Below are 72089 nucleotides of genomic sequence, written 5' to 3' on the forward strand. Positions count from 1 at the left end.
AGCCCCCCCTAACATTCCCTTTAAACTTTTCTCCTTTCACCCTTAACCCATGCCCTCTGGTTTTTTTCTCCCCTAGCCTCAGTGGAAAAAGCCTGCTTGCATTCACTCTATCTATACCCATTAAAATCTTATACACCTCTATCAAATCTCCCCTCACTCTTCTACGCTCCAGGGAATTAAGTCCCAACCTATTCAATCTCTCTCTGTAACTCAGCTTCTCAAGTCCCGGCAACATCCTTGTGAACCTTCTCTGCACTCTTTCAACCTTATTTACATCCTTCCTGTAACTCGGTGACCAAAACTGTACACAATACTCTAAATTCGGCCTCACCAATGCCTTATATAACCTTACCATAACACTCCAACTTTTATACTCGATACTCCGATTTATAAAGGCCAATGTACCAAAGGCACTCTTTACGACCCTATCCACCTGTGACGTCACTTTTAGGGAATTCTGTACCTGTATTCCCAGATCCCTCTGTTCAACTGCACTCTTCAGAGTCCTACCATTTACCCTATACGTTCTACTTTGGTTTGTCCTTCCAAAGTGCAATATCTCACACTTGCCTGCGTTAAATTCCATTTGTTAGCTGTTAAGTATTCGCATTCCAACCATTATTCATGTAAATTGAGTTTGTGTCTTTATATGCCCTGTTTGTGAACAAAATTCCCACTCAACTGAAGAAGGGGCTTGGGGCTCCGAAAGCTTGTGTGGCTTTTGCTACCAAATAAACCTGTTGGACTTTAACCTGGTGTTGTTAAACTTCTTACTGTATTAAATTCCATTTGCCATTTTTCAGCCCATTTTTCTAGTTGGTCCAAATCCCTCTGCAAACTCTGAAAACCTTCCTCACTGTCCACTACACCTCCAATCTTTGTATCATCAGCAAATTTGCTGATCCAATTTACCACATTATCATCCAGATCATTGATATAGATGACAAAAAACAATGGAACCAACACTGATCCTTGCGGCTCACCACTAGTCACAGGCCTCCACTCAGAGAAGCAATCCTCCACAACCACTCTCTGGCTTCTTCCTTTGAGCCAGTGTCTAATCCAATTTACTACCTCCCCATTTATACCCAGCGACTGAACCTTCCTAACTAACCTCCCATGAGGGACCTTGTCAAAGGCTTTGCTGAAATCCAGGGCGACAACATCCACCGCCTTCCCTTCATCCACTTTCCTGGTAACCGCCTCGAAAAACTCTAATAGATCGGTCAAACATGACCTACCACGCACAAAGCCATGTTGACTCGCCCTACTAAGTCCCTGTCTATCCAAATATTTGTAGATCCTATCCCTTATCACACCTTTCAATAACTTGCCCACCACCGACGTCAAACTTACTGGCCTATAATTTCCTGGATTTCTTTTGGAACCTTTCTTAAACAACGGAACAACATGAGCCACCCTCCAATCATCCGGCACCTCCCCCGTGAATACTGACATTTTAAATATGTCTGCAAGGGCCCCTGCAAGTTCAACACTAGCTTCCTTCAAGGTCCGTGGGAATACCCTGTCCGGTCCTGGGGATTTATCCACTCTGATTTGCATCAAGGCAGCAAGCACCCCCTCCCCTTTAATCTGTAAAGGTTCCATCTCCCTACCTGTTTACCCTATTTCCGTAGACTCCATGCCCGTTTCCTTAGTAAATACGGATGCAAAAAACCCATTTAATATCTCCCCCATTTATTTCGGTTCCATTCATAGCCGACCACTCTGATCTTCAAGAGGACCAATTTTATCCCTCACTATCCTTTTGCTCCTAACATACCTATAGAAGCTCTTTGGATTTTCCTTCACTCTGTCTGCCAAAGCAACCTCATGTCTTCTTTTAGCCCTCCTGATTTCCCTCTTAAGTAGCTTCTTGCACTTTTTATACTCCTCGAGCATCTGATCTGTTCCTTGCTGCCTGAACATTTCATACAACTCTCTCTTCCTCTTAATCAGTGTTACAATCTCCCTCGAGAACCAAGGTTCCTTATTCCTATTTACTTTGTCTTTAATCCTGACAGGAACATACTAACTCTGCACTCTCAAAATTTCTCCTTTGAAGGCCTCCCACTTTCCATTTACATCCTTACCAGAGAACAGCCTGTGCCAGTCCAAACTTCCCAGATCCCTTCTCATTTCATCAAGTTTGGCCTTTTTCCAGTTCAGAACTTCAGCCCAAGGACCAGATCTATCCTTATCCATGATCAGGTTGAAACTAATGGCATTATGATCACTGGATCCAAAGTGTTCCCTCACACTCACATCCATCACTAGCCATAACTCATTTCAGCCAGTTTTGTCCATATTCCACATATTGTATTAATGTCCATAAATAGGTGGATTTATGTCACCTTACAATGATCACCTACACATCTTTGGAATGTTGGTGGAAACCGGAGCACCCAGAGGAAACCCACGCAGACATGGCGAGAACGTGCAAACTCCATCCAAGGCTGGAATTGAACCCGGGTCCCTGGTGCTTTGAGGCAGTAGTGCTTACTCTTGTGCCACCATGCTGCCCTAATGACTAGTTTAATTATTTATTGTTTTGCTTTTTATTTTGTTTATATATCCAATTCAATCCAATCAAAGTCCAATTCAGAATCTCAGCAAGTGAAACATTCCCGATCCAAGGTGACAAGACAGGCCTCTCACTTCCTGTCTTGGGCTTGATCTACATGATCCAAGCTGATTGGAGTAGGCATTGCACCTCCTCCAAGGTTCAATCTCATTTGCATCTTAGCCAAAAGGCCGAGATGTCGCTTTTAAAAATTGCTTCAAATGAAGTCTCAGTGTAACCTCATGACTTCAAACATGTACAGCATGTCAATACTATACTTGATCTGAGCCAAAAAACCGAGATTGCTATTAGTCAATTAACTTGCTCATTAAAGTTTCAATCAAGATCCTGTACTGTAACGTTGTTTAAGAGATGAGAAAGATCCTGTGGAAGCACCACATAGATTAAGCAGCTGAAAAAAAGAATGTTTTAAAGTTATTCTGTTCATCACCCTGGAGAAAATGTTGATATCATCACTTTGCAGTAAAATGCTGATGAATGTTTCTCTTATCAATTTGCTAAATAGTATGAACTATGGGACAGCAAAATGTGCTATTAACTAAGATAAAGGCAGAACACTGCGGATGCTGGAATCTGAAGCAAAAACAGAAAATGCTGGAAAAACTCAGCAGGTCTGACAGCATCTGTGAAGAGAGAAGAGAGCCAATGTTTTGAGCCTGGATGACCCTTCATCAGAAGTGCCCTGCAGCTTCCTCTTTTAGAACCTAGAATGGAGGCCATCAGGCACCGGTGATTTGTTGTATTGTAGACTCTTAAATTCTCCAGTATGTTTTCTCGACTGATATTATTTACCTTAACTCCCTCACTCTTTCTAGCTCTGGATTACCCTCTTCCTGGTACATAATTCATGTCATCCACTGTGAAGACAGCCACAAGGTTCAATGCCTCTGCCATTCCCTCATTCCCCATGATAATTTCTTCTGTTTCTGCTTCTCAGGAACGAATATTTACTTTAACTATTCTCTTCCTTTTTATATACACTTGTAAAAGCTCTTACAATATGGATGGGATTTTACAGCCTCGCTTGTCCCAGAACCGTAAGGTCAATGGACCTTTCTATAGCCCACCCCTCACCCTCTCCGATTGCCGTGGCAGGTGAGATGGTAAAATTCTGACCTATGCTTTATTATTCCTGGTTAATTCATTCTAAATACTCTATATTTTTTCCATTTATATAACTTCTTGGTGTTCCTTTCCTGATTTCTAAAATGCACCCAATCCTCATATTTACATAAGCATTTTCTTTTAATCAAATAATGTCCTTGATATTCTTAGTAAGCCATGGATGGAACATTCGTGTTGACTTCTTATTCTTTAATTGAACATATATTTTAACATTTTGAGTTGTTTCTTTAATATTTCCCACTGTTCACTTACCACCATACCTGTCAGTCCACTTACCAATCAACTGTAGCCAGCTCTTCATTCATGGCTATGTAATTGGCTTTGTTTTCAGTTTCTTACTTGTGATTTGAATATGTTGCTTTAAAACTGAATATGGAATTCAATTGTATTATGATCACTATTTCTCACTGGATCTTTTACAATGAGGTTATGAATTAAGCTGGCCAAATTGCACAATTCTAATCTAAAATAGCTCTATTTCTAGTTGGTTCCATGACCTATTGCTCCAGGAAAGGGAAACGGAGGCATTCTACGAACTCATCTTCCAAATTACCTTTGCCAAATAAATTGGTCCAGTCTGTGTGAAGGTTACAATCACTGACAATTATTACATTGCTTTTGTTACACTGTCCAGTAATTTCTTGTTTAACATTCTGTGAATTGGGGGCTCATAAATTGCTCACACCAATGTTTCTGACACTGGCTATTTCACATCTACATCCATACTGATTCTACTTCCTTCCCCATTAATGTCCTTATGTTATCCTTTTTTTATGAGGGCTAACCCTCCCCTTTGCCATTCTATCTGTCTTATCAAAATATTGTGTGCCCTGGAATATTTATTTCCCAACCTTGGTCACCTTGTAATCATTACTCTGTATTGGCAATTAAATCTAAACCATTAATTCCATTTGTTCATTTATCACATTGTGTATGCTTTCCAAATTCAGATAAAGGGCCTTTAATTTATTTCTTTTCTATTACTGCCTGCATGGACCTTACTCATTGGTGTGCTATTACTGTCAAACTCTCTGTCCCTTCCTGTTCCATTCTGCTTGTGTTTACACATATCACAACACTCTATTACTGTGTAATCTTTTCTCTTTGGATTTCTAATTCTCCCTTTATCCAAACCCTCCCGCGCCTCTGTTAGTTTAAAACCCAGCATGCTGCACTCTAACCAGTCTATTCTCCATACTGCGTGCCACCAATTGCAGACTGCCACTGAGAAGGTGGCAGGCACAGTGGTGACCGTAGCTATGTAGGTCATTATACAGTAGGACCAACTCTCAGGAATGTTTCCACTGACATTATATAAGCTTCGAAGTCCTAACTCTAAATGCAGTCAGACTAGATTTCAACTGAATTATGGGAAAGGAATTTCAAAATGTACTAGATGGTCATTACTCAATATTCACACAGAATGATCTTCTAACAGAATGGTGAAAATCAAAGCTGACCTTAACTGCAATTGGTAAATAGTTTTCTATATGGCCAGGGTTTTCGAGAGGAGTGTTTTTGCACATCTCAATCTCATTCTCCTTGGTGAATCTGCACCTCATCGTACACTACTATTCCAGTCATGTCCTAGTTCCAAATACATTCCTGAGCAATATTTATCCCTCAATCAACATCACTGAAAGCAAATTACCTGGCCATTAAAACATTGCTGTTTATGGGACCTTGCTGTGTGCAAATTGTCTCCTGCATTTTTCAAGTTTCAACAGGAGCTAAACTTAAGAAGTACCCAGTACTTCATTGGCTGTAAAGTGCTTTGCGATATCCTGAGATCACAGAAGGCGCTATATAAATGCAAACATCTCCTCCTTTGCATGTATTCAGGCTGTTGATATTTCTAGGAGAATCCCTGCTAAACATTGTACGTTTTGTCAGGTTATTAATTTTATCCCCTTTTAGGATCAGCCAGTGCTCATGAAGAAAAGGAAAAGGTTCAAGTTGTGCAGAATAAACAATGAAATGCTCAAATTCATTAATTGTTGACATCTACAGATTTACTACAGGTAATACTTGTTAATGGTCATGACCCAGCCCTATGTTTATTGAGAATTTCACAATTGTCACGATGACATTGACATTGACTTGGATATGAATGTAAACTCCCTGAGAGTAGGAACATATCCCCTTACACAAACCTGGAAAATGCATGTGCTGAATGGAAAGACCAACGGTTGTGCCCACCTCCCCACGAGTGTCCATAATATTACTGCTGGAGTTCAAACTGCTCAAACCACATAGATTACTAGCACAGGGAGAAATTCAGCCTCCACTAAAAAATGAACACTTCCAGCAGTCACCATACACCGCTTGGACTCAATGGTCAGGTTACCGAGTCTGTCTTAAAGGATTGAGCAATTCTAATCCCCAAATTGAAGTAAACTCAACTCCAACAACTACCCCCTTACTTACCTTGCCCCTCAACCTCACTTGTCACAAGTTAATAATATATTTTATTTTTCTTAAACTCGCAAACAAAAAATAACTTGTGAAATCTATGCTTGTGTTTTCCAGTATTCCATTTGTTTGTAGCATGTGGAGAAACATTATCTGCCACACCTAATACCATCACTAATGCCACTTCAGGAGAACAGGTCCTGTTCCCTATACAGTACAATGGCACTGATCAGTATGATGTAACATTTAGATTAAAATTTCCGGTGCCCTTCAAGATTTTAACATGGAAATCCAATCATCCAGAGAAGTTGCACATTGTCCACCCACTGTATCAACACAGAGTTGGAATCTACAGAGGTTTTGTGGTGCTGAATGATGTACAGGTTAATGACACTGGAGAATATGAAATACACATTGACTACTATGGGCCAGAGCTGAAAAACCGTGATCAAATTACATTCAGGATGCATGTATTTGGTAAGTTCTGGAACCTCTGCAACTTAGCGAATTGCAGCAGCATTTTAAAATTAGTTTTTCATTGAGGCCTGGATGTGTCACAATGAAAAATGTTTCTGATCATTTCACAACAGTTTCTGTCTTAAGTAAAGATTGGGTCAAAACCTTCAAAATGCAGATAATACATTTTGTTTCAACTTACCATTTGCAAGGTACTTAAAAAATACCAGTTTCACAATTTAAAGTCCAAGGATGTGCAGGTTAGGTGGATTTCCATGCTAAATTGCCCTTTAGTGCCCAGTGTGTAGGATAGATGGATTGGCGATAGTAAATGTGTGAGGTCACAGGGATAGGGCGGGGGAGAAGGCCTGGGTAAGATATTCTGGCAGAGGGTCGGTGCAGACTCAATGGGCCAAATGGGCCATTCTCTGGTGGGGGGGGGCGGGGGGGGGGGGGGGGTGGGGGGGGGGGGGGGGGGAGGGGTGGGGAGGGAGGAGGGAGACCCGATCATTCTCTGGTGGGGGGGAGGGGGGGGGCAGAACCAGGGGAGGTCTGCTGCCAGTCTGTGGGCAATCAGTGTGTGGGGGGGGGGGGGGGGGGGGGGGGGGAGGGGGGGTCCACTGCCACTCTGTGGGCGATCAGTGGGGAGGAAGTGGGGCAGGGGGTTGCGATCGGTTTAGGTAGCGGGGGGGGGATGGGTGGATAAGCGGGACTGTTGTGTTGTGGGGGTGGGACGATGTCTGTGGGGGCCATCACTCCTGGGCCTCTTTATGTGGTCCGGGGAGCAATGTGACAGGGGAGCGTTTTTCAATTTTTTTTTCACTGCGCATGCACAGTTGAAGGCTCCGATCGGAGCAGCAGCGTTTCAGGCGCAATATGCCCCGCCCGCAGTGTGATTCAGAATCGCAATCTTTGTTTCAGGCTAAGTGCATATGGGGGCACCTGAGAACAGGTTTACACGTCGGATCTGAATTATGCCCAGATTCAGCATTTAGAATCAAAATGGTAAAATCTGTATCCACTGAACAAACCAGTTTTGTGAGTTATCGTTGGCATAACCAAACAATAAATAGAATCCTCCGACATGGGAAAATGTAATGAGTACTGAATCAACAATATTTTTCTCACAGTTGCATTTAAATGATGGTTGACACCGAGTTAGTTAGGGCTGAGCCAAACCTTTTAGTATGAATAATTAATCCATAGAACCATCAGTCATATAATCATTGTTTCAGCATCTGCACATTGTAAACCCAGCGAGCAGGATTTTCACCCAAATATGGGCGCAGGCAGGCAATCAATTAATTTTACACATTTGCTGCGGTGTTGGCTGCTGGCGCCGTTCTGACAGTCGGTCATTTAGCTCAGGAGGAGGGACGTCAGGACCCAGTAAAATGCTCAATTCAGATCCAGGTCTAATTAAGTTTGTTCACAAGCTTTTTATCAATCTGTAAATGGATGGTTTGCAATTTTTGTCGGCACGGTAGCACAGTGGTTAGCACTGCTGCTTCACAGCTCCAGGGTCCCGGGTTCGATTCCCGGCTCGGGTCACTGTCTGTGTGGAGTTTGCACATTCTCCTCGTGTCTGCGTGGGTTTCCTCCCACAGTCCAAAGATGTGCGGGTTAGGTTGATTGGCCAGTTTAAAAATTGCCCCTTAGAGTCCTGGGATGTGCAGGTTAGAGGGATTAGCGGGTAAAATATGTGGGGGTAGGGCCTGGGTGGGATTGTGGTGGGTGCAGACTCAATGGGCCGAATGGCCTCCTTCTGCACTGTAGGGTTTCTATGATTTCATCCAGAAGATATTGTTTACACGATAGATCTGAAAACAATCCAGTTAGAAGGAGGCAGCAAGATAGGCACATAAAAGGGTTCATAACTGGAGGGAAGGGATATTCATCCACAGGTGCCATCCGATGAGCAGAGTTGTGGTGCAAGTAGTCTTTGCATGCTCCGTCAGTGGAGGGGAAGTAACCATTCAGGGATCATGGGACCATAACAGGTGGGAGTGAGTAAGCATTTTAAATGCAGCTGACGACAAAAAAAGGCAACAGCCGGACATGGGATTGAGGTACTGGGATGTAGAGATGAGGAGCAACGAGGACTAACATCCTCAGGAACAGAGCCCTGGCATGGAGAGGCTGGAGGAGAGGCTGAAGAAACAGGAAGGCAATGAAGGCCACAATGTTGAGTTTACCACCAAAGAAGTTACCTGGACATTTCAGGGAATCAGCATCACACAATACTGTGCCTACCCTGGCAGATGGTCATTGAAATTTGTGGCTTGTTGAAGTGAGCCTCAGTATAGCTCATCTTTCCCAGCCAGTAGCCTTGAACTATTTCCCCTCTGGCTCCTTCCAAAGATCAGCAGTGGACATTAGTGGCATCTCTCAAGCAGCAGCACATCACTGCATCTCGCAGGGCACTGATGCCCTAGTTCGAAGAGCTGGGCAGCACTTACAATTTTAGACAGAGGAGCCTTGCTGGCATCAGCAAATGTAATGTTGTCATTTATCTCAAGAGGCTTGGAATACAAAAGCAGGGATGTACTTCTGAGGCTTTATAAAGCACTGGTTAGGCCCCATTTGGAGTACTGTGAGCAATTTTGGGCCCCACACCTCAGGAAGGACATACTGGCACTGGAGCGGGTCCAGCGGAGATTCACACGGATGATCCCAGGAATGGTAGGCCTGACATACGATGAACGTCTGAGGATCGTGGGATTATATTCATTGGAGTTTAGGAGGTTGAGGGGAGATCTGATAGAAACTTACAAGATAATGAACGGCTTAGATAGGATGGACGTAGGGAAGTTGTTTCCATTAACAGGGGAGACTAGGACGCGGGGGCACAGCCTTAGAATAAAAGGGAGTCACTTTAGAACAGAGATGAGGAGAAATTTCTTCAGCCAGAGAGTGGTGGGTCTGTGGAATTCATTGCCACAGAGGGCTGTGGAGGCCGAGACGTTGAGCGTCTTCAAGACAGAAATTGATAAATTCTTGATTTCTCGAGGAATTAAGGGCTATGGGGAGAGAGCGGGTAAATGGAGTTGAAATCAACCATGATTGAATGGTGGAGTGGACTCGATGGGCCGAATGGCCTTACTTCCGCTCCTATGTCTTATGGTCTTATGGTCTTATCAAGGACAGTGGGGTCTTTCTCCCCAGTTGCAGGACATCATCAATTGCACCCATGTGGCCATCAAGGCACCACTGAGTGTTGGAACAGTAAGATTTATCAATAAGAAAGGCTTCGACTGCTTAAACATTCAACAGATCTTTGTGGATGTGTGAACTCACTATCCTGACAGCTGTCATGATGCCTTCATTCTCCGGCAGTCTGCAGCTCTTCATGTAATCACCAAAACTACAAGGCAATGTTGGTGTAATGGTAATCCAGTGGCCTGAGTTCATACTTTGGGTTCATGGATTGAAATCCCACCATGGCAATTGGTGAAATTTAAATTAAATGAATAAATCTGGAATATAAATTTAGGGCCCTATTTTACCATTTTGGTTCTAAGTGCTGGGTGGACTTGAAACTGGGAGTGTTTCAGATCCGACTTTTAGACCCGTTCTCAGGCGCCCCCATACGCACTCTGCCTGAAAAAAATATCGGCAATTCCGAATCGCGCTGCACAAGCCTGTGGGCGGGGCTTAACGCGCCTGAAATCCTGCAGCTCCCATTGGTGCCTCCAACTGCGCATGCGCAAAAAAAAATGAAGAATGCGGCTCCGCTGCCACTTCGCTCCTGGGTCGGATAATGCCTCCCTCTGGCCCCCACAGACATTGTCCCACCCCTCCCAACATTACTGACCCCCTTATCCCCCCATCCCCTTCACCACCCAGACCGATCACAAGCCCCTCCCCCCTTCCCCTTCACTGATCTCAGGCAGAGAGCCGTTGGACCCACCTTCCCCTCTCCCCCCCACTCATCTCAAGCAGAGAGCCATCGGACCCATCTTCCCCCCTCCCCACTCATCTCAAGCAGAGATCAAGCATCTCAAGCAAGTTGAACCCACCTTATTCCCCCCTCACCCCCACCCCTCCCCCCACCGATCTCAAGCAAAGAGCCATCGGATGCTCAGCACTTACCTCCTCATTAACTGGAGTACCTGAATACGACTTTTGCGGAGCATGTCTATTTCATGCCGATTCTGGATGGGCGAACGCGGTGGTAAAGGGGGATGGGCCGGTAAAGTTGGGCGTGCAGCCCATTAAGTCAATTTAAATGCATGCAAATGCAATTAAATGGCTGTCGCGCCTGGTTTGGGCGCGGTCCCGATCACAGCTATTTTCGGGCCTTGGTAAAGGGCGAACCCGTGCGGATGCGGGCGCAAATCGTGCTACTCGCCTCATGCCCGACTTTACCAAGTTTTCGCGCCCAAAAACGAGCGCAACCTGATGATAACATCGGGTCCTTCGTCTCAGTGAGGGTGACCATGAAACCATCAATTGTTTTTCAAACCCATCTGGTTCACTGATGTCCTTTAGGGAAGGAAATCTGCCATCCTTACCTGGTGTGCCCTACATGTGACTCCAGACCCACAGCAATGTGATTCACACTTAACTGCCCTCTGAAATGCCCTAGCAAGCCACTCAGTTCAAGGGCAATTAGGGATGGGCAACAATTGTTGGTCCTGCCAGCGATGCTCATATCCCATGAGAGAATAAAGGAGGAAAAGAAATTCTTGGGCCAAAGGATATCTCTTTTGGTTATCCCTTGAAGCAATGCCAACTCACACATTTATGTGACTCTAAGACAGAGGCACAGAGATGTTACAATCAAAACCATCTGACCACAGGCAGCACAGTGACACAGTGGTTAGCACTGCTGAATCACAGCACCAGGGTCCCAGGTTCGAATCCCGGCTTGGGTCACTGTCTGTGTGGAGTTTGCACATTCTCCCCGTGTCTGTGTAGATTTCCTTCGGGTGCTCCGGTTTCCTCCCACAGTCCAAAGATGTGTGGGTTAGGTGGATTGGCCATGCTAAATTGCCCCTTAGTGTTAGGGGTGCTAGCTAGGGTAAAGGCATGGGGTTGTGGGGATGAGGCCTGGGTGAGATTGTGGTCAGTGCAGACTCAATGCACCGAATGGCCTCCTTCTGCACTGTAGGAATCTATGATTCTATGATCACAAGTCAGGCATGTGATGGAATACTGTTTTATTTGTCTGGGTGAGTAAAACACTCAAGAAACATGTCAGTGCTACATATTGGTACTGCTGACATAGGTAGGAAGACGGAAGGGGTCATGAAAAGAGAATATAGGGAGTTAGGTAGACAGTTGGGAAGGAGGAACGCAAAGATAGTAATCTCAGGATTGCTGCCTGTGCCATGGGAAAGTGAGAGCAGGAATGGAGTGAGGTGGAGGATGAATGCGTGGCTGAGGCACTGGAGCAGGGGGCAGGGATTCAGGTTCCTGGATCATTGGGACTTCTTTAGGGGCAGGTGTGACCTGTACAAAGAAGACGGGTGGCACTTGAATCCCAGGGGGACCAATATCCTGGCAGGAAGGTTGGCTAAGGCTACTGGGGAGACTTTAAACTAGAAAGGTTGGGGGCAGGGAATCGTGATGAGGTGACTGAGAGCGAGGAAGTTAGTCCGCAAATAGAGAAGGATTGTAGACAGTGTAAGAGGGAAAATAGACAGGTGATGGAGAAGGGGAGAGAGCTCAGACCAAAGATTTGAGATGTGTCTATTTTAACACCAGGAGTGTAGTGAATAAAGTGGATCAGCTTAGAGTGTGGATTGATGCTTGGAAATGTGATGTGGTGGTCAATACGGAGACTTGGGGACAGGGACAGGACTGGATACTTCAGGTGCCGGGTTTCAGATGTTTCAGAAAGGACAGAGAGGGAGGCAAAAGAGGGGGGGGGGGTGGGGTGGGGGGGCATGGCACTGCTGATCAGGGATAGTGTCACAGCTGTAGAGAAGGTGGAAGCCGTGGAGGGATTGTCTACGGAGTCTCTGTGGGTGGAAGTTCGGAGCGGGAAGGGGTCGATAACTTTGCTGGGTGTTTTCTACAGGCCGCCCAATAGTAACAGGGATGTTGAGGAGCAGATAGGGAAACAGATCCTGGAGAGATGTAGTAACAGGGATGTTGAGGAGCAGATAGGGAAACAGATCCTGGGGAGATGTAGGAATAACAAGGTTGTTGTGATGGGAGACTTTAATTTCCCAAACATCGATTGGAATATCCCTAGGGTAAGGGGTTTGGATGGGGAGGAGTTTATTAGGTGTGTTCAGGAGGGTTTCCTACAAGAGGAGAGGCTGTACTCGATCTGGTACTGGCTAATGAGCCTGGACAGGTGTCGGATCTCTCAGTGGGGGAGCATCTTGGGGATAGTGATCATAACTCTACCTCCTTTATGCTAGCATTGGAAAGAGATAAGATCAGGCAAGCTAGGAAAGTGTTTATCTGTAGTAAGGGGAAATATGAAGCCATCAGGCAGGAGATTAGAGGCACAAATTGGAAGGAGGCATTCTCGAGGAAAAGTACCAAAGTAAGGTGGCAGATTTTCAAGGAATGTTTGTCTGGAGTTCTGCATGACAATGTTCCGATGAGACAGGTAGGTTTTGATAGGTTACGGGAACCGTGGTGCATGAAAGCTGCGCTGAACCTAGTCAAAAAGAAAAGGAAAGCGTACAAAAGGTTCAGAGAGCTAGGCGATGATAGGGGTCTAGATGAGTATACGGCTTGTAGGAAGGGACTTAAGAAAGAAATTAGGAGAGCCAGAAGGGGTCACAAGAAGGCCTTGGCAGGTAAGATTAAGGAGAACCCTAAGGCGTTCTATAAATATGTGAAGAGTTAAAGGATGAGATGTGAAGGAATAGGACCTATAAAATGTGAAGGTGAGAAAGCCTGTACAGAACCGGAAGAAATAGCAGAGGTGCTTAATGAATATTTTACCTCGGTATTCACGGTGGAAAAAGACCTGGGTGGTTGTACTACAGGATTGAGGCGGACTGAAAAGATTGAGTATATGGACATTAAGAAAGAGGATGTGTTGGAAATTTTGAATAGCATCAAGATAGATAAGTCGCCGGGTCCGGATGGGATGTACCCCAGGTTACTGTGGGAGGCGAGGGAAGAGATTGCAGAGCCTATGACGATGATCTTTGCGTCGTCAATGGAGACGGGAGAGGTTCCGGAGGATTGGAGGATTGCGGACGTGGTTCCTATATTCAAGAAAGGGAACAGGGATAGCCCAGGAAATTAAGTTGATGGAGAAGACCCTGAGGGACAGGATTTATGAACATTTAGAGAAGTTTAGTATGCTCAAAAGTAGTCAGCACGGCTTTGTCAAAGGCAAATTGGGCCTTACGAGCCTGGTGGAGTTCTTTGAAAATGTAACTAAACACATTGACGAAGGAAAAGCGGTAGATGTGGTTTACATGGACTTCAGCAATGCGTTTGATAAGGTCCCCCATGCAAGACTTCTCGAGAAAGTGAGAGGGCATGGGATCCAAGGGGCTGCTGCCTTGTGGATCCAGAACTGGCTTGCCTGCAGAAAGCAGAGAGTGGTTGTAGATGGGTCTTTTTCTGAATGGAGGTCGGTCACCAGTGGAGTGCCCCAGGGATCTGTTCTGGGACCCTTGCTGTTTGTCATTTTCATAAATGACCTGGATGAGGAAGTGGAGGGATGGGTTGGTAAGTTTGCCGACAACACGAAGGTTGATGGTGTTGTGGATAGGTTGGAGGGATGCCAGAAGCTGCAGCGTGATATAGATAGGATGCAAGACTGGGCGGAGAAGTGGCAGACGGACTTCAACCCGGATAAATGTGTAGTGGTCCATTTTGGCAGGTCAAATGGGATGAAGGAGTATAATATCAAGGGTCAGACTCTTAGCAGTGTAGAGGATCAGAAGGACCTTGGGGTCCCAGTCCATAGGACTCCTAAATCGGCCTCGCAGGTAGAGGAGGTGGTTAAGAAGGCGTATGGTGTGCTGGCCTTCATCAATCGAGGGATTGAGTTTAGGAGTCGGGAGATAATGATGCAGCTTTATAAGACCCTCATCAGATCCCACTTGGAGTACTGTGCTCAGTTCTGGTCGCCTCATTACAGGGATGTGGAAATGATTGAAAGGGTGCAGAGAAGATTTACAAGGATGTTGCCTGGATTGGTTGGCATGCCTTATGAGGATAGATTGAGGGAGCTCGGTCTTTTCTCCTTGGAGAGACGAAGGATGAGAGGTGACCTGATAGAGGTGTACAAGATGTTGAGAGGTATAGATCGGGTGGATTCTCGGAGGCTTTTTCCCAGGGCTGAAATGGCTGCTACGAGAAGACACAGGTTTAAGGTGCTGGGGAGTAGGTACAGAGGAGATGTCAGGGGTAAGTTTTTCACACAGAGGGTGGTGGGTGAGTGGAATCGGCTGCCGTCAGTGGTGGTGGAGGCAAACTCGATATGGTCTTTTAAGAGACTCCTGGATGAGTACATGGGACTTAATAGGATTGAGGGTTATAGGTAAGCCTATATATAAGCCTAGGTAGGTAGGGACATGACCGGCGCAACTTGTGGGCCGAAGGGCCTGTTTGTGCTGTATTTTTTCTATGTTCTATGTTCTAAACTCAACACCATCCAGGACAAAGTAATCCACATGATCGGCATTTCATGCACCACCTTAAACATTGATGTGCACCACTAACAATGTGCAGTGGCAACAGTGCGTGCCATCTACAAAATGCCCTTCAGCAACTTACCTAGGCTCCTTCAACAGCACCTTCAAAACCTGCGCTCTCTGCCACCTCGAAGGACAAGGGCAGCACAGGGGGAACACCAACACCTGAAAGTTCCCCTCCAAGCCACACATGATCCGAATTGGAAATATATCACCTTGCCAGCAGTGTTGACATCCTATTAAAGAATTAAAAAGTTCTAGATAAAAGCATTTCATCAGAGGCGAAGGAGGAAGATGCAGAGGAGAATTGTGCCCATGCTGAGCAGAGAGGTGACTGGGGCTGGGTCGGGGTCAAACCTCTCAACAGCGATATGAACACAAGGGCACATCTTATCCAGGCATGGTTCACCTGAGGACTACTCAGCCAGCAGGACTACATGTTCTGTGTTGTGTATGTGGTGTTTATCTCTTTTAGCTCAACAACCCCCCGCTGAATCTACTCACCCAAGAGGTATCTCCTCTTTTCCAACTGCAATTAAATCAGATACTCACTGATAGGCTGTGCCATTCAATTGATTCCACCTCATTGCCAATATGTTGTGTTGCAGCTTCTAGTGTCGTCAAGAGATTTTGAACTTTGTTAGAGGGCCTGGGTACCATATTCTGTCAAAGAGTTGGTGCAGACTTGATAGGCCGAATGGTCTCCTTCTGTACTGTAGGGATTCTGTGTTCTATGAAAACCCACACCTCTTTTTACATTGTCTTCAGCATCACTGCTGTGGCAACTATGGCTGACAGGGGAAGTCAGGACAGCATAAAAGCAAAAGAAAAAGCATACAATTTTAGTGATTAGTGGACAGCCAGGAGGTTGGGAAGCCTTTAAAAACCAACAGAGGACAACTAAAAAAGAAATAAGGAGGGGAGAAGATGAAATATGAGGGTAAACTAGCCAGGATTATAAAAGAAGATTGCAAACATTTTTTTAGATATATAAAGGGATATAGATATATAAAGAGGCAAGAGTGGACATTGGACTGCTTGAAAACTACGCTGGTGAAGTAGTAATGAACAGGTGAGCATGGTGGCCATTACCAAGGAGAAGGTGCTAGGGAAGCTGAAGGGTCTGAAGGTGGATAAATTACCTGGACCAGATGGACTACACCTCAGAGTTCTGAAGGAGATAGTTGAAGAGATAGTGGTGGCATTTGTGGTGATCTTTCGGGAATCACTGGAGTTGGGAGGGTCCCAGAGGACTGGAAAATCACTAATGTAGCACCCCGGTTTAAGAAGGAAGGGAGGCAAAAGATGGGAAATTACAGGCCGGTTTGTCTGATCTCAGTCATTGGTAAGATTTAAGAATCCATTATTAAGTATGCGATTTTGGAAAACTTGGCATGGTAAAATAGGACAAAGTCAGCATGGTTTCATCAAGGGGAGGTCATGCCTGACAAATCTGTTAGAATTCTTTGAGGAGGTAAAGAACAGGTTGGACAAAGGAGACTCAGTGGATGTTATCTACTTGGATTTCCAAAAGGCCTTTGACAGGATGCAGCACAGAAGGCTGCCGAGTAAGATAAAAGCCCATGGTGTAAGAGGCAAGATATTCACATGGATAGAAAATTGGCTGTCTGGTAAAAGGCAGAGTGTGGGGATAAAATGTTTCTTTTCATGATGGCAGCCGGTGACTAGTGGAGGTCTGCAGGGATCAGTGTTGGGACCACAACTTTTCACTTTATACATCAATGATCTAGATGAAGGAACTGAGGGTATTGTGGCTCAGTTTGCAGATGATACAAAGGTAGGTGGGGGGACTGGTTGTATTGAAGAGGCGGCGAGGCTGAAGAAAGACTTGGGCAGGTTAAGAGAGTGGGCAAAGTGGTAGATGGAATACAGTGTGGGAAAGTGTAAGGTTATGCACTTTGGTAGAAAGAATAGAGGTGTAGACTATTTTCCAAATGGGGAGAGAATTCAGAAATCGGAAGCGCAAAGGGACATGGGAGTCCTAGTTCAGGATTCTCTTAAGTTAACTTGCAGGTTGACTTGGTAGTTACGAAAGCAAATGCAATGTTAGCATTCAGTTCAAGAGGACTAGAATACAAAAGCAGGATGTACTGCTGAGGCTTTATAAGGCTCTGGTGAGACCACATTTAGAATATTGCAAGCAATTTTGGGCTCCGTATTTAAGCAAGGATGGTTTTGGAGAGGGTCCAGATGAGGTTCATGAGAATGATCGCAGGAATGAAAAGCCTGATGCATGAGGAACGTCTGAGGACTCTGGGTCTGTACCCAATCGAGTTTAGAAGGATCGGAGGGGGGATCTGATTGAAACATACAGAATAATGAAAGGTTTGGATAGAGTGGACTTGGGGAAGATGGTTCCATTAGTAGGAGAGACTAGGATCTGAGGGCACAACCTCAGAATAAAAGGGCGGCCCTTTAGAACTGAGACGAGGAGGAATTCTTTCAGGCAGAGAGTGGTGAATTTATGGAATTCATTGCCACAGAAGGCTGTGGAGGCCAGTTCATTGAGTGTATTTGAGGAAGAGATAAATAATTCTTGATTGGTAAAAGGATCAAAGATTATGAGACATAAGCGAGAAAATGGGGTTGAGAAACTTAGCAGCCATGATTGAATGGCAGAGCAGACTCGATGGGTCAAATGGCTTAATTCTGCTCCTATATTTTATGGTCTTATGGCCTCTGCTACCTCTGCTGACTGCTGCTTTCCATTGATTTGCAAAACAACTATCAAGCACATCAACACTAACACTGAGTGTCACATGGCAATATATCAGCCTCTCCACCATCTAACTTCAGAGACATTTCCTTCCTTGTTTGAAAATAATTGCCTCTTACTGTAACTGAGGGCATAATTGTCTTTGCATCATTCAGTAACATTTGGTTTATGAGACAGAATAAATACAAGAATGCTGAACACGGGCTGAATAAGCCAAAGAAGTATGGATTGAAATTGCAATGAATGAGACTTTTATATCTTTACTTGATGGCACAGAGTTTACAGAAGGAAATCTTAGGAATATATGGGCTTGTGATGTTATCACTTGGGGAAAGAGTAGTTCAAATGAACGTTTGAAACACAATGCACACTGCAATGAGCATCTGTTCACAGTATTAAATTATACAGTATGCAAGGCTGTCAATGCAAAGGATGACTAATAGACAAACAGACCGTTAGCAGTGGACATAATAAAGGAGATGGAAACAAAAATAAACGTAGCACTTCTTTTTCTGAAAGCTTTTTGTGTTTCCAACAACAAGTGTCAGTTATGGGGGTGTCAACAGATTGAGACAATCCAAACAGCCTCTGGCATGTCTCTACCTTCCACTAGCACACCTGGTGAGTACTGCTGCCTCACAGCACCAGAGGCCCAGATTCAATTCTGACCTTGGGTGACTGTGTGGAGTTTGCATGCTCTCCCCATGTCTGTGTGGGTTTCCTCCGGGTGCCCTAGTTTCCTCCCACATGGCGCGGTGGCATGTAGGGTGGCACAGTGGCACAGTGGTTCGCACTGCTGCCTCAGAACACCAGGGACCCGGGTTCGATTCCCGTCTTGGGTCACTGTCTGTGTGAAGTTTGCACATTCTCCCCGTGTCTGCGTGGGTTTCCTCTGGGTGCTCCGGTTTCCTCCCACAGTCCAAAGATGTGCAGGTTCGGTGAATTGGCCATGCCAAATTCTCCCTCTGTGTACCTGAACAGATGCCAGAGTGTGGCGACCAGGGGATTTTCACAGTAACTTCATTGCAATGTTAATGTAAGCCTACTTGTGACTAATACACAAACGTTTACTTTACTTTACACTCCAAAGATGTGCAGGTTAGGTTGATTGACCTTAGTGTCTACAAACTACAACACAGCCTGTTTGACAACAAAGACCTCCCCAAGGAAACAAAAATCCTAGTGTACAAAGCAGTTGTTGACACCATACACTTGTACTGAAGTGAGTCCTGGGCATAAAGAGGCTAGAGATATTCCATCAGCAATAACTCAGATGTATCCTGCAGATTCAATGGGTGCGGGGGGAAACCATCAAGCGAAGGTTCGTATCCTTCCTGAAGCCACGTCTACAAGCATTCAGGCAAAACACCTGCAAAATCAACTTCGATGGACTGGACATGCAACTCTCAAATATTTAACATTCCAAAAAAAGACAAAGATAATGCTTCAAAGGCACTCTGCAGCTTTCCTTGAAGCATGGCAACATTGACATTAATGACTGGGGGGAGCTTGCTATTAATTGTTCGCAGAGGCAACACCTTGTCCATTGATTTGCAACACACTTTGAGCCCCAATGTCTTAATGATGAAGCAGAGTAGCAACAGAGAAGAAAAGAAAAAGAAGCAAATCCTACACTCTGATGCCAATAGCTAATGGGACACCCTGCCCCAAGTTCCCAAAGTCGGTCAAGAATCAACCTATTCAGTCACATGAAGAACCATATGGCAGACACTTACAACCTTGAATCGACATTATCCTCAATCGAGGGACAGCTAATAACAATGTATGATGCACAAACTGGATGCATTGCTAAAATACAAAAACAATTGTTGTAGGTAAAAAAACCTCTGACATTATTAGTAGATCAAAATGCAGTGTTTATTTTCACAATTGTGGGAGAAGTGAAGTTCCTAACAGTGGACCCCCAGCCTTCTCATCGAACACAAGTAAGAACAGAGTTTATATATGTCCCGGGCCCCGCTCTCATTACATTGCAATTCTCTAAGATGTCTGTCATTGTTCATGGTGAGATTCTTGTTGTTTTAGCAGTATCTTCCTCTGCGTAGTTTGTTCGATCTCCAAGGCCACAATCGTTCGCCATTGCCTTGAAACAATATTACAGGTTTTGCACAAACAAGTTAACTAATCTACATACAGGTTTGTATAATACTTTATATCAGGATAAGATGAATAACGTATGATGAATATATATATATGAATCTATGGTGATTCAAAGACAGAAGGCATACATGCCAACTCCATCGTGTTAAACAAAGGTACATAAAAATGGAGACTGTTTAGCTTATTTCGAGCTGGGTTAATCGCATTTCTTGATAACAAATGGAGACAGAGGAATAGCTGTTCCTATTATCTGGCACAGACATGAAAAACACCGAACTCTGACAAAAACATGGACTCTGCAGTGTTCTAAACAAAATCACAGAGTTCGGGTCTTACTGCTTAAGTGTGACAAGGGTCATTAACCCATTCCCGACTGCACTCCCCCCTTCTGGTCGGATGCCAGGTCCAAACATGGCATTTATGACCAACTCAGAACCACATTGTATCGGGGAATGGGCCTAGCTCCTTGGTCGGGAGGTCTGCCCCCTTCGCCTGTACACTTGCGACTGTCATAATTCGCGCTGTTACTGTTTTGCAACAGGCGTTCAATAATGCCATACAAACACAGCAAGTAATTACAATTACAATTGATACAATCAATCCATGCATCAGGTATGGACCGCACGACCCGAACCATTGCCCCAGCCAGCCCGGAGGGTTATAATCATGCTATTGGTTCCCTTCTTCCTGTATTGCTTTTGCTACTTGTTTAATATGATCTGCTAAGCGAGTTATATTCTCCGAAGCTTCGGGAATATACGTACAGCATTCGAAGCCAACTATGGCACATGTTTCACCTTGGGAGGCTAGCACACAATCGAGTTCCAATCAGTTCTGTAACGCCACAGTCCGAATAGCTACGACCTCTGCTGACATTTCAGAGATGGCCGTGCTCACCTCCTCGAACCCATCCTTAGTCTTATTTGCAACTTTCTCTAGGGTTGTGGCCATCCGTATAAGTTCCTGTGCTGCCTTTGCTGTCCCAAAAAATGGGTAGGCTATCATGAAGAATCATTCTGTCTCACTAATGGCTCGCTTAGCCCTAAGCAGGTGTATCTCGGGGTGGTCCCATAAGTCAATGTAATGGTGAACATAAGGCACCACATATGCCAAATAACACGATCCTGTCCAATTCCAGGGAAACCACGGATAGGCATCGTTTCCACAGACAAAATAGGTACAATTATATGCAGTCATCGCGCTTACATAAGCGGAGGAGAGGCTAACCGGGACGGTGGCTATGGGGCACTGGATTGTGACCTGTATCATGGCCTCAGCGTCATCAGTGATATCAATCTGTTGTATACAGTAGCTACGGCCAACAGGTATGGTTCCATTTCTTATCAGGCAGATAGATCCCCTTTGTTTATTTTTCACAATGAAGTCGGGTGGGGAATCTGATCTGTTGTAGCTGGGCTGGTAATTCTTCTTAAAGTACGATAAAGTGCACCCTCCGGCCCCTAGCCTTGAAACAACATCACTGTTGCTGATACCCTGCATAGTGGTACCCGATGGGGTTTTAAATGTCAGTTGCCTTGTCCCTTTCTGGGTTCCATTCCTTATTTAAAACCCATTCAATTACTTCTGGAGCTGATAAAGGGATAGGAAATAAGGGAATTCCTCCCTTTCCTCCGTGCATGGGAATGTGTGAACAGACCCAGCACTTGCTCAGATTCGATTGTGATGCATACAGATAAGACATATACACAAAGGTGTTCATACAATAGACAGAGTCATCGTTACAGAGATGATCACTGTGCTTCACCCCTAACTCATAATTCAATTTATATTCTCCTGCTATGGCTAACAGGGCCAGGGTCGTGAGCATCAGCATGAGAAGCATCTTATCACTTACTAATATCCAGCGCGACCATTATACAATGGTCCAAAGGCTATATCGCCCACGCACAACACCGCGGATCCGCGAACCCGTTCAGCTTGCTTGGAGGTCACTCGTTGTTTGCTTATATCTGTAAGTGGAGTATATCACATATTTTTCCAATTAATTTCAGCATATTCAACTGAGTATATACAGGCACAGATATCTCCACTAATTATAACTTCATACGGCTCATTTCATTTTTGTACAAGCCCTGATTTGTTAGGTAATATTTTACTAGGACATCCCACTGTTGGGACTGTCAGGGAGCATTTCAAGCTCTCTCTGCATCTCTTATTTCTTGATTGTCTTTTACCGATTTATGCATCCCTTTTAGTTGGGTGCTTAGTTCCAAAACATATCTCTTGATTTTATCTTTTAGTGGACCTACATCGGTCCCACCTGTTATGATGCTTTTTGGTAATTGCATCGTCCGTCCTGTCATTAGCTCATAAAGGGTTAATCTGGTTGTTTGGTTTGTAGCAACCCTTAAACTCATTTAGTATGGTGGGCAATACCTTCATCCACATTTTTTTCCCGATGTCTGTATGGCCTTCGCCAGTGCAAAGTAGTTTTGCCCAATGTAATTAATTGTACTATGCTTTAAGTTAATTTAAGCTCATTTGGCCTCGGCAGCTTGGAATTCTGAGTCCAACTTAGAAACTTAGCTGCATTCTCTGATAGTACGATGTAAGGTAAACAAACTTTCTCATGGCCAAGTTGTTGATGTAGCTGGAGACTGCTTGTATGGCTGTTTTCTCTTTCTCTCCTTCTTTCTCTAAAATAACCGTTATTTCGAAAACAATGCTTAAAGAAAGGCATATTTACTTCAGATCAGTCGAGTTTATTCTGAAGAAATAAACAGACCCTTCAGTTGGCTTGGGGCGAATCACACAACACTTTGCACTGGCTGCAGCTGGACATTCTATCAAAAGACATCGCTTTTCTCATTTATATCACATATCATACAACTCCGATCTTTGTATGATGTATTCTTACATTATATCTAATTTGATCATTTGCTTGTCCATATTTGAAAGTGCAATGTTTCAGCAGAAATGATCCTTCTCTAGACAGATTGTCTCATAAGGTCTCACAGATGTCAATAGTTTATGCTGTCAGACACCGCTCTTTAAAAACACAGATAACCGAAATGATGCAAGATTTCTTAGTCTGGCTGCAAAGCCAGTCTCCAACTCTTTTTCTGTCTCTCTCCAGTAAACCGGTTTCACCCCCTGTCATGTTAATATTAATTGTGCAAGATATTACAAATTACATCGGGTATTTCAAAACCCTCTTAATTTAGTTTTAAATTAATCTGTTTCCATTTTTAGACTGAGCTCCAGATCAGAATTCCTTGCACTTTTAGAACAATAACAAGAGTTACTTGATTAGAAATATTTTGGTTTGCTTCCTAGCTGGCTAGGTTCTAAGCTTTTAGTGTTCTTAGATTTGGAAAACCTTGAACAATAGATAGAACAATTCCAATGGCAGTATATAATTTTAACTAGTTACACTATCAGAACTATCATCAATGTCAGATGATTTAGATGATGTAATTTGTTGCAGGTTATCGGAACATCACACAAGTCTTGAATTTCATATCGGTAACTAACTGGCAACACAAGTTCCAATAATTCATGGTATTCAATGGTTGGCATCAAATGCAAATTAAAAATACTCAAGGACAACATCTTTATTTGTATTAACAACTGAGGTTTTAACTGATTAATCTCCTGCTGTAAATTGGGATAATCGGAACTACGATTCATTGATTTGATGGACTTTAAACTGACTCATAGACAGTATATTCACCTCATTCTTTTGTTCCTGCTTTTCTATTTTTCACCAAATTACTTATTATTTTTTTAACTTCTCAACTACACTCTTATAATTTCAACTTCAAGACAAGGAAAGAGCACATGGTCCTTCCAAGGTCTAACTCCTTTCTCAACATTAAAACGAACAACAACAAAACATTCACGCAATCACGTTGTTAAACACACAGATACACATAGATACACATGGAAGCTTCCAACATTTATTCAGACTTAACATCTTAAACTGGGATGGAAGTAAAACATTTAAGAATACAGACCGTTGATTAACAGTCGCTTTTATGCTGCTGCCTTCCAAACTGTAATTCAACTCAAAACAGAAGTAAATTCAAGAAATCTTATCACTTTAATCTTTAACCGTTTGTAACAAATACTTCCGCAGCATTTTCTTATCTCATTATTCCACTGAATTATTTCCCTCATCTCTAATTATATTGATTTGTCAATTTGGTATTATAGGCGGGCACTCCCTTTTAGCCTGTCTGTCATTTAATACAGTTTCATGGTTGATCCATGTAACACATTTTAATTAGAATGCATTATGGCAGTATAATAATTCCCAGTATGACACACGCACTCCCATTCTACCTTATGTAACTCCCTTCTCTGTTAAATTTTGACTATATCTTAAAATTACTGCAAGTCTTATAACTCAGAGGAACATAAACAAGTGATTAATCATCATTTCAAATACGCAGGAATAATTCTTTCTATTTATCTTTTCAACTTTAGTTCTATCAAAAATACATTTTCAAATTTAACAAAAGCCTGATCCAAATAATCCATTTATTTTATCACTTTTAAATATCCCTACTAAAATAATTATCTTTACACAGGCAGATGCAGTAACTCTCCTTACGACTCTTCAGATGTAATCTAATGCTATTATTCCCACATTCCCCAAATCTCTGTCCGATGCCCCTATCGTAAAATTTATTAATTTATTAAACTCGCATTGATCTGCTATACCCCATTCCATCACATGAGGCTCTCGATCGCAATTACATCTTACATCTCTCTCTCTCTCTCTCCCTCCCTCGAGTGAGAGAAACTTACAACCTGCTTGTTTACTTTTAACCCTTTATTCCCCTTTTAACTGTTTTGTTGCGGTAATTGGTGTATTCCTTTAACTGAGTCCAATGCTTCCAGACACCCCTACCTTGCATATCTATGCAGGCACAGGTGTCTCCACTGATAATGACCTCATAGGGGCCTTTCCATTTGGGGGCAAATCCAGGTTTTCCTGGTAGTGTTTTTACCATAACCTTGCTGCCCGCCGGGGGTACCTCCGGGGTCTGTTCTAGTTTATTGTGCTCATCTATCACTATTTGTTTGTCCCGTACTGTTTTCCGCATATCTTTTAATTGGGAGCTTAACTCTAATACATATCGTCTAATCCTGTCCCGTAATGGGCCTACATCTGCATATTTCCCTGATCCATCCACAAACAGGACCAAATCTGGTGCCTCCAGGGGCGCATCTTTTATTCTACTCTCCTCTACCTCTTCGTCTACGTCCCCACATGAGTGGGGAGACCCTTCACCTAACATTCCTTCTACGGGGTTCATTCCCATGTCTCGTGCAATGGTGATGGACTTAGTGGGTGGGAGAAGCACTGCCTCCCACTTCGCCCTTCTCATGTTTGAGACAGACCGCAATTTTCCTGTGTTCAGCATTTCCACCAAAGTATGTTTGGTGTGTAAAACAATATTCCCCGTCATTATGATGGGCTTGCTGACCTTTACTGCCCATGCCACTCAATCTAGTGCGGCTATACATCTGGGTAACCCGGTTACTACGGGGCCCTCCACTGTGGAATAATAACCCACGGGTCGCTGTTTGTCCCCATGGACCCGTGTGACTACTGCCGAATAAAACCCCCCCTCGTTATTACAATAGATATGAAAATCTTTACTAGCGTCAGGCAGTCCAAGCCCTGGAGCCTTCATTTGTTCTACTTTTAGTTTACTATATGCCCTTTCCTGTTCTGATCCCCATTCTATAACTTCTAGAGCGGGTTTCCCCCCTTTTACTAGCCTTTGTATTGGTTCGGCTAGCCTTGTGAATTCTGGTATAAAGTTGCGGCTGTAATTAAACAACCCCAAAACCTTCCTTACCCCTCGGACGGTTACTGGTCTTGGTATTTGCTGTATGGCTGTTTTCCTGTCCAATGGCATTTCTTTGGTCCCCTGGGATATCAGGTGTCCCAAATATAATACCTGCGCTTTCCCTATTTGGGCCTTCCTGTGGCTTGCCTTTAGTCCCTGTTCTTCTAAGTGTTTCAGGACTGAGTATAGTGCCGTCTGGTGTTCTGCTCTAGTTTCGGAGGCTATTAAGATGTCATCTACATACTGCAGGATTGTGCTCCCCCTCGGGACCTCTACTTGTTCTAATATCTTACTCATTACCCGGTGAAATATAGCCGGGCTTTTGTGGAAGCCTTGCGGGAGCCTAGTCCATGTGTACTGTTTATCACCGACGGTAAATGTAAATTTATCTTGTGAATTAAAGTCCAGGGGAATGGACCAAAATCCATTGGCGATGTCTAATACCGTAAAGATTCCATGGGATGGTGTTAACCCGTTTAAAATGGTAGATGGACTAGCCACGATGGGGTGTAACTTGGGGTCACTTTATTTAAAGCGGTATAATCAATGGTTAATCTATAACTCCCGTCTGGTTTAGGCACCAGCCAGGTGGGGGAGTTGGTGGTACTAGTGGTCTCCCATAGTATCCCCCTTTTTACCAATCCCTTTACAATTTCTTCAACTGCTTTTTTGGCCTCGGGCTTAATTGGGTATTGTCGGTGTGGTTTATGTTCTGGCCCTTCCACGAGTATAGGGGGAATTTTGACTAATCCAGTATCCAGGTTTGTTTCCGCCCATACCCCGGGGATTGAGGCGCAAATGGTGCCAAATCCATTACATTCTAACTGCCAGTTGCGTCCAGTTGCAGATGCTGCATGGATGGTTTCTAAATGGTTAACACATGTTCCTACCCTGTCTTTTCTCCCATCGGGGCGGGGCCAAATCAATTCGCCTTTCCCGCAATCTATTAAGACTTCGTATTCTTTCATCAGGTCATTTCCCATAATAGTTCCTTCATTATTTTGACATACATAAAATCGCATAGGTATATACAGGTTATTAATTTCTACTAAGGTGGTTTCACTTAAGTAGGCAGGGGTCTTCTGTCCGTTCACACCCCTTATATAAATCATTTTGTTTGTGGTGGGCAAGGGTAGATCAGTGATAGATATGGAGGCTCCCGTGTCCACCAGCATTTCGCATGGTCTGCCCCCTACTAGTGCAGACACGTAGATTCTACCCTCCTGTTCATTCGTATCGGGATTTTGGAACAACATTGGCAAGCCTATTATCTCTGGTTTGTTATCTTTCCTTTGTTTGGCTTGCTGTTCTAATCTTTTTCTCGGTCTTGTCTTTCCTTTGCAGTCTCTCTCGTTCTGGTCTATCTCTTTTGTCTTTCTCATACACCTCACATTCTCACTTCAACATTACCCAAGTTTAGGGTTTCCCTCATTATCACATACACATACCCTCTTCTACGTGCATTATCCCCCTTTGGAGCCCTACAGTGCCTGACAAAGTGACCCAGTTTCCTACAATTATGGCACGCACCCTTTGGTTTATCTTCTCTACTGTTTGCACTAACGTTTTCCTGTTTTATTTGTAGGTATGGTTTCTCATCTGGTCCATCTCTAATTCCAGATGCCCATTCCACTAATTCATCATAAGTCTGGGTATTGAGAACTCCCATTTTAAGGATTATTTGGTGAGCTGGCGACAGCCCATCTTTAAATGCTTGTAAAAAGGCTCTATCTGTTCGGGCAGCTTCGGGTACTCCCCAACATTCTTGGTATATTCTAAAGAGTCGTTCCCCAAATTCGGAGGCTCTTTCAACCCTTTGTTGATTAACATTTGAATTTTTTCTTTGACATCAGCCCATTTCTTACCCGAGACTGAAACCTGTTCAATTAATCCAGCCAATTGATGAACTAAGAGAACTCCAATTTTCTTAGTTTTGTTTTTCTTTTCCTTTTCCAACCATTTTCGTTGTTGGTCTAGTGGATGGTCTAAATCCCATCCCGCTGTTATCATCTGTTTTATGAGTCTGTCCCTCTTAGTCATAAATTCATTTATCAGGGACCCAGGGGGTCCCCACTGTCTTTGTCCCGCCATAACACTGATAAGTTTATACTCACCACCTGGAGTGACTTATTCTCCCTTCTCGCTCTCCCTCTCCCAGGTCGCTCTTATCGGAGTCCGGTGATACCTGTAAGGGTTGATCAGATCCCTCCGTACCACCGCTTATTCTATTTTTTTTTAAGCCGGCTTTTCCTTAGAAGGCCTTTCCTTCTAACTCTTACACATGAAGGCTTTTCCTTCAAACCCCGGCGATCACTCAGACAGTCTCTATCTCACTCACGTCTAAACATCACACACTCTTATCACAGATGATTACGCACTGCATTTTGACCCACTCTATTTAGAGTTCGATAATCTATTCCGGTGCTCCGGTCGTGGCCATTCGACCGGACCGTAAACAGATTATCCCGGACGAGCCCCCAATTGTTGTAGGTAAAAAAACCTCTGACATTATTAGTAGATCAAAATGCAGTGTTTATTTTCACAATTGTGGGAGAAGTGAAGTTCCTAACAGTGGACCCCCAGCCTTCTCATCGAACACAAGTAAGAACAGAGTTTATATATGTCCCGGGCCCCGCCCTCATTACATTGCAATTCTCTAAGATGTCTGTCATTGTTCATGGTGAGATTCTTGTTGTTTTAGCAGTATCTTCCTCTGCGTAGTTTGTTCGATCTCCAAGGCCACAATCGTTCGCCATTGCCTTGAAACAATATTACAGGTTTTGCACAAACAAGTTAACTAATCTACATACAGGTTTGTATAATACTTTATATCAGGATAAGATGAATAACGTATGATGAATATATATATATGAATCTATGGTGATTCAAAGACAGAAGGCATACATGCCAACTCCATCGTGTTAAACAAAGGTACATAAAAATGGAGACTGTTTAGCTTATTTCGAGCTGGGTTAATCGCATTTCTTGATAACAAATGGAGACAGAGGAATAGCTGTTCCTATTATCTGGCACAGACATGAAAAACACCGAACTCTGACAAAAACATGGACTCTGCAGTGTTCTAAACAAAATCACAGAGTTCGGGTCTTACTGCTTAAGTGTGACAAGGGTCATTAACCCATTCCCGACTGCACAATGATTCAGTCAATATCAGGACCTCTAATATATTGAAACTTCAGATTTAATGTTAATCACTTAAAACACAAAACTGAAAAGAAAGACGTGCAATTGTGTTCTGATTTATCAAATCATTCAGAAATGTCTCACAAGGCACATAATATGAAATAAATTAATGCAATGGCTATATTATGTAGGCTAATTATTATCTGTCTATTTCAGAACCAGTTTCCCAACCTGAGACAGCGATTCTTGGTAACTGTGCAAGTTCACCAAATATTACTTTGAACTGCTCTGTCTCCAAAGGAACAAATGTCAAGATTCAGTGGGAAAAGGTGTCCATTTCTGGAGCTCTCAGTGAGACATATGATAAGACAGTGCTTGTGATAGACTGTGTTACTGAAGAGGAGCAAAATGTGTACAGATGCATTGCAGAAAACCGAATCAGTAATGCAACCAGCGACCCAGTGAAAGTCGACCTAAGTAACAGGACCAATCCCACTGGTGAGATTTATGGGAAAATTATGTGTACTATGCAGCAACTCTTTATTCGTCGTATTTCCTTACAGGAATTCACTCAAAAATATTCAATGGTGATCTTCTGAGACATACCTTCCTCTAAATCCCTGGCTAAAACAGCTACTAAATCTGACAGTTTATTTGGATACTGGGGCTGTGATGCGGATTACAGAAAATGGCCATCTTGCTGAGAGATGGCATATCCAGTTGCTGTAGGATAATGGAGGAAACTCCAGCCTAATTATTATCTGGTTTATAAATTCTCCAAATCTAAATGGTTTTCTGTATGTAACCACAATTTCAAAATGATAAATATATTTTGAGCCAGGAAGTTTAAACTGTTAAAAACTGTTAAGATAAGGGGGAGATTCCAGCATTGCACTGGGGTGGGCACAGTAAGAAGCCTCACAACACCAGGTTAAAGCCCAACAGGTTTATTTGGAATCACGAGCTTTCGGAGCACTGCTCCTTCATCAGGTGAGTGGAGGTTAGTTCACAAACACAGCATGTATAGGCAAAGACACAACTGCAAGATAATTACAGATTGGAATGTGAAGAGTGATTGGAGTGCGAGTCTTTACAGGTAATAAAGTCTTTACAGGTACGAACAGTGTGAGTGGAGAGAGGGATAGTCACAGGTTAAAGAGTGTGAATTGTCTCAAGCTGGGACAATTGGTAGGATTTTGCAAACCCAGGCAGTATGGTGAGGGTTACAAGTAGTGTGACATGAACACAAGATCCTGGTTGAGGCCATTTTCATGCGTGCGGAACTTGGCTATCAGTTTCAGCTCGGTGATTCTGTGTTGTCGTGTGTCTTGAAGGCCGCCTTGGAGAATGTTTTAAACTATAATTATCCCTCTCTCCACTCACACTGTTCATACCTGTAAAGGCTTGATCACTTGTAAAGACTCGCACTCCAACCACTCTTCACATTCCAATCTGTTATTATCTTGCAATTGTGTCTTTGCCTATACATGCTATGTTTGTGAACTAACCTCCACTCACCTGATGAAGGAGCAGTGCTCCGAAAGCACGTGATTCAAAATAAACCTGTTGGACTTTAACCTGGTGTTGTGGGACTGGTTAAAATAAGGCAAATGGCATTCAGTGACTCTTGGAACAAAAATATAATTCACTTGCTCTGATTGAAATCAATGATATTAAAGTATTATACTGCTTTCAAGAACAAAGAACAAAGAACAATACAGCACAGGAACAGGCCCTTCGGCCCTCCAAGCCCGCGCCGCTCCCCGGTCCAGGATTGAATCCTGAATCCAGGATCCCCGCCCAATTTTCCAGCCTATCTACATACCAATATCCTATCCACCGAGCTGTCCCTCACAGCTACGATGCTTTGTTCATTACAACCTATTAACCCACCCCCCCATTCCAGACCATGTGATCTCCAGGGAGAGGCGAAAACCCAGAGTGAAAAACCCCAGGGCCAATATGGGGAAAAAAAATGTGCATCATTTATATGTGCCATCAAGCTTAACATGTACAGGATTGAAATCTCAGTATCTCCCCCTACAGAGTACTGATTACATATCTACAATGATCATCAGCTGCTCATTTAGAATGAAGCTTTTAAGTTTTACACTGCTACATATTGGTACATTAATGTGATAGTGAGGCATGAAATAACATGGAACAGCATGGTGGCACAACGGTTGGCACTGCTGCCTCATAGCTCCAGGGACCCGGGTTCAATTCCAGCCTCGGGTCACTGTCTGTGTGGAGTTTGCACATTCTCCCCGTGTCTGCATGTGTTTCCTCCGGGTGCTCCAGTTTCCTCCCACAGTCCAAAGATGTGTGGGTTTGGATGATTGACCATGCTAAATTAACCCTAATGTCAGGGGGATTAGCAGGGTAATTATGAGGGGTTACAGGAATAGGGTCTGGATGGGATTGTGGTCGGTTATGACTTGATAGGCCGAATAGCCTCCTTCTGCACTGTAGGGATTCTATGAAATGTTGTGGGTGGTATTTCAACAGAAGTCTTATCTGATCTAATTTCTGTTCCAAAACATGCCATTGTTGATTTTGCCCAATGATGTTTCTATAGCCCCAATTCAGCTGCAAGCAAAGAGCCTTTGAATCATTTCTTGGCCCAGCACCCAAATAAAAATCTGTCATCAGAGTATTCAGTCTAATTTTATTTGCAATATTTCATGAGCCAGTTAGTCAGGTCTGCAAAAGGACAGTTGACTGGCCTCTGCAGAATGCATTGTAATATTGAGAGACAGAAGTGCTGGATGGACTTGAAACTGGGAGTGTTTCAGATCCAACTTTAGATCTGTTCTCAGGCTTCCCCAAACGCACTCTGCCTGAAAAAATATCAGCGATTTCGAATCGCGCTGCAGAAGCCTGTGGGCGGGGCTTAATGCGCCCAAAACCCTACAGCTCCGATCGGTGCCTCCAACTGCACATGCACTGAAAAAAAGATAGAAAAATGCGCCCTTGCCACATCATTCCCAGGCCAAGTAATGCCTCCCCTTGGCCCCCACAGACATTGCCTCACGCCCACAACATTAATGACCCTCTTATCCCCCACCCCCCCACTACCCAGACTGATCGTGGCCTCCTGCCCCCCTTCCCCCCACTGATCACATGCAGAGCGGCAGCTTTCCCCTTTCCCCCACCAATCTGAGTGCAGCCATCTGACCCACCTGCACCACCCCCCCCCGCCCCCACCGATCTGAGTGCAGCCATCTGACCCACCTCCCTCCCCTCCCCCCACCGATCTGAGTGGAACCATCTGACTCACCTCCCTTCCCCCTCTCCACTGATCTGAGTGGAGCCATCAGACTCATGTCCGACTTTACCAAGTTTTCACACCCGAAAACAGGCGAATGCGAAGGTAAAATCGGGCCCAGGGAATTCAAACACTGTTCCTTTTCCCATAGATGAACTGTGCATTTCTAAAGGTTTCAGTGTGATGACTCTTTTGTGTCACTGAAGCTCAGCTGTGAATCCTACTCTTTGACTTGCCGTTGTTTTTTTGTAATCTTGCCAAATTTCCTTTTCATGCCATCAAGTCATCTTTGGATTTATTGTTAAATCAGATTTTCTTCACAACTTTATTCCTGTTTCTTTTTGAGGCAGCAGAACATTGGCCGATTTTATCGGCCAGATTGTCCAATAGATTGCCAGCCATTTGCAGCAAAATATTTTATTCCGATTTTGTGATTGTAACGATGACAAAACTGTCAGTATTCACCATCACATCCGCATGTGTAGTTAAATGTGGAATTCTAGAATCACTGCTGTGAGCTATTCTCTGTTGCTCCAAAGGATGTAAATTAATGTGGGCCTCCACTGTTTATGCACTACTGACTCTGAGCTGTGCATTAAACCCAGCTAATTGAGATGTAGCTGAGTTTTAACAATGTACAGTCATAATTATTACTAGTTAACCTGCCTGGCCCTGAAAAACTGATTTTATATTTGCGTGAATGTCAAGTTTCTCCACTCCATGATGAAAAATAGCCTAGATTTTAAAAATATTTGTTTTAAAGTTTATTTATGACATTTCAACTTCTACCTTAAGCCCATTTGAGTGCCCTATCCTTGATTTCTCTAAAATTATAAATAATAAATATTGCAATTACTTCAATGTGATAGGCTGCTTTGCATGCTTGAAGACAGCAAAGTTGCTGGATGCCAGAGATTCCCTTTAGCTGACACCAGAATGAAGTCAGATGGTAAAGCCAAAGTGTACACACCTTTGTTGGAGACTTCTTATCAGGTCAGTAGTAGCAGCAGATACAAAATTTTATTTTTTACACCTTGAAAACTAATCCTTTACATTGTATCAGTACATGATCCACTGTTCATAAACACCCACAGACAGTTTCGGACAAGTCTTTACACAAAGTTATCAATGAAACTTGAAGAACTTGTGAATCAGGCTATACAGGCTGGATTTCCCACCAATATCTCACTACGTTTGGGCAAGCTGGCAGCAGAAGGAACAGAGAAAGAAAAGAGGCAATAGAGATTAGACATCTATTAGAGATGCTTTGGTTTTAAATTAGGAATAACTATTTCCACCCATCGGATTGAAAAGCACCAAAAAAAAAGTTAGGGGATATTTTTTCATGCGTGGGGTTTATTGAATGTGTAATGCTTCAGCAGAAATAGAGATGGCAGCAGAAATCAAAATGGCTTCTAAAGCAGAAGTGATTGATATTTGGAAAAGTAAATGTTTAAAAATGTATCGAGTGCGGGGGAGCGATGGACTAAGTGGTTCTCTCAGTGTCAGCATGGATCTGATGAGCTGGATGATGCCTTCTTGTTTCATAAAATTCTATGTATCTGTTTTAGGTAAGAGAAAATGTTTTATGGTCCTGATCCCTGTGGTGATGACAGTTCTGACTTTAACCATAGTATGTCTCTATCAAAGGTGCCACAGTTAAAGCGGTAAGTGCCACATTAACATGAAACCCTCCAGAGAATGCAGTCATTGTCCACTCACCTGTTACTTCATTGTGTGGTACAGTTTGCAGGGATACTGTCAGTGGAAATTTCCCCCCAAAATTTTTGTCTTAAATTTTTACTCCATTCTTTAAGTTACAAAGCCAATGCTCAGAGTGGACCGGTGCAAACCCAAATCCATTCATTGCTTGCTCCAAAAACCAAAGTCAAATTCCAATTGAGTCCCCACAAGAGAGACAAACATGATCCAAACTGACAAGATAAGGTATTGCACCCCATCTTGAGCCTGATCTGACGACGCTTTATCTTAGTCAAAACGCTGAGGCAAAGTGTTAGGTCCTGACTGAAAATTGACATGCATCTCCCCAGAGAAACAGACAGGTTTCCTCTTCTGATCCTCTGACACTTTGACAAAAAAAAGCAGGGGTTGCGCCATCATCACTGGGAGGCGGGGCCTAAAGATGCCAGCAAGACCATCTCCACAGAGGTCAGTGCACCCTTTATAAATATCTGGGGAACCCGGAGGAAATGGCGTAAAGCTATTTCTGAATATTTAAATACATTTAAATTGATGGCAATCTGGTTCACTCCCTCACTGGGCATGAACCTGATGATGGTGTCAGCAAGCGGTGAGGAAGATCTCATTCTGAGATCTCCCAAGCCCAAACCCCATTATGACCTTCTCGCGAGAGTTAGCGACCTCAGCAAACGGAGCGAATCGTCCCCTGTATGCTTTTGTTCTACAAATGTTTATTGATTAAAGAAGCGCTCACATGGCACCTCGTCACTGTGGAGTGTGAGAATGGCAGTGCCATGTCCCTCCCACACCCGTGATGCAGGAAGGAGATGCTGCTGCTGGCATGCCCCCCTGGAGCCCATCCCCCAACCCCTATCCATGGAAGGGTGGTCCCAGTACCCCTCCATCAAAGTGTATCCCTCTCATGTCCAATAGCGTTCTCTCGTAATCACCAGGCCAAAGGCAGTCAAAGTGCTGCCAGGCTCCTCACCTCGGCTGTAAGATGGATGTGAACACCAGGACCCCTGGCCTAGGTGGGGCCTCTAGTAGCTGATGCTGTACATCCCACGTTTCTGAGCCCTATGATAAGCCCATTCAATGGCAGGGTGTGTTAAACTCTCTGTCAGGCAGGAATCAGACATATTGCTGAGGATGAGGGGAGCATCGCTCTGTCCTCAATGCAAGTTATCATTATTCTCCTACAGAGTCCGGCCAAAAACCTCAGTGCTCTGCCCATGACACCTGACAGCAGCACGGGAGCATACTGCTGGCACCACTGGGGAGATGTTAGTTCCCATGGTGGGAGAGCTCCTGAGTCCTACTGGTCTCCGAAGCGAGACGCTGTGAGGTCATCCATAGCTCGTCAGCCCAGTTGGGCCCTGACCACTGCCCAGGATTCTTCTACCTCCTCCTTTGTGTGGTCACCCTCATGACCCTCCTCAATATCCTCTTCATTTGAGGAGATGTGGCACTCCTCCATCCCCTCCAAATCCAGGTATCCCCTCTGCAAAGCCAAGTCGTGGAGAGCACAGCAGACTGCTGTGATGGGGGAGACCCTCTGGGGGCTGTATTGTCGGGCACCCTCCTCCAACCAGTCCAGACACCAGAACTACATCTTCAGCAGACCAATCACCTGTTCAACCAGCACGTGCGTTGCAGCATGAGCCTCGTTATAATGAATCTCCACAGGTGTTTTTAGCCTCTGCATAGGCGTCATCAGCCACCTGCTGAGTGGGTAGCCCCTGTCCCCGAGGATCCAGGCGTCGCTCTCCCTCAAAGATGGCTGAGATCTGAGAGCATTCCAAGATGTAACTGTTATGGGTGTTCCCCAGGAAACGGGCAGACACTGGCATGAAGAGCATCATGTGGCGACAAACAATCTGCACATTAAGGGAGGTGTATCCCTTGTGGTACATGAATGGCACACAGGGCCTTGAGGGTGCAGACCTTGCATCTGGGGCAAGCCTGCTAAGGTGGCAAAGCCCATGGCCCTGGCATCTTGACTCGCCTGGTCCCAGTCCAAGTTGATATACATCGTGAGCTCTTGCACAAAGGGCATCTGCAACCTCCTGAATACCTTTGCGTGTGGCTGACTGGGAGGTGCAACACAGGTCGCCTGTGCTGCCCTGGAATTTGTGTAGAAATTCAGAGTGTCTGAGTGTAAGGGCCATAGGCAGTGGATGTCTCCCCATTCCACCTGGTGCCAGCTCCTGCAGGGTCTGGCGTCTACAGGGACAGACACAGCCTTCTACAGCACTACATCTCTGACATCTGCAGGTACAATGACTGACGTCAGAATACCCTCAGCCAGTACCTACACATCTGCAGTGCTGCTTCCAGAACAGCGACAGGCCCAGCCTCACCCTTTTCCATAGGGCGCTGGTCCTGGCCAGGTGCCGTGGCACTGCGGTGTCTCTGCCACTGTTCTATGCCAATAAGTAGGATAGCCAACTCAACGGGCTCCATGATCCTCTAGACCATGCACTGTAAAGAATAGAACACTACAGCCCTGACACTCAGCCTCCAATTCCTCTGGGACTACCACCCAATGGCAGCACACTCAGTAGGTGCCTCAAAGCCACCCCTCACACTCTCCATTCTGACACTATAGTCACATTTCCAGATTGGTCCCTCTCAACTCCAGCAGGATGCAACGCATGGTGCCAAGGTCTCAGTGACACCAAACGCCTGCATTTCCCCAGCCTGCAAGCCCTCTCCCACACCACCCCCCCCCCCCCCCCCCCCGCAAAGAAACCTGGAATCAAGTTAGGGAGCAGTCGAGTGGCTGCATGTGAACATTGTTTGCATCCTGACGGGGGTTCCTCACCGATGCACCCTATCATGACCATGATTGGAGTGCGTAATGATAGACATCACCATCATGCCTTGCACAGGGGTGGGGGGAGCGGGGGGGAGGGGCAATCAGTGTTATCTGTGCGATGTTGCAGCCTTACTGGCAATGTCAGTTGAATAAAATCATAGAATGCCACAGCACAGAGGGAGGCCACTTGGCCCATCGTGCTTAAGCTAGATCTTTCAAAGAGCTACCCAATTAGTCCCATTCTTCTGCCGTTTTCCCCCATAGCCCTGCAATTATTTCTCCCTCAAGTATTATCCAATTCCCAGATAAAAACAAAAAGCAATGTACTATCCAGCAAAATCCACTCATGCATGAGGCGAGCTATAATATTGGATGGAACCCCAGTTCTCCAGTTAATTGTCTTCCAGGAGGTCATTTCTCCATCTCTCATTTAAAATTCTCATTTGCAACTAGCATGGGTCCTCAGACAAATCCAAAATCTGAGATTCCCACTTTGCACGTCCTAACTCACTGCCACCAAATTTGCTGAAATGCTCAGAAAACAATTACTTTACCATCCACTAGCTACTTGTAATGTACAGTACAGAAGGAGGCCATTTGGCCCATAGAGTCTGCACTGATACTCTGACAGAGTATCTTACCCAGGCCCACCTCCCCACCCATGCTTGGGACATACACTTGCAAAGGGATTAAAAGGTGGCCTCCACTAAGTGGCTGCACTGTTTGGCTGCTCAGTATTTATTGGCATAACCGCTGGAGGCTGGGATGACTATTTAGCCAAGTGTCTTCCTCTTGTGACAGTCGAGGCACAGTTGAATCGTGAGGTCAGCTATTAGCATATCCAGCTCATTCCCAGAGTGCACTCTGTTCCTCCCAGGTCACAATAGGTGCAGAGCTGAGCAGCCTTCCATGATCCATTGAGATTTACCGCTACACACAAGCACCCCTGACAATTGGCTTTTGGCTGTCGGGCAGCTTCTCCCCTTTGTCCTCACACCACTGCCTGAATGTGGGTTCCAATCACTGCAGTCATCCTGCTCCGAGTGTGGGGCCCTTCAAGCCGCATGAGAGGAAATGCAGCCCATTCCTGAATTCCCCACTCTGCCCTGACATCCCGGCCTCTCATGGAAGCCCACCCGGGTGGCACACAGTTGCCCCCAGTTCTGAGCCTCTTGTTTTCTAGTCCTTGCACTCTCTTGCCAGCCGCCACTAAAGAAAGGCACTCCCTCAGCTGCAATATGGACAGGAACCCAGGATGGAGGACACAGGAAGTGCTGCCTTCACAATCCCTTTAAAGCAAGGGGTAGCCCAACATGAAGGGAAGGTAAGGCATGTAAGTGACGCCTCCCTACCCCTCTCCGCAAAATGGTGATTCTGGAACCCCCCCCCAGCCATGAGTTGAACTTATCGGTGTCCTCCGAGTCCTCTCCGGTGTCCCCTGAGCAGTGCACACCGTGGATGGTACTGGCTGTTTGTGCGCTCACCTCTGAAACCTCCCTCAGAAGTGAAGGCGCCAGGTTCATGCTAAAGTAGACCAGTTGTAGATGGCACGAGCATGACTTGACACCGGCACCCGCTGAATATCTGGTGAGGGGCAAGTCCCAGAGGGAACACTCGCTAATAACACGGTAATGTGTTAAAATGAGTTTCATTTAAAATGTGTTTCATGCTACTCATACAGCGAGGGAGTAGGAAGATCGGAACTTGGAAACTTGCCACCGCAAGCCGCATTTTCCGAGTCTCTCCAAATTTTGAGCATGTGCTACTACTCCAGCAGACGGAGAGTGCAGGCTCAAAATCGCTCCCATAATTTTGTGCAAGGAAAATCATTTTTACCCAACTTCTTGGAGATCTTTGAGGAAGTAACATGTGATGTGGATAAAGGGGAACCAGTGGATGTACTGTATTTAGATTTCCAGAAGGTTTTTGATATGGTGCCACATCAAAGGTTATTGTCGAAAATAAAAGCTCATGCTGTAGGGGGTAAAAGATTGGCATGATAGAAACCATATGATTGGCACTTTGACACTTAAATGCCATCTGAAATGTCACTTAGTTCAAGAGCAAATATGAATGGACAACAAATGCTGGTCCAGTCAGCAATGCCCACATCCATAGAACCATAGAACCATAGAAAATTACAGCTCAGAAACAGGCCTTTTGGCCCTTCTTGTCTGTGTCGAACCATTTTATGCCTAGTCCCACTGACCTGCACTTGGACCATATCTCTCCACACCCCTCTCATCCATGAACCCGTCCAAGTTTTTCTTAAATGTTAAAAGTGACCCCGCATTTACCACTTTATCCGGCAGCTCATTCCACACTCCCACTACTCTCTGCGTGAAGAAGCCCCCCCTAATATTCCCTTTAAACTTTTCTCCTTTCACCCTTAACCCATGCCCTCTGGTTTTTTTCTCCCCTAGCCTCAGCGGAAAAAGCCTGCTTGCATTCACTCTATCTATACCCATCAAAATCTTATACACCTCTATCAAATCTCCCCTCATTCTTCTACGCTCCAGGGAATAAAGTCCCAACCTATTCAATCTCTCTCTGTAACTCAGCTTCTCAAGCCCCGGCAACATCCTTGTGAACCTTCTCTGCACTCTTTCAATCTTATTTACATCCTTCCTGTAACTAGGTGACCAAAACTGTACACAATACTCCAAATTGGGCCTCACCAATGCCTTATATAACCTTACCATAACACTCCAACTTTTATACTCGATACTCCGATTTATAAAGGCCAATGTACCAAAGGCACTCTTTACGACCCTATCCACCTGTGACGTCACTTTTAGGGAATTCTGTACCTGTATTCCCAGATCCCTCTGTTCAACTGCACTCTTCAGAGTCCTACCATTTACCCTGTACGTTCTTCTTTGGTTTGTCCTTCCAAAGTGCAATATCTCACACTTGTCTGCGTTAAACTCCATCTGCCATTTTTCTAGTTGGTCCAAATCCCTCTGCAAGCTTTGAAAACCTTCCTCACTGTCCACTACACCTCCAATCTTTGTATCATCAGCAAACTTGCTGATCCAATTTACCACATTATCATCCAGATCATTGATATAGATGACAAACAACAATGGACCCAACACCAATCCCTGCGGCACACCACTAGTCACAGGCCTCCACACAGAGAAGCAATCCTCCACAACCACTCTCTGGCTTCTTCCATTGAGCCAGTGTCTAATCCAATTTACTACCTCCCCATGTATACCTAGCGACTGAACCTTCCTAACTAACCTCCCATGAGGGACCTTGTCAAAGGCCTTGCTGAAATCATCCCATGAATGAATAAAGAAAAGATAAGCTCGCTAACAGGAAACAGGGAGTAAGTATAAGTGAGTCTTTTTCAGCTCAGCATGATGTAATATGTGGTGTGCCACAGTGCTGAGACCTCAACTATTTACAATTGGGTTGGCATGGTGGCACACTGGTTAGCACTGCTGCCTCACAGCTCCAGGGACTTGTGTTCGATTCCCGGCTTGGGTCACTGTCTGTGTGCAGTTTGCACGTTCTCCCCGTGTCTGCATTGGTTTCCTCCGGGTGTTCCAATTTCCTCCCACAGTCCAAAGATGTGCAGATTAGATTGATTGGCTATGCAAAATTGCCCCTTAGTGTCCCAGGATGTGCTAGAGGGATTAGCGGGATAAATGTGAGAGGTCTGAGGATAGGGCCTGGGGTGGGATTGTTGTTGCTGCAGACTCGATGGACCAAATAGACTCCTTCTGCACTGTAGGATTTCTACAATTCTATGATTCTATGAATTTATATAAATGACTTGGATGATGGGATTGAAGGGATGGTTGTTAAATTTGCTTATGATACAAAGATAGGTTAAAAAGTAAATTGCGAAGAGGTTGTAAGGAGGCTACAAATGGATGTAGATAGGTTAAATCAGTAGACAATGGTTTGGCAAATTGTGTTTAATGTGGGCGAATGTGAACTTGTCCATTTTGACAAGAAGAATAAAAAAGAATTATTTAACTGGCGAGAGGTCGCAGAGCTCTGAGGTGCAAAGGGATCTAGGCATCCCAGTGTATGAATCACTAAAGACTAGTATGCAGGTACAGCAAGCATTGAGGAAAACTAATAGAATGTTATAATTTATTGTGAAGGGAATTGACTCCAGATGTAGGGAGGTTATGCTACAGTTGCACTCTACATCTGGAGTATTAAATATTGGTCTCCTTATCGAAGGAACGACATAAATGCATTGAAAGCATTTCAGAGAAAGTTTACCAACCCAATATCTGGAATGGGTGGGTTGTCTGATGAGGAAAGGATGCCAGACTAGTGTTGAAGAATTTAGAAGAGTAAGTGGTGACTTGATTGAAACTTATCAGGCTCTGAGGGGATTTGTCATGATGGTTGTGGAGAGGATGTTTCCTCTTGTGGAAGAACCTAGCACTGGGGTCACTGTTTGAAAATAAGGGGTCACCCATTTAAAATAAAGAAGTGGTGAAGTATTGTTATTCAGGGGATCATGAGTCTTTGGAACTTTCTTCCTGTAAAGGTGGCGGACGCACAGTCTTTGAATATTTTTAAGGCAGAGATTCTTGGAAAGCAAGGAACTGATAGGTTATCAGAAGTAGGCAGGATAAAGATTTGAGGTTATCATCAGATCAGTAATTAAAAGGTGGAGCAGGCTGGAGGGGCTGAATGGCCTACTCCTGCTCCTTGTTCATATGGTCGTATGAGGAGTGCCCAACTTAAAATTACAACTACATAAGAGGAGGCAGTAGAACTGGCAGGAGAGCAGGCAAGCATGGACAGTGAAGCAGAAGTGCAAAGTACACAGAGCGAAAAAGCCTCAAACCTGGGGGTGAATTTTCCTGTCCCGTCCACCACGGAAATTGTAGCGGGAGGATGGGTAGGTGGACCCCATGGAAAGATCCATTGACCTCGGGTGGAGTTTTCTGGTTTGGGGCGAGCCCGGCCAGAAAATCCCACCTCTAGTGTTGACCACTGGACAGAAAGTAGACACATGTGACAGAGGGTTGAGAAGTGGGACTGGGATTTACACTAAACTAATTTGTTGTGTTCTCCAATTCAGGTCCTCACTTTCTGGGAACGTGGCCTTCTCCATTGTCCATGACACTGCAGTCAACCTCTGAGCATGAAGATGTTGGAGCCTCAGAGGGTAAACCATCACATCTTCCCCCCGTGCCCTCACCAACACAGATACAATCAGCTCAATGGGAACATATCTAGGATTCATCCCAAGGTCACTATCTGGCGAGGATATCACTAACACTTTGCAGCAGCTGATAAAGGTTGCTGATAGATAATCTCTCACCACCTGGAGATCTGGAAGATCAGGACCAAGGAGCACAATTTTAAATGGACAGAGGTTTTAAAGTTTATTATTAGTGTCATAATAATGACTGCATAATTACATAATGACTGCAATGACGTTACTGTGAAAATCCCCTTGTTGCCACACGCTGGCACCTGTTCGGGTACACTGAGGGAGAATGAGGGAAACGCACACGGAATTATTAGGGTGAGGGGGGAGTGGGGGGTGGAGGGGGTTGGGGGGGGTGGTTGGTCACGTTTTTGCATTGGTTTACCAACATGTGAGACATTTGTTTAAATTTAAGTTTCTTTATTAGTGCCACAAGTAGGCTTACATTAACACTGCAATGAAGTTACTGTGAAAATTCCTTGATCACCATACTCCGGCACCTGTTCGGGTACACTGAGGAAGAATTTAGCATGGCCAGTGCACCTAACCAGCATGTCTTTCGGACTTGTGGGAGGAAACCGGAACACCTGGAAGAAACGCACACAGACATGGGGAGAACAGCAGACTCTGCACAGACAGTGACCCAGGTTGGGTATCGAACCCAGGTCCCTGGCGCTGTGAGGCAGCTGTGCTAACCGTGCATTTAAATTAACCTTATTGGATTACATTAATAATTTATTTTTGATACAAGTGAATGATCATCAAACAACCCCCTCAAGTGCTATTTGTAACTCATATCCCACCATTTTCTCAGTGGAACATATTCTTGTGGCAGCTGATTACTTGAAACTCCTCCCCGTGACCAACTCCGCAAAAATGAGAAAACTGCGCCCCAAATGTTAGGTCTAATGAAATGTCGATTTCGTTACTTTCTGCAATATGCCACTGCTGCATTATGTGAATTGCAACAAAAAAATGCTGAATTATAGGTTGTGACTGTTCTTTTTAAAAAGTTGTACGCTTTTAATGGGACGTGTTGATGAGCAACTTATTTATATGTTGAGGTGTTGGCAGCTTTATCTGTATTATTATGATATAAATGTCCAAGAATTTCAGATGAGAAATCCGTTTATCCAATGTTTTGGCACTGGGTGTGATGTGTTGGTACAACACTGCCATTGATTATGCAAACGTCCAGAGACACTACAGCAGAGAAGCAAACCACTTGCCCAAAGTGGTCTATGCCAGTTTTTTAAACTGCTCACAAGACACCGTCCCCCCTCTCCTTCCTTCATCTCACACGATCAACATATTCCTTCCTCCCTTATCTACTTATGTGGCTGTTTATTTAATACATCAATTATTTTCGCCTCAGCCACTCCATGTGGTAACAGATTCCATATTCTCATCATTTTCTGAGAATTAAATAAGCCATATAAAACTGCCTTTTCTCTTATTATGCACTTAATATAATTTAAAACTACTTATACAGATTTGGATTCGCCATTTGGATTTTCTCAGGTTAAGTTCCGATGGACACGCTGAGAATCCTGTTTCTTGTGGGAGTTGTGTCATACTGCCCTCTACTGACGAGTATGTCAGGGGGCAGAAAAATAACATTCCCTTGTGACCAGGATGTGATATTTAAGTCTGTCCTGCTCTATCCCAAGGTTGGGCCAAACAAACATTTCAGTTTACATTTCACATTTTCATCTTTCAGAAAGCCTCCATCTGTAAAATGAAACATCCACTGGAAATTTAAAGATGCATCCCACGAGTGTGTTTATTATTGTTGAACTCCTTCAAATTTGCCTTGATCATCATTGTTTCAGACTGCTTTGTCTTTTCAGATTCGTCTTTTTTGTTTTGTTACTTTTTAACCATTGAAGTGACCACATGAAGGTTCTGACGGTAAAACAGAAGGTATTATTTTACAAAGTCAGTCGTATGGATAATGTTTTGATTGGCCTTTAAGCACACAAAATCAAATTTGGGAATAAGGAACTTTGCGGATTAGCGGCCATTCACAAATTCCCAACTCCAGATCCCAAATCAACACAACATAAAGCTTTATTTTAACACCTTCATGTCTGGAGTCTGAAAGATATGTGTGGGGTGTGTGACTTGCTTATTAATTTGGATGAATGAATATTTGACACTTTTAATGTTATGCTCAGGATTCATTGTTTCAGAATCTAAGGCGATTTTAATAGAGTCATAGAGGTTTACAGCATGGAAACAGGCCCTTCGGCCCAACTTGTCCATGCCGCCCTTTTGTTTTTTAAAACCCCGAAGCTAATCCCAATTGCCCTCATCTGGCCCATATCCCTCGATACTCATCTTACCCATGTAACTGTCCAAATGCTTTTTAAAAGACAAAATTGTACCCGCCTCTACGACTACCTCTGGTAGCCTGTTCCAGACACTCACCGCCCTCTGTGTGAAATAATTGCCCCTCTGGACACTTTTGTATCTCTCCCCTCTCACCTTAAATCTATGCCCTCTAGCTTTATATCTTTGGGAAAAGATATTGACTATCTAGCTGATCTGTGCCCCTCATTATTTTATAGACCTCTATAAGATCACCCCTCAGCCTTCTATGCTCCAGAGAAAAAAGTCCCAGTCTATCCAGCCTCTCCTTATAACTCAATCCTTCAAGTCCCGATAGCATCCAGGTAAATCTTTTTTGCACTCTTTCTAGTTTAATAATATCCTTTCTATAATAGGGTGACCAGAATTGCACACAGTATCCCAACTTTAAATGTTAAATTTTGTCAAATGGAATAAAGTATTTATTGCCTGTCTCTTTTTTAACTGATTGTCTGTAAATCATTGTTTTTCCTTTAAAACTGTTGAAGATTTGTAGAAATTTTCTTTATTTTCCTTGAATGCTGTGCCTATTGGGTTTGACTTCGATGGGAGAAGTGGATGAGTTGTAGAATTGCATTTGAAGATTGGCAGTTGTCAGCACTGAGTACTGAGGCAGTTGCAGCAATGCCGTTATCATGGGGGGTGCTGGTGTAGAGTGCCGAGACATTCGTTGTGACGAGGAGTGCTTCTGGTTCAACTGCTCCAAGTGTGCTGAGTTTCTGTAGGAACTCCATAATGTCATGACAGAAGCTGGGGGTTCCTTGTACAATGGGTTTCAGGATGCCCTCGACGTACATTAACCTATTGATATGGGTCGTGATTTTTACCTGACCCTTCCTGTTTAATAAAGTTTGAAACACCAAGCACCATTTAAATTGAACTCGAGCTTACCAAGTATGAGGGAGGGACTGGCCAGCCAGAGTTGATCGGTAAAGGAGCCTCGCAGGAAAGGCGGTGGAATAGCAATGGCAGGAGTTTCCTGAGAGTAATTCGGGTGACACAGCAAAATTTCATCCCAAGGAATGATATATTGCATTATTCTCCTCCAATCATGTATACGAAAAGTATAATCACACCCATGTCCAACACATAGCCCATGGAATAATTTTCTTGTGAAGTGTCTTGGGTTGTCTTGCTTCAGAAATGTTGCCTTGGGTACATTTATGAAGCACCTTTTCAAAGGTGCTTCAGAAATGTAAATTGTTGGCATTGTCTGGAATGTTGGACTATAAGAAGTCTCACAACACCAGGTTAAAGTCCAACAGGTTTATTTGGCAGCACGAGCTTTCGGAGTCTCAGGCTCCTTCATCAGGTGAGTGAAGGACTGTGTTCACAAACAGGGCATATACAGACACAAACTCAATTTACAAGATAATGGTTGGAATGCGAGTCTTTACAGGTAATCAAGTCTTAAAGGTACAGACAATGTGAGTAGAGAGAGGAATTCATCAGGCGAATGAGGCTGTGGGAGTTTTTCCACAAACCCCAAGAGGCCAACAGCGAACACAATGAGACAGCCGGAACAGCCGACAGACAGATCCGCGGTGCAGCAACCGAAGAGGAAAGAATCAAATTGGACTCCTCCGCAAGGCCACTGCCCTCGACATGTATGCCCAAGCCGCCAGGAGGTGCATCAATGCCAGATTCATTAGCCGCACTCACAAGACAGCCCCGAACGTCACCCAAGCACAACGCAACACCATCCGCGCTCTCAAGACCTGCCGCAACATTATCATCAAACCAGCAGACAAAGGAGGGGCCACTGTCATACTGAACAGAATGGATTACTGCAAAGAAGTGTATCGACAACTGAACAACGAGGAATACTGCAGACAGTTACCCACAGATCTGACCAAAGAACACACCCGTCAACTCAACAGACTGATCAAGACCTCTGATCCGGACCTCCGTGCTCTCATCCCACGTACTTCCTGCGTTGGAGATCTCTACTGCCTCCCAAAGATACACAAGGCCAATACACCCGGCCGTCCCATCATATCAGGCAATGGGACCCTGTGTGAGAACCTCTCCGCCTACGTCGAGGGCATCCTGAAACCCATTGTACAAAGAACCCCCAGCTTCTGTCGTGACTTTATGGACTTCCTACAGAAACTCAGCACACTTGGAGCAGTTGAACCAGAAGCACTCCACGTCACAATGGATGTCTCGGCACTCTACACCAGCATCCCCCATGACAACGGCATTGCTGCAACTGCCTCAGTACTCAACGCTGACAACTGCCAATCTCCAGATGCAATTCTACAACTCATCCACTTTATCCTGGACCACAATGTCTTCACCTTCAACAACCAGTTCTTCATCCAGCCACACGGAACAGCCAAATTCACACCTCAATATGCCAACATCTTTGTGCACAGGTTCGAACAAGACTTCATCACTGCACAGGATCTTCAACCGATGCTATACACTAGATACATCAATGACATTTTCTTCCTTTGGACTCATGGCGAACAATCATTGAAACAACTATATGATGACATCAACAAGTTCCATCCCACCATCAGACTCACCATGGACTGCTCTCCGGAATTGGTTGCATTCTTGGACACAAGCATCTTCATCAAGGACAGTCACCTCAGCACTTCACTGTACCGCAAGCCCACGGATAACCTCACGATGCTCCACTTCTCCAGCTTCCACCCTAAACATGTTAAAGAAGCCATTCCCTACGGACAAGCCGTCCGTATACACAGGATCTGTTCAGACGAGGAGGATCGCAACAGACAGCTACAGATGCTGAAAGACGCCCTCATAAGAACAGGATATGGCGCTCGACTCATCAATCGACAATTCCGGCATGCCACAGCAAAAAACCGCACCGACCTCCTCAGAAGACAAACCTGGGACATGGCGGACAGAGTACCCTTCGTCGTCCAGTACTTCCCTAGAACGGAGAAGCTACGGCATCTTCTCTGGAGCCTTCAACATGTCATCGATAAAGACGAACATCTCACCAAGGCCATCCCCACACCCCCACTTCTTCAAACAGCTGCACAACCTTAAACAGACGATTGTCCGTAGTAAACTACCCAGTCTTCAGGAGAACAGTGACCACGACACCACACAACCTTGCCACAGGAACCTCTGCAAGATGTGCCGGATCATCGACACGGATGCCCTCATCATCATGAGAACACCATCCACCAGGTACACGGGTACCTACTCTTGCGACTCGGCCAACGTTGTCTACCTGATATGTTGCAGGAAAGGATGTCCCGAGGCATGGTACATTGGGGAGGCCATGCAGACGCTACAACAACGGATGAATGGACACCACTCAACAATCACCAGGCAGGAGTGTGCTCTTCCTGTCGGGGAACACTTCAGCAATCACGGGCATTCAGCCTCTGATCTCCAAGGCGGCCTTCACGACATGCGACAACACAGAATCGCTGAGCAGAAACTGATAGCCAAGTTCCACACACATGAGGACGGCCTCAACCGGGATCTTGGGTTCATGTCACACGATCTGTAACCCCCACAATTTGTCTGGGCTTGCAAAATCTCACTAACTGTCCTGGCTGGAGACAATACACATCTCTTTAACCTCTCTCCACTCACATTGTTTGTACCTTTAAGACTTGATTACCTGTAAAGACTCGCATTCTTCCCTTATCTTGTAAATTGAGTTTGAGTCTGTATATGCCATGTTTGTGAACACAGCTCTTCACTTGCCTGAGACTCCGAAAGCTAGTGCTGCCAAATAAACCTGTTGGAATTTAACCTGGTGTTGTGAGACCTCTTACTGTGCCTACCCCAGTCCAACGCGGCATCTCCACATCATTTGGACTATCACAGAAAGAATGCATCACATCAGCTTCCAGGGAATCTGACGCTGGCTGAGCTGGCAAGAAGTTTAACAACACCAGGTTAAAGTCCAACAGGTTTATTTGGTAGCAAAAGCCACACAAGCTTTCGGAGCTCTAAGTCCCTTCTTCAGGTGAGTGGGAATTCTGTTCACAAACAGAGCTTATAAAGACACAGACTCAATTTACATGAATAATGGTTGGAATGCGAATACTTACAACTAATCAAGTCTTTAAGAAACAGAACAATGTGAGTGGAGAGAGCATCAAGACAGGCTAAAAAGATGTGTATTGTCTCCAGACAAGACAGCCAGTGAAACTCTGCAGGTCCTCAGCTCTGTTTGTGAACAGAATTCCCACTCACCTGAAGAAGGGGCTTAGAGCTCCGAAAGCTTGTGTGGCTTTTGCTACCAAATAAACCTGTTGGACTTTAACCTGGTGTTGTTAAACTTCTTACTGTGTTTACCCCAGTCCAACGCCGGCATCTCCACATCATGAGCTGGCAAGAGCAGCCAAGATGTGGAGATGCCAGCGTGACTGGGGTAAGCACAGTAAGAAGTCTCACAACACCAGGTTAAAGTCCAACAGATTTATTTGGCAGCACTGGCTTTCGGAGTCTCAAGCTCCTTCATCAGGTGAGTGAGGACTTGTGTTCACAAACAGGATCCCTTGTGCAGCATCAGGTTTATAAATACTTTTGACTGCTTTACAAGAATGCTGAGAGCATCCAATGTGACAACCTCAGCCTGAGGAAGAACTGATTTTCTGAGAGATGTTCTGTGCACAGCAGCTAATTTTCTAACTGTGATCATTAAATTTTTGACTTAAATGTGGAGGTTTCTCAAAGTGTCCAGTCATACTTATGTTAAAACTGAAAATGTGAGCCTTGGAGCCAGCTTGCTCTGCCAATTATGAACTCGTTAAATTCAACTCCTTACCCATATACAAAACACTCAATTTTGGGGTTAAAGCTCCCTCAGAAATCTCCTGGTATACTTTTACTACCATTATGACCTGGATGTTCGGACATAATTGTTACAGAAGTTTTTCACCCTTTCCTGTGCCTATTTGCGATTCCACTGCTCACTTTTACTGAAACGTATCATTTATGCGACTGTAATTGTGTTTTCTATCAATACTGCAATAACCCTTCCTCTCCTAATTTCCCCATCCTTTCTAGATATCTTACCATCAGGAATATTTCATTCCCAATGACACCCAGTTTGAAGGTGGGTCTCTCTAAAAGCAACAACCTAATTCCCTTTACTTTGCATCTATCTTTACTCTCTCTAACTCACTTTGTCACATAAGAGGACATTTTTATTAGGTAACTCTCCCCACCCTGCTCACTGCAGGAATATAAGTTCATTTTTTAAAAATCACTTGGGCGGGGGGCGGGATGCATCATGGATCTGCCTGGAGAAGTGAATTCAAATGGGGTGAAAAGGCTCCCTCATCTGCATTAATCGAGATACAAACTAATATGTGCCACTAGTGACTGGCCACGAGAGGGCGAGATTCCTATTTCATCGCTGGGTTAAACGCTTTTGATGTTAATGTTGTGAAGTTGCAGGTTTAGAATCTATAAATATCGCTGCAAGTTTCCGCTTAGAAAACAGGACAATTAATACCACTCTGTGCTTTCTTATATTGGGAATAAACTACAATATCGTGAATATGGAGCAGCCTTCAGACAGTGGCAGAGTGAGTCTGAAATTGAACACTGAGCCACACAGTAATTCCTGTGAACGAAATGTGTCTCCTTCCCAAATCACTGGCTTCAAGGAACAGATGTGGAGATGCTGGCGTTGGACTGGGGTAAACACAGTAAGAGTTTTAACAACACCAGGTTAAAGTCCAACAGGTTTATTTGGTAGCAAATGCCATTAACTTTCGGAGCGCTGCTCCTTCGTCAGATGGAGTGGATATCTGCTCTCAAACAGGGCATACAGAGACACAAAGTCAAGTTACAGAACATTGATTAGAATGTGAACCTCCACAACCAACCAGGTCCCAAAGACACAGACAACGCGGGCGGTGCACATCTCTTTGGCCTGTGCTTGATGCTCCCTCCGCTCGCGTTGTCTGTGTCTTTGGGACCTGGTTGGCTGTGGAGGTTCGCATTCTAATCGGTGTTCTGTAACTTGATTTTGTGTCTCTGTGCCCTGTTTGAGAGCAGATATCCACTCCATCTGACAAAGGAGCAGTGCTCCGAAAGCGAATGGCATTTGCAACCAAATAAACCTGTTGGACTTTAACCTGGTGTTGTTAAAACTCTTACTGTGTTCAAGGAACAGGACAGAAAACAGCCAAACTTACAATCAGTTTAGTTATAATTGTGTTTATTTATCAACGATCGGCCACAGCTTGATCAGATAACATCAAAAACAACCACTTTAAACCTTTCAGGTATTGAATCCTCTACATCACAATTCATTTGAAAATACTTTAAAACATCCCCCAAGAGTGTTGAGTTGGTTTGGACCAAAATCCAGATGAACTGAAAGCGGAGATTTACAACACTCAAGTCACGCCTTAGCTGTAAAAATGAAAAAGTGGCGGTCAAATGACTTTTAGGCGCCAAATTCTACTGCGGAAGCTGCTGCTTGTGAAGTTCCAGCCCAGTTACAATTCAATCGGATGGAAATAGGAAAGTAGGTGAGTGTGTGGAGATTGGGAAGCAGCTCCTGAACAGGAGGGAACCAATCCCCTCAAACACGAGCTGGTGAGTTTAAATAGACAGTAATGAATGTGTCTGAATTCAGCCTGACTGAGACATTGCTCAGTCGCTGCTATTCTGTGGCACAGTGGTTTGTGTGTTCTCCCTGTGTCTGCATGGATTTTCTCCAGGTGCTCCAATTTCCTCCCACACTTCAAAGATGTGCAGGTTGGGTTCATTGGTCATGCTAAATTGCCCCTTACACCTTGGCGGGCCTTGTTGCCGCTGGGCGGCGGAGGTCCCCAGTGGAGGTCCCTCTACGGAGGGATCTCCCCCAATTATCTTGGGGACCTGGGGTGGAGGGTGCTGCATGCAGCAGTGCCGTATAACCGTAGGTTTTTCTGGTTCACGGGCTCCCAAGACTGCCCTTTCTGTGGCCTTGTGGAGTCCGTGGACCATGTCTACGTTCTGTGTTTTAGACTGCACACCCTTTTTGGTTTCCTGAAACACCTTTTACTGATGTTTTGTTTGCACTTCAGTCCCACGCTCCTGATCTACAGGCACCTGGTGCGGCGAGGGGCGGGTCGGGATGCCGACCTCCTCGTGAACCTGCTCCTGGGCCTGGCGAGATGCGCCATCAATAGGTCCAGGCAGTGGGCGATCGACGGGGCCGTCCATCCCGACTGTCTGCCCCTCTACCGCGGCTACATTCGCGGCCAGGTGTCTCTGGAGAGGGAGCATGCGGTGTCCACGGGCGCGGTTGACGCCTTCTGTGACCGCTGGGCACCGCAGGGGCTGGGGTGTATTATCGACCCTGATAATCACCTTTTGGTTTGATGTTTCAAGTTTCCTTTCGACTTTGTTTTTGGTTCCCTTTCTTTTGGGGAGCTGCCCCTTTTAATTTGTCCCTAAGTTAATTTGAGTTCGTTTACTTGGTTGGTGTTGAAAGACATGCTAAATTGCCCCTTAGTGTCAGGGTAACTTGCAGGATAAATACGTGGGATCAAGGGGATAGAGCCTGGGTGGGATTGTTGTCGGCGCAGGATTGATGGGCCAAATGGCCTCCTTCTGCACTAGGATTCTATGATTCACTGGCTGATGAAACTTTCCACCAAGGAGCAACAATTAGGAGAAGAGAATTTCAGGAAAAGGTTCAGCTGAGTTTCCACATTAAAGTTTATCTTTTTGCGAGGGTACATTGAATTGATTTGATTTATTACTGTCACATGTACTGGGAAACAGCAAAAAGTATTGTTTCTTGCCAGCTGTTTCAGACAAAACATACCATTCATAGAGTACATAGGGGGGAAGGAAAGGATAGGGTGCAGAACATTGTGTTGCAGTTACCGATAAGGTGAAAGAAAGAAATTTCACAGTAACTTCATTGCAGTGTTAATGTAAGCCTTACTTGTGACTAATAAAATAAACTTTAGCGTTAAGATCAGCTTTGGGGCGGCACGGTAGCACAGTGGTTAGCACTGCTGCTTCACAGCTCCAGGGTCCCGGGTTCGATTCCTGGCTCGGGTCGCTGTCTGTGTGGAGTTTGCACATTCTCCTCGTGTCTGCGTGGGTTTCCTCCGGGTGCTCCGGTTTCCTCCCACAGTCCAAAGATGTGTGAGTTAGGTTGATTGGCCAGGTTAAAAATTGCCCCTTAGAGTTCTGGGATGCGTAGGTTAGAGGGATTAGCGGGCCTGGGTGGGATTGTGGTCGGTGCAGACTCGATGGGCCGAATGGCCTCCTTCTGCACTGTAGGGTTTCTATGATTTCTATGATATGATTTCTTAATTTGTGATAAGACCATTCTAAAGTCTTATGGCAACAAGGAAGAAGCTGTTCTTCAGTCGGCTGGTACATGTTTTCATACTTCTGTGTCTTTTTCCTGACGGAAGAAGGTGAAAACGTATGTCAGGGTGCGTGGGGTCCTTAATTATACTGGCTGCTTTTCCAATGCAGTGGGAAGTGCAAACAGAGTCAATGGATGGGAGGCTGGTTTGCGTGATGGACTGGGCTGTGTTCACAACCCTTTGTAGTTTCTTGTGGTCTTGGTCAGAGCAGGGGCCATACCAAGCTGTGATACAACCAGAAAGGATACTTTCCATAGTGCATCTGTAGAAACTGTTTGCGGACATGCCAAATTTCCTTAGCCACCTGAGGTGTTAACTGACTGCCAAGCAAGAAAATATTGCATTTATATGGTGCTTTTCATGACCACCAGACTTTTCAAAGCACTTTCCAGAGTGCATGTAGTTTAATGTGTGGAGATTGGGAAGTAGCTCCTGGACAGGAGGGAACCAATCCACCCTGGATGTGCCGGATCATCGACACGGATGCCATCATCTCACGTGAGAACACCATCCACCAGGTACACGGTATACACTCTTGCAACGCAGACGACACAAAGATAAGTGGAAAAGTGAATCGTGTGGAGGGCGTAAAAGGTCTGCAGAGAGATTTGGACAGGCTGAGTGAGTGGGCGAGGATCTGGCAGATGGAGTACAACGTTAACAAATGCGAGGTTATCACTTTGGAAGAAATAATAGCAAATCGGATTATTATCTTAATGGAAAGAAATTACAACATGCTGCTGTGCAGAGGGACCTGGGGGTCCTTGTGCATGAGACGCAAAAATCCAGTCTGCAGGTGCAACAGGTGATCAAGAAGGCAAATGGGATGTTGGCCTATATCGCAAGGGGGATAGAATATAAAAGCAGAGATGTCTTGCTGCATCTGTACAGGGCATTGGTGAGGCCGCAGCTGGAATACTGTGTGCAGTATTGGTCCCCTTATTTGCGGAAGGATATATTGGCCTTGGAGGGAGTGCAGAGAAGATTCACCAGGTTGATACCAGAGATGAGGGGTGTTGATTATGAGGAGAGACTGAGCAGATTGGGTTTGTATTCGTTGGAATTTAGAAGGCTGAAGGGGGATCTTATAGAGACCTATAAGATAATGAAGGGGCTGGATAGGGTAGAGATGGAGAGATTCTCTCCACTTAGAAAGGAAACTAGAACTAGAGGGCACAGCCTCAAAATAAAGGGGGGTCAGTTTAGGACAGAGTTGAGGAGGAACTTCTTCTCTCAGAGGGTGGTGAATCTCTGGAATTCTCTGCCCACTGAAGTGGTGGAGGCTACCTCGTTGAATATGTTTAAATCACGGATAGATGGATTCCTGATCGGTAAGGGAATTAGGGGTTATAGGGATCAGACGGGTAAGTGGAACTGATCCACTTCAGATCAGCCATGATCTTATTGAATGGCGGGGCAGACTCGAGGGGCTCCTGCTCCTATTTCTTATGTTCTTACCTGATACGCTGCAGGAAAGGATGTCCCAAGGCATGGTACATTGGGGAGACCATGCAGATGCTATGACAACGGATGAATGAACACCGCTCGACAATTACCAGGCAGGAGTGTTCTCTTCCGGTTGGGGATCACTTCAGCAGTCATGGGCATTCGCCTCTGATCTTCGGGTAAGCGTTCTCCAAGGCGGCCTTCATGACACACGACAACGCAGAATCGCTGAGCAGAAACTGATAGCCAAGTTCCGCACACATGAGGACGGCCTCAACCGGGATCTTGGGTTCATTTCACACTATCTGTAGCCCCCACAACTTGCCGGGGCTTGCAAAATCTCACTAACGGTCCAGGCTGGAGACAATACACATCTCTTTAACCTGTGCTTAACCCTCTCTCCACTCACATTGTCTGTACCTTTAAGACTTGATTACCTGTAAAGATTCGCACTCCAACCATTATCTTGTAAATTGAGTTTGTGTCTTTATATGCCCTGTTTGTGAACACAGCTCCCACTCACCTGATGAAGGAGCAGCGCTCCAAACTTTTGTGGCTTGAGCTACCAAATAAACCTGTTGGACTTTACCCTGGTGTTGTGAGACTTCTTACTGTGCTTACCACAGTCCAACACCGGCATCTCCACATCACAGGTAGCAATACCCACTGATGGCTCACTAAGTCATAGCACAGAAGGATCAAATTTCAGGAGTGCTTCCTCTGCCACTATGTTGGTTTTCCCCCCAATACAAAATGTGGTCATATCAAGCTTCAAATCACTAAGTTATGAGGAAGGAGCTAAACAAATGTACTAGATAGACATACTCATGTAAAATAATCTGTTTGCAGGAATGGTGAAAAGCAATAATAATCTTCTCTGCAATTGGTACTATGTGGTAAATGGCTTATTGTATCTCCAGGGTTTTGCTGATCGGGTGGCTCACCTCGGTCATATTCTCCTTGGTGACTCTGCACCTCCTTAATTACTATTTTTTTCATTCACATTCCATTTTCAAATATATTTGTGGCCAATATTTATCCCTCAACTAAATGCAGATTAGCTGGTATAATCATATTGCTGCCTATGGGATCTTGCTGTGGGAAAATTGGCTGCTGCATTTCGTATATTAGTTACAAAATTTCAAAAGTATTTAATTGGCTGCAAAGCACCTTGGGACTTCCTGAGGTCATGGAAGGTGATATATCAATGCAAGTCTCTCTCTCTCTTTAGATACGATTAGGTAGCTGATGGTTCAAGAAGACCATTTGCCGAGCATTGTATCCTGTGTCAGGATAAAAATTTTATCCCTTTTTTAGGACCAGCTAGCATTTTTGAAGAAAAGGAATACGGCGCATGGTGCAGATGCTGATAATGAAATTCTCAGATTCATTTTATGTTCTCATCTTCAAACTTGCATCAGGTAATTCATGTTTATTGTGACAACCCAATGCTTACTGAATATTTTATGCGTGTCAAGCTAACACTGACCTCAAAGAGTAAACTCCCTGTCTGTTGAAACATATTCACCATTTAAGCCTGAAGAATGTGGGAGCTGTTTGGAAAATAAAAGGTCAGCAGTCACACCACTCTCCCAATGTCCATTGTGTACTGTTGGGGTTGACACTGCTCAGTTCACCAGCACAGGGAGAGTTTCAAACTCAACTTCAGCAAACACTTCTATCTCTCAGTGAGCCAACAACCCCCACAGTGACTTTGGTTAGTTGTCAGATTAACATAGATTTTTTGGTTACCATATCTTGGCATGTAAATAGTAAGTGGGTTGGAAGAGGTAGGGTGTGTCCTATTAGGGACAAGTGATTTGTGAGATATCCTGAGAGGTGCATGGCAAGGAAGGTGTTTGCTAAGGAAGAGAATGTTGACAAAATATAAATAGAAGTTGAGACTGTAGAGGGATGGAGTGAAACTTAATAGGAAGAATGTAGCGGAAAGACTGGTATGCAGAGAGTGGATAAGTCACCTAATTTGGATGGCTTGTATCCCAGGTTATGAAGCAAAGTGGGGCTGAAGATAGTTTAAGGGTTATGCCAGAATCTTTCAAACTTCTCTAGATATGGGGGCGGTGCCAAAAGGATTGGAAAGTGGCAAATGTGACATTCTTGTTTGAGAAAGGATGTAAGGGAATTCCGAGGAACTGTGGGTGGGTGGATCAGCGCTTTTAGAAACATAGTCCCGAGGTATACAGCCCTCGGGTGGTGAGGGTCATGCCTGGGCACTAGCCTGAGCAGTGCCAGGTTGGAAGTGTCAGGGTAGCACTACCAGGGCTGGCCCTCTGGGGATCCTCTTTGGGGAGGAGTTCCCTTTATGTGTGGTGGGGTGCCTAATCCTGTGAGAGGGGTGGATGCATGGGATGGGGGTAGTGCCTCGATACCTGGGAGGGGGCAGGATGCCTGAGAGGAGGGAAATGCCGGGATACTTGTGGTTGGGGGGAAGAATGCTTGACAAAGGGGGCAGTGCCCAATGCTGGGGTGGGATGCCCCTATTCTTGTGTGGTTTGAGGGTGGGAAATGCCCTGATGCTAAAGTGGTGGTGGGGGATGGGGAAGAGGTGCCTTGATGCTTGCGTGGGGGGCTGGGAATGCGGGAGAGGGGGGGATGCGCCAATACTTACATGGTAGTTGGGGAGAGATGTCCTGATGCTTACATGCAGTGGGGGCGGGGGTGCCCTGATGCTTGTTGGGGGGGGTCCTCCATGTCCACGGGAGGAGTTTATTGCTAACACTGGTTGAGGCACCCTTTAAAGATGGTGCCTAGATCTCTGCGAAGCCGGCATAAACCATGCTCCCAGATACCCTGTGCACTGAGTGGCAGAAAATCTGGACAGCAAACATGGCTGTACATCTGGAGAGATACGCAGCAGTTTTCAGCCTGAACCTGACACTGCCAAATGTGGGGAAAATTCCACCCAGTGACATTCTCCAAGACTCAGCTCGTGTTCTGTTGCTTTTTCTTTATTTAAGTGAGTTAGATGTTGAAATAGAGTAAAATTTCACAAGTTGCCAATAATACTAAATTTGGAGGAATGGTAAATAGTGAGTTTTCGCGAAAACTGGGTTTTCGCCTCTCCCTGGAGATCACATGGTCTGGAATGGGGGGGTGGGGGTGAGTTAATAGGTTGTAATGAACAAAGCATCGTAGCTGTGAGGGACAGCTCGGTGGATAGGATATTGGTATGTAGATAGGCTGGAAAATTGGGCGGGGATCCTGGATTCAGGATTCAATCCTGGACCGGGGAGCGGCGCGGGCTTGGAGGGCCGAAGGGCCTGTTCCTGTGCTGTATTGTTCTTTGTTCTTTGTTCTTTGAGGATGAATGCCAATTGGCTGAAAGGGAACATAGACAGATGAGCATAATGGCAGACAAAAGGCAAATGGAATTTAATGCAGAGAAATGTGAGGGACAATAGAGGCTTAATGGCATGGTTCTCAAAAACATGCAGGAACTGAGGGATCCGGGGGGGGGTTCCTGTGCTTAGATCTTTGAAGGTGTCAGAACCTACTGAGATAGTGGTTAGCAAGCATATTGGATCTCTGGTTTCATAAATAGAAGTATTGACCACAAAACTATGGAGGTTATCCTGAACCTTTACAAAGCTCGGGGTTGTCCACAACTGGAGTATTGCACCCAACTCATAGTCACCAACCTTAAGACATGAAGGTCCTTGAGTATGCAGAGAACATTTACCAGAACGGTTCTAGGGATGAAGGATGTTATCTACAACATTAGGTTGGTGATGGCGAAGTTGTTCCCCTTGATGCAAAGGAAATTATTCCCATCAGTTGATGACACCAGGACTAGGGGACACAGATTTAAAGTTTTGGGCAAAAAATACAGGCAGGATGTTAAGACGACTTGTTATGTGACGATGATAATGACCTGGAACCCGCTGCCTCAGAGGGAGATTGGAGTGGAAGTAATCAGTGATTTCAAAAGAAAATTGGAAAGGCAGTTGTCCAAAATAAATTTACAGGGCTATGGGATAGAATAGGAACCATTGTAGGTCCCCTTAACAGTTGTATAATTTATTTAACAGTGTGGGCCTTTCTTCACCTTCATGGACCACATAATTTTATAACAAAACACAATTAACCTTTTTTGAAAGGCGTCCTGGCAAGGTGTTACATACAGAAAATGTGTTCCACGGGTACAAATGTACATATCTTTCAGCTATAACTAGGTGTAAACTGACTGAATTGCTCTACAGAGAGCCAGCATGGACAAAACTGGGCCAAAAGGCCTCCCTCTGTGCTGTAATGACGATTTAGAACTACTGAGTCCAACACAGAGCATCAAAGCTATCTAATCTTCCATCTCTTGGTATTTTGACTTGAGCAGTAAAATCTTGGGTGGGATTTTCTGGTCCCCCCCGCCCCCCCCCCCCCCCCCCCCCCCCGCCCCCCCCCACCACCACCCCCAGAGTGTTTTCCAGCAGTGGAGGTGGCTTCTGAATGGCCCCCAACAGGACTTTTGGTCCTGCCGATGTCTATGATGTTTTGTGTGGCTTGTCCCAATCCACAGTTGGAGAGCCATGGGGCTGGGGTGGGGGGGTGGGGGGTGCTTGCCTTTGGTGGAACTGGAAGATCCCGTCGGCGGAAAGGACTAAAATTCCACCCACTAGTGGAATTTTCCACCAGTGGGATTTTCTGCTCCTGCTGAAGTCAATGGTAGATAACAGGGATCCTGTGGATGTGATCTATCTGGACTTCCAGAAGGCATTTGGTAAGGTGCCACACAAGAGACTGATCCAGAAGATTAGATCCCAAGGGGTTGGGGTAAATTTGTGACTTGGATTGAGGATTGGCTGACTGATAGAAAGCAGAGGGTTGGGATAAATGGGTCCTTCTCCAGTTGGCAATCTGTAACTAGTGGGGTCCCGCAGGATTCAGGTCTCGGACCACAACTTTTCACAATCTATATCAATGATCTACAAGCAGGACAGAGTGTAACAGAACAAAGTTTACTGATGACATGAAAATAGGTGGGAAAACAGGCTGTGATGAGGAGATAAAATGTTTATAAATGGATATTGACAGGCTAGGGAAATGGGCCAGAATCTGGCAGATGGAGTTTAACGTGGATAAATGCGAGGTTATCCATTTTGGCCAGAAAAATAAAAGAGCAAATCACCATTTAAATGGGAAACAGAATCTAAAGGCATCTGTGCAGAGGGATCTGGGTGTCTTTGTGCTTGAGTCTCAAAGTGGGTATGCAGATGCGGAATGTTATAAGGAAGGCAAATGGAATCTTGGCATTTATTGCAAAGGGTTCTAGAGTATGAAGTAGAGAAGTGTTGTTACAATTGTATAAGGCATTGGTGAGACCACTTGGAGTATTATGTTCAGTTTTGGTAACCTTCTTTGATGAAGGATTTGGTGGCACTGGACGTGGTTCAGAAGACATTCACCAGATTGATTCCAAGTTTGAAGGAACTGTCATATCAGGAGTGGCTGAGTAGCTTGGGCTTGTACCCGCTGGAGTACAGAAGAATGAGGGGAGATTTGTTTGAGATATATAAATTAATCAACGGGATTGATAAAGTAAATGTTAACCAAATGGTCCCTGTTCTAGAACAGTCTAGAACAAGAGGTCATAGTTGTAGAGAAAGAGGAGAGAAGTTCAAGACCGAGATAAGGAGCAGCTACTTCTCGAGGATTGTGAATCTATGAAACTCACGGCCCCAGAGTGCAGTGGATGCAGAATCAATCAATAGAGTAAAAAAAAAAGAGATAAATATTTGGTCAAAAGCGGGACAAAGGGTATGGGGAAAAGGCAGAGAAGTGGCGTTAGGATAAGATGGGGATCAGCCATGATCCTATAGAATGGCAGAGCAGGCTCGAGGGGCCGAATTGCCGACTCTCGCTCCTAATTCCTATGTTCCTCATGGACTTTTGAATGGTTTGCTGCATTGTCCAGTACCTCCCAGATAGGGCCTTAAAAATTCAGCCCAATACTTGCGTTTCCCTCAACCCTCACTCGTCATGAGTTCATAATACTGTTTATTGTTTTCAGACCTTGAAACACTAATTTGATTTGTGCAATGTATGTTTGTCTTTTTCAGTATTCCATCTGTTTGTAGAGAGTGGAGAAGCATTACTCGCCAGACCCGATATCATCACTAACACCCCTGTCGGAGAACAGGTCCAGTTCCCTATACAGTACAATGGTACTGATCAATATGACATAACATTTAGATTGAAATTTCCGGTGCGCTTTAAGATTTTAACATGGAAATCCAATAGTCCACAAAGGCTGCACTTTGTCCACCCACTGTATCAGCACAGTGTTGGAATTTACAGTGATTTGGTGGTGCTGAATGATGTACATGTTAATGACACTGGCGAATATGAAATACAGATTGACTACTATGGGATAGAACTGAAAAACCGTGATGAAAGTACTTTCAGGATGCAAGTATTTGGTGAGTATTTAAAATGGAACTTCTGTTAATGTTGCAGCTTGTAGCATTGCAACATCAGAAAATCAGATTTTTCATTGAAGCTTAAGACATATCATGTTGGAAACTGCATTTGCTCATCTTTAAACTACATGTGACTCCCCAACCACAGCAATGTGGGTGGCTCTGAAGCCATTCAGTTCAATTGAGGATGGACAATACATGCTGGCCCTGCCAACCTTGCTCACGTCCCCTGAATGAATGAAAACAGCTAAGTAGAATGGAGCAAGGTTTACCTTTATAGCAGAAATGCAGGACACACATTTTGCTTCGACTTACTTTTGCGAATGGTATTAGTTTTATCATTAATCCCCTCCAAGTTCACTGAAGTAGGTTTCAGAGCAGACCAGTTAGTAAGATTTCAGTTCATTTATACAAACCTAATGAATGTTGACATAGCCACCAAACAATTCTGAATAAGAGTGTATAACATGTGAAAACAAATACACCAACTAGTTAAAAGTTAACTTCAAAGTTAAAAGCAGTATTTTCTGTTACTGCTGTTTGCATAAAATGTGAATTAATATTTTAAAATGTCAGGTCCCGCAATTTGAATCATTCCTCACTCATTGGAAAAATGACTGAGAATTTCCTGCAGTCCACATGATAGGCTGTAAAATTTCACCAGAATTTCAGTGGCTCATTATTTTTACACATGTAAATAGAGTTTCTTCCAAATCTCCGACAAAGTTTTGGCTGCAGAATGAGAGAGGATCCAACAGAATTTAGGGGGAATTGACAGTCAAAGAACAAAGAACAATACAGCACAGGAACAGGCCCTTCGGCCCTCCAAGCCCGTGCCACTCCCTGGTCCAAATTAGACCATTCTTTTGTATCCCTCCATTCCCACTCCATTCATATGGCTATCTAAATAAGTCTTAAATGTTCCCAGTGTGTCCGCCTCCACCACCTTGCCTGGCAGCGCATTCCAGGCCCCCACCACCCTCTGTGTAAAATATGTCCTTCTGATATCTGTGTTAAACCTCCCCCCCTTCACCTTGAACCTATGACCCCTCGTGAACGTCACCACCGACCTGGGGAAAAGCTTCCCACCGTTCACCCTATCTATGCCTTTCATAATTTTATACACCTCTATTAAGTCTCCCCGCATCCTCCGTCTTTCCAGGGAGAACAACCCCAGTTTACCCAATCTCTCCTCATAACTAAGCCCCTCCATACCAGGCAACATCCTGGTAAACCTCCTCTGTACTCTCTCCAAAGCCTCCACGTCCTTCTGGTAGTGTGGCGACCAGAACTGGATGCAGTATTCCAAATGCGGCTGAACCAACGTTCTATACATCTGCAACATCAGACCCCAACTTTTATACTCTATGCCCTGTCCTATAAAGGCAAGCAAGCCATATGCCTTCTTCACCACCTTCTCCACCTGTGACGTCACCTTCAAGGATCTGTGGACTTGCACACCCAGGTCCCTCTGCGTATCTACACCCTTTATGGTTCTGCCATTTATCGCATAGCTCCTCCCGACATTATTTCTACCAAAATGCATCACTTCGCATTTATCAGGATTGAACTCCATCTGCCATTTCTTTGCCCAAATTTCCAGTCCATCTATATCCGGGCGGCACGGTAGCACAGTGGTTAGCACTGCTGCTTCACAGCTCCAGGGTCCCGGGTTCGATTCCCGGCTCAGGTCACTGTCTGTGTGGAGTTTGCACATTCTCCTCGTGTCTGCGTGGGTTTCCTCCGGGTGCTCCGGTTTCCTCCCACAGTCCAAAGATGTGCGGGTTAGGTTGATTGGCCAGGTTAAAAATTGCCCCTCAGAGTCCTGAGATGCATAGGTTAGAGGGATTAGCGGGTAAATATGTGGGGGTAGGGCCTGGGTGGGATTGTGGTTGGTGCAGACTCGATGGGCCGAATGGCCTCCTTCTGCACTGTAGGGATTCTATGATTTCTATATCCATCTGTAGCTTCTGACAATGCTCCTCACTGTCTGCAAGTCCTGCCAATTTTGTGTTGTCCGCAAACTTACTGATCAGCCCAGTTACACCTTCTTCCAGATCGTTTATATAAATCACAAACAGCAGAGGTCCCAATACAAAGCCCTACGGAACACCACTAGTCACAGGCCTCCAGCCGGAAAAAGACCCTTCCACTACCACCCTCTGTCTTCTGTGACCAAGCCAGTTCTCCACCCATCTCGCCACCTCCCCCTTTATCCCATGAGATCCAATCTTTTTCACCAGCCTACCATGAGGGACTTTGTCAAACGCTTTACTAAAGTCCATATAGACGACATCCACGGCCCTTCCCTCGTCAACCATTCTGGTCACTTCTTCAAAAAACTCCACTAGGTTAGTGAGGCATGACCTCCCTCTCACAAAACCATGCTGACTATCGTTAATGAGTTTATTCCTTTCTAAATGCGCATACATCCTATCTCTGGCAACATGTCACCAAGAAATCCACTGTATTTCACAAAATCCATAAACTCGACACAATTATGAAGCACAAACATGTAAATATCAGGACTTTTATTATATTGGAACTTAAGGCGTTAACATCAGTCTGTTTAAAATACAAAACAAAATGGAGATACTTGCATTTGTATTCTGGTTTATTACATCACTTAGAAATTCTCACAGAGCATCATATTGAATGAATTATTCAAAAGTGCAATGACTATGTTGTGTGGGTTAATTATTATCTGTCTATTTCAGAACCAGTTTCCCAGCCTGTGACAGCGATTCTTGGTGACTGTGTGAATTCATCAAATATCACTTTAAGATGCTCTGTGTCCAAAGGAACAAATTACTTGATTCACTGGGAAAAGGTGTCCATGTCCGGAGTTCTCAGTGAGACATATGATGTGACAGTGCTTGTGATAGACTGTGTTACTGAAGTACAGCAACAATCATACAGATGTACAGCAGCAAACCCAGTCAGTAATGCAACCAGTGACCCAGTGACTGTCGACTTAAGTAACAGAGCTAATCCCAATGGTGAGAAATTGGAAAATAATCTGTACAGTACTACTACAACAACAACTCTTTCCTTCACATGAATTCAGCTGAGAACATGGAAAGATGAGTGAATTCATGTATATCTGTCCTGAATACAACTGCAAAATCTGTCCTTCTCTCAGTGGGGGTTTCAGGGAATGTTCACCTTATTGAAAGATGTATCTAACTGCAGTGGGACAATGAAGGAAAACCCAGCTTGTTATTGCTTCATTCACAAATCCTTCAGATCTTACTGATTAGTCACCATGTTAAAGTTTGTACTAATTATCTTCAAAAATAACCAAGTACAATATGACAATAAAATAGTTCATAGATCCATTCAGAACTGATATTTAAACATGTCCCTTTCCTTTAAATGTCATGCAGTTCATTTTTTGAGCTGTTTGTGTGCCATGTAAATCTTCAAGATGTTAACGGGAATTGATAGGTTCGACAGGGAACAATTCTTTCTGCTGGTTGGGGAATTTCGGAATGAATGACATTCCATAAAAATTAGAGCCATCCTTTCCAGTTAAGAAGTTAAGAAACGCTTTACACACAAAGAATGGTGGTTGTTTTGAACTCTTTTCCCGACAGCATTGGATGATAAGTCAATTGCTAATTTTAAATTGTTGGTTGAAAACATTCTGCAACCAAAATGTATGAAGGGATGTGGGGCAAATGTGGACATATAGAATAAGGTCACAGAATTTTAACATTTCAGAAAAACTTGGACAGGTACATGGATGCGAGGGGTGTGGAGGGATATGGTCCAGGTGCAGGTCAGTGGGACTCGGCAGAAAAATGGTTCGGCACAGCCAAGAGGGGCCAAAAGGCCTGTTTCTGTGCTGTAATGTTCTATGGTTCTATGGTTCGATCGGCCAGGATCTCATTTAATGGTAGAAAAGGATCAAGGGCCTATTCCTGTTCCTGTGTCATCATAATTTCAAAACTCAAAGTTCATTTAAGGCAGAAATTTAAACTGTTCAAAGTATATCAAATTGAATTAGTAGCTCAGGGAACAAAGGGAGAATTCACTTACCCTGATTCAGAGCAACGTGCTGTTGACATTGCTCAACAATCTTTCTCCAGACCATTTTGTTCAATACAATTCAGGTGCAAAGGGATGGCCCATGAACTTTTTGATATGTAATTTTATGACCGTGAATTGTTTCCAACTTCAAAAACATTTGCCTGAATTATTTAATCTAATTTTATCCATAATGCCTCACAAGTCAGTTTATCTGGTCTATGAAAGGTAAATTGACAGAAATATATGGGATATATTGTAATAGACAGAAAATTCAAACATCTCTTCCTTTTTCATTGTTGAATTGTGGTTTTACAAAGGTTTCAGTACAAGGTCCTGTCAGTGTTACTGTGCCTTAGCTGTGAATCTTCCCTCCTCTTCTGGCTGGCATAGTTTGTGTGCATTATAGGCAGTTTCTGTTCTCATATCACATTCTAACCAATGTTCAACCTGTCCTCACAATTTTTAGCACCTTCCTTGAGAAAACAGCCAGGGAATAGTTTGCAAGTTGTGACAAGAATACCCTTTCGTCCCTGGATAGAGGGATATGGTCCATGCAGTTGCCTTTCTCTCCCTCTAGTTTGCCCTATCCTTTTCCCTCAGTCTTGGCTGAGGCCCTCACTAAAAGGTTAGAACTCTGCCTCTCTTCAATGCTGCCTGCCTCTTTTACACTGCAGAGCTGGTTTTGCTGAACAAGAGCAGAAAATTCCCCTGCTGGTGAGGATCCCAGCACTGCACTCATTCCCTGCCCCCCACCCGAATCCCACATGAAGATATTTTTACATCTCAGCACGAAGGAATGTTCCAATAATTTCCTCTGCTCACCCACGAATGAAGGTAGTTTTTTGCTTCACCTGTCCTCTGTGTCTCTAACCCTGCTTGGCAGCTCTGGATTAACAGTGAGCAATGCAATGGGTGATCAAGCAGTGATTTTGTAGAAAGTATGCTGTGATTTTTTTCCCGGGAGTTAACGGTGTGTATTGATAAAATGAAATGCAATGAGTGTTGAGTTTATCCATTTTGACAAGGTGCCATGCAGGAAATAAAATGAAGGCAAATTGAATTAAAAGCTGGTAGCTCAAATATCAAGTTGGACGAAGGAGACAGAATGAAAAGTCATGTTAATATATTTTTCAAACTGAAGGATCAATCCATTTGACAACAGAGCTTTTTTATGTCAACAGTTGAAGACAAGGAAAAAAATAAGGAAAATGGTTACCTTTTAAAAATGGAAGTCAAGTTGACAAAACTACTTCTTAAAGAAAAAACAAATGGCTCCTAGGTATTATATATGTGATAAATGCAAAGTACAGTGGATGTTGGAATCTGAAACAGAAACAGAAAATGCTGGAAAATCTCAGCAGGTCTGACAGCATCTGTGGAGAGAGAATAGAGCCAATGTTTCGAGTCTGGGTGATTCATCATCAGAGCTGATCTGGCAGAGTAAAATCAGAGCTCTTGACGAAGGTTCAACCTGACTTAAAACATTTGACTCTTTTCCCTCTCCACAGATGCTGTCAGAATTGCTGAAATTTTCCAGCATTTCCTGTTTTTGTATTATCAATATGTGTAGAGGACACATAAACAACTGGGATCATTTCAATCGCTGTTCGGACCAATGTTAGAATACTGAGTCAGTTTGTGCACCTTGCTTTAGGAAAGGTAACAAGGGGGCTGACTTGGCAAAAAAAAGTCAAAATTATGATGGATTTCGATGTGAAATCAGGAATAAACATTTCCACTCATCAGTAAGCACATTTATTTATTATCAATAGTAAAGTCAGAGATTAGAAGATTTATTTTTATGCAGTGGGTGTGTAATGATGTGCATTTCCTCACCAGAAACAGTGATGAGAACAGAATCCATAAAGCCTTTCAAAAGGGAAGTGATTGGAAAGAAACATGTCGAAGTGTAACGGGAGTAAAGCTCTCGAGAGCTGGCACAATGAGTATGAGCTGGATTGTCACCTTCCATTTCATAAAATTCTGTTCATTTATTTTAGGTGAAAGAAACAATTTGATGCTCCTGATTCCTGTGGCGACAACAATTTTGGTTTTAACCGTTGTGTACCTTTACATGGTTCATTGTAAAAGCGGTAAGTATTACATTTCGAATCAGGATAAAAATCAAAACAAAAATACAGACACTGCTGAACAGTGATCTGTTACTTCATTATCTGACACTGTTTGTGGACAAACTGGATGCTTTTACTTGAAGAATGTTTATCAATTAAAAGAGCGATAGCATTTATCAACCGATTGGAAAAAAAAGCAGGAAGAGATTATTAAGTCAGGAATGTTTTTTCTCAGCAATATTCTAACACATACAGCAGAATTCTACCGCCTCACCTGCCATTGGATTGGAGTAGGCGAAGCGCGGACAATGGAAATATCCATTGACCTCGGGTGGGAATTTCTGATCGCGCTTGAGTGAGGCCGTAAAGTCCCACCTATAATTTCTAACTACACAGAACATTAAATCACACCATTGAATTTAAGCATTTTAAAATAACTAGTTTTAAACTTAATGGTTCTGGCTGAAATTACCTGATGTCATATACTTTTGCTTAGATGCATCATGTCTCTTACAAACGTGTCGGCGTTTTGATCTCTGACCAGCAGAATTAGGTGCAGCCCTGGTCAAACCACAGTGGGCTGTTCATTGTATTTATGGAGCATTCCTGCCTTGTAAACATATTCATTGATGTTCGTTACATGTTTTTCAGATAAACTGATAGAATCGTCATCCAGCAACATCGCTCTCGTGTGATTTGTTGTTCATCTCCTACAATTCACTCAGTGGAATGAATATATATTATACTTATTGTGGGAAGTGTTTGATGAGCAGATTGCAGTCCTGTTGTGTTATCAGTAGCTTTCTGTATTATTGCAACATAAGTGCTCAAGAATTTCAGGTGGAAAATTGCTAATTAATTTCATATGATAGTTAGCAACAAGTGTCACCGGCTTCATAGAAGTTTCATAGAATCCGTACAGTGCAGAAAAAGGCCATCCAGTCTGCACTGACTCTTCAAAAGAGCATCCCACCCAAGGCCCATCCTCCACCCTATCCTAGTAAACCCATGCATTTACCATAGTTAATCCACCTAACCTACACACCTTTAGACACTAAGGAACAGTTTGGCATCGCCAATCCATCTGACCTGCGCATCTTTGGACTGTTGGAGAAAACCAGAGAATGTGCAACACCCAAGGCTGGAATTGAACCTGGATCCTTGGCACTGTGAGGCAGCAGTGCTAACCACTGGTGCAGAATTTCAGAGAAATTATAACACACACACTCCATTTGTCCAAACAAACCTTTCCAATGTTTCTGCTGCAAACAGATCTCCTCCCACCCAACTTCATTTCCCCTTCCTGATGTAAGCTTGTGTTTCTTTCTCCATCATATACTTACCTAGTTTCCTCTTAAATGTGTCTGTGCTATTGTCAACAGCAGCTTTCACATTCTCACTCCCGAGGAGTTCAAAATATCCAGTTGGCTTCTTATTAAGCTGCTGTTGAGATCAGAAACCCCAAAGTATATTATGAAGTGGGACTAGACCCCAACTATTTGTTATTTTGTCATTAATGTGAGGATAAGGCAGTTCACTCCAGGCATGAATCTATTGATACACTTGGAAGCTTTTCTCAAAACAAACTTTATTTAACAATACAGTTTAACTATAATGAATGAATTAACTTAACATTTACCAGTTGAACAACACTAAATGTGACAAGAAAGAGTTCTCAACTTCTAACCTATCTCTGAGTTCTAATTCAAGCTTACAAGAAACATGATAACAATACATTTCTTAAAGGCGCAGCATCATCACACTGCCTTGTGGTAGATTTATTTTCATTTGATACTTATTCTAATTTATTAGCAGAAATATTCTTACGAGTTTGGGTCTGTCATTGATAGACAGTACTTTACATATTTGCATTTTCTTTCAGAAAGGCTCAACCTGCAACAGGAAATATGCACTTGAAACTAACATGAATGATCACCTGTCCCAACCATAGTGCCATAAATGTAATTCTCATTTCTGAATCTATTAAATTTTCCATAATCATCATTATTGTATTGATTTATTTTGCCTTTTTAGATGTGTATTTTTTTAATACTGTTTTATTACTTTTAATTGAAGGGCAGCTTGGTGGCACAATGGTAAGCATTACTGCCTCACAGTGCCAGGAACCCGTGTTCGATTCCGGTCTCGCGTGACTGTATGGGGTTTACATGTTCTTCCCATGTCTGTGGGTTTCCTCCAATGCTCTGGTTTCCTCCCACAGTTCAAAGATGCGCAGGTTATGTTGATTGACCATGCTAAATTGCCCCATAGTGTCCCAAGATGTGTAGATTGGGGGATTAGTGGCTAAATATGTGGGGTTATAGGAAAGGGTCCGGGTAAGATGCTCTATCAGAGAATCAGTGCAGTCTCGATGGGCCGAATGACTGCCTTCAGCATGGTAGGATTCAATGATAACATGGGCCGGTATTCTCCCAAAAAGGTTCTTCGTCCCCAACTTCTGGGAAAATGGGAGTAAATCACGCTAGTTTTTTTAGCGTGATTCCTACAATGAATCTCCAACATTCCGTGCATCACAGAGTGCCCTCGCATGATTCACTCTGGAAATCTGGGGGCGGGGCCTATTCCTGCCTGAGAGGCTGGCAGCATAGCAGTTAGCGGGCCATTGCGCATTAGCCGATCTGTCAGTGCGGAGATCAGCGCATGCGCAGTGGCCCCACATTGCCGGCCTCCTGATCGCTGGCCAGCCCAATTGGTGGCCAGTCCTTCAACCACCCCCCCCCAATTGCTGCCCTACTACCGTCCTCACCAATCCCCTGATCACTGGCTTCCTGGAACTCCCTGGTCCAGCTCTGATGTACACACCCCCCGGCCAGCCCCTATCTCCCGAGCCCCTCCCACCCCCTGCCCCACCTGGATGGCCAGCCGTGATCACCTCTTCCCTCCCTATCCCAATCATCCCAATGCAGATTAGCAGTGGGTCCCCCACCCGCACCGATCATCCCCAATAGACCCTAGCCCCCTAATAGGCCCTCCCCCTCACTCTGCCTGATGGGCAGTACCAAGGTGCCCGTTGTCAGTGCCAGTTTTACCCTTGGGAAGTGCCAGGGTGCAAGGCTGGCACTGCCCATGGACCACTCTCCCTTACCCCCAGTCTCCTGGGGGGGCCACAATGGCCTCTCTTCCCTCCCGCGGGGTCGGGCTGCCTGTTCCCCGTTAGTAAATCCCGCTGGAATGAACACTCCAGGTGGGTCGGAGCGGGGATGGGGGAGACGCTAGCGAGCCTAGGGACCTCAGTCCTGGGACCACTGATGAAATGTAAATACTGATTTCCACGTTGTAATCAGCTCCGTGCCGATTCATTACATTTACACATCCCCAATTCTGTGGAATGGTCACATGGACTCGAAATGCCAACGGTCTCTCACTCCACCGATGCTGTCAGGCCTGCTGAGTTCATCCAGCATTTGCTGTCCTTACTTTAAAAACACCTAATTACCAGCAAAGGGCTTTGGGATGTCTATGGGTTGAGATGTGCTTTGTAAATGCAAGTTCTTTCAATGCATAAATTACAGCTAAAAATCTCAGTCTGGGAGACTCGCAGAGAGCGTGACACCCAGCAGGAAGCCTGCAAAACAGCCTCTGCTGATGTCTCCCGGCCCAATGCGTGGCTTGAGCAGCGCAGCGGGCTGGAGGAATCGCCCCCAGAGTTTCTCATGGTGAGGAGGAAGATAAAGTATAATAATGAAACAAATGCTTATCACTTTAATCTGCTGCTCAGATAAAGATGTACTTTTACATCCTGTCTGCTTAAGGACGCAAAGTTTAATTGTTGAAAATGAGGAATTTTGCAGCTGGATTAGGAGCTCAAAGTTCCAGCTCTGTGTCGTAAACCAGTGTTAAATGAAAAACATTGGAACACTTAAGCGGTTATTGGATGGGCACATGGAGCACACCAGAATGATAGGGAGTGGGATAGCTTGATCTTGGTTTCAGATAAGGCTCGGCACAACATCGTGGGCCGAAGGGCCTGTTCTGTGCTGTACTGTTCTATCTATTCTCCGGAATTTATTGTCCAGGTAAAATTTTCCAGAGCGTATGTACTTTTAGAGATTTTTAAAGCCGATATGATACTTATTGAAGTGGAGTCTGTGTTGTAATGTAGGAAATGAGGCAGATACTTGTGATCAGCTAACTTCCACAAAACAGCAATGTGATCATCTGCTTTTGTGATGTTCATTAAGGTAAGCAGGCATGTTGGTAACATTTAAAGTATATTTTGATGGAAACATGAAGGGGAGGTGATCAGAGTATTGAAACCAAGGATCAGTCCAGGCTTGGTGGACCAGAGGGCCAGTTCCTGTCCTGTGTTGTTCTTTGTTTATGTTTGTATATATATTGGTAAGGGCACAAGGGATAACCCCTGCTGCCCCCTTTTGTAATAGTGCCTTGGGATCTTTTACATCCACCTAAGCAAGTAGATTGGAACAAAGTTTACCATCTCATCTGAAAGGATCTCCGACAGGACAATCTCCCTCTCTACTGCACTGGGGTGTCAGTCTTGATTTTTGTTCAACCGGCCTGGAGTGGGACCTGTACCCAGAACCTTGTGACTGAGAGACAAGAGACAACTGAATCAGAGCTTAGAAATGCAGCCTTTCAGCTGAAGGGACAAAAGTGAACAATATTTTGCTGCTTTTAATTTGACTGTGGTTCGTACACAAATGAGTTTAAAACAAGCTGCTTTTGTTGAGTTTTCTCTGTGGCTGCATGTCAGAGGAAAAATAAATCATTTTCAAACATGAACAGACTGGATTTTGCACTCAGCAGTGAAGCAGCAGCATTCACGCATGACAATAAAAATGCTCACAAATATCACAGCAAGTTAACATATAGGTGCTGTGAGCAAAGAGGAAGGAAAATGATGTGTTGTCCTTTTTTGAAAATGAGTTAGGTGTGAAAGAAATGGGCGGGGATTCTCCCAAAAAAATACTAAGTGCCTAACGGGAAGGAAGACAGGAGAATTTCCCTCCCATTGTTTGGGTGGACTGACCTGAATGAATCTCCGACACTGTGCATCACAGAGTGCCTCAGAGAGATTCACACCAGAAAGTGGGGGACGGGGGCCTCGTCCCACCCGAGAGGCCGGCGGCAGCATAGTGCTGAGTGGGCCACTGCGCATGCGTCAATCTGTCAGTGGGGAGATTGGCGCATTCGCACTGCCCACCCCCTCCCCCCCCCCCCCCCCCCCCTCGCCAGATTCCTGATCTCTGGCCTCCTTTTAACACAGTAAGAAGTTTAACAACACCAGGTTAAAGTCCAACAGGTTTATTTGGTAGCAAAAGCCACACAACCTTTCAGAGCTCTAAGCCCCTTCTTCAGGTGAGTGGGAATTCTGTTCACAAACAGAGCTTATAAAGACACAGACTCAATTTACATGAATA

General features: G+C 44.4%; 2 protein-coding genes across 2 annotated transcripts; both read left to right on the top strand.

The window, feature by feature from the left end:
• The first annotated feature begins 5681 nt into the window (after window positions 1-5681).
• On the top strand, window positions 5682-29624 carry LOC144485492 (hepatic and glial cell adhesion molecule-like). The gene is made up of 3 exons (XM_078203638.1): window positions 5682-5730; window positions 6257-6598; window positions 29242-29624. The coding sequence occupies exons 1-3, from the start codon at window positions 5682-5684 to the stop codon at window positions 29622-29624; spliced, it is 774 nt and encodes a 257-aa protein (XP_078059764.1).
• Window positions 29625-55503: 25879 nt separating this feature from the next.
• On the top strand, window positions 55504-67382 carry LOC144491818 (SLAM family member 5-like). Its single transcript, XM_078210112.1, has 5 exons — window positions 55504-55570; window positions 60224-60583; window positions 63301-63582; window positions 66616-66708; window positions 67339-67382. The coding sequence occupies exons 1-5, from the start codon at window positions 55504-55506 to the stop codon at window positions 67380-67382; spliced, it is 846 nt and encodes a 281-aa protein (XP_078066238.1).
• Window positions 67383-72089: the final 4707 nt, after the last annotated feature.

The sequence above is a fragment of the Mustelus asterias genome, chromosome 3, assembly GCF_964213995.1.
Source record: "Mustelus asterias chromosome 3, sMusAst1.hap1.1, whole genome shotgun sequence".
Taxonomy (NCBI): Eukaryota; Metazoa; Chordata; class Chondrichthyes; order Carcharhiniformes; family Triakidae; genus Mustelus; species Mustelus asterias.

Excerpts from the sequence above, each read along its gene's own strand:
- LOC144491818 (XM_078210112.1), top strand. The coding sequence starts at position 55,504 with ATGGTGCAGATGCTGATAATGAAATTCTCAGATTCATTTTATGTTCTC. Across the intron at positions 60,584-63,300 it reads TTTCAGGATGCAAGTATTTG|AACCAGTTTCCCAGCCTGTG; the intron begins GTGAGTATTTAA and ends TGTCTATTTCAG. Across the intron at positions 63,583-66,615 it reads TAACAGAGCTAATCCCAATG|GTGAAAGAAACAATTTGATG; the intron begins GTGAGAAATTGG and ends CATTTATTTTAG.
- LOC144485492 (XM_078203638.1), top strand. The coding sequence starts at position 5,682 with ATGAAATGCTCAAATTCATTAATTGTTGACATCTACAGATTTACTACA. Across the intron at positions 5,731-6,256 it reads CATCTACAGATTTACTACAG|CATGTGGAGAAACATTATCT; the intron begins GTAATACTTGTT and ends ATTTGTTTGTAG. Across the intron at positions 6,599-29,241 it reads ATTCAGGATGCATGTATTTG|AACCAGTTTCCCAACCTGAG; the intron begins GTAAGTTCTGGA and ends TGTCTATTTCAG.